This window comes from Schistocerca americana, chromosome 1 (genome assembly GCF_021461395.2).
Source record: "Schistocerca americana isolate TAMUIC-IGC-003095 chromosome 1, iqSchAmer2.1, whole genome shotgun sequence".
Taxonomy (NCBI): domain Eukaryota; kingdom Metazoa; phylum Arthropoda; class Insecta; order Orthoptera; family Acrididae; genus Schistocerca; species Schistocerca americana.
The window spans coordinates 455,293,794-455,365,882 of record NC_060119.1 but is presented as its reverse complement, the minus strand read 5'-3'; positions in this window follow the sequence as shown (position 1 = coordinate 455,365,882).

The following is a 72,089-nucleotide window of genomic DNA, read 5'->3' as shown; positions in this document are numbered from 1 at the left end:
CTCCCTCCTACGTATATCTCGCGAAGAGACCATGAGGATAAAATCAGAGACATTAGGGCCCACACAGAAGCATACCGGCAGTCCTTCTTTCGACGAACAATACGAGACTGGAATAGAAGGGAGAACCGATAGAGGTATTCAGGGTACCCTCCGCCACACACCGTCAGGTAGCTTGCGGAGTATGGATGTAGATGTAGATATCTTACAGTGATGTTAGAACGGGCTGCCCATATGGAAGAGCTTAATCACAAATTCTAAGAGCAAAACAAATCTTTAGATCCGCTGCGTGACAATCAGACTGCAGTCTCTGACGAGTTAAAAGACAGCCACAAAATTTTAACAGACCGTATTAATTATATTTCAACAGAGGTTACCAACGTCATGTCCGGTTTAAGGGAACTAAATATAGCTCATGACAGCCTTAATCAACGTGTCCGACAAAGGAGCAGCCATTGATGAACAAATGGTTCAAATGGCTCTGAGCACTATGGGACTTAACATCTGTGGTCATGAGTCCCCTAGAACTTAGAACTACTTAAACCGAACTAACCTAAGGACATCACACACATCCACGCCCAAGGCAGGATACGAACCTGCGACCGTAGCGGTCACGTGGTTTCAGACTGAAGCGCCTAGAACTTCACGGCCACATCGGCCGGCATTGGTGACAACTTAATACCATTTCTGGAACTCTGCGGCAGGACGAAGCACTAATTATTGCTAAAACTAGAAAGTCGCGTACCCAATGAAATTGTTGTTACTCTGCAAAAGAAAACCCGTAGTAATGCTTTACAGTTAAAGTCACTCAAAGATGATATACCAAAATTCACGGCCAATACGACAACCTGAAAGCTGAATATGATGAGCTCGCTGACAAAGTAGCACAATTAAAATAAATCAAGTCAATCCCCAAGAAGGTACATAACAGGTACACTTCGTTGACACTGAAATATTTCAAAGACGTGAAAACTTTCGACAGGGACAGATGCAAATTAATCGTCAAATCAAACCAGAACTTACTAATCGTAACGCTCGCTTGTTTGACAGTAAGGACGATGCAATGTCTCAGGACTGCTAACACAGTTTTGCCATACATTGTATCGATCAGAATATAGAGCATTCTTCGCAACCTCAGCTTGCTAAACCGGTGAGAGAAAAAGACTTTTTGCAATTACATGACTACTCCTGCACTTTTTTCAGACGACAATATTTTTTTATAATTTTAAAACCGACGGATCTGACTACTAGCATTTTTTATCTGTCAGGAAATTCAAAGTGTTTCGTAATGGTCCTAATTGCTTACAACCCTTACACTGAATTCAGCAATTTACCTTTTCTTTTCCGCCAAACTGGCCCGTCTCTCATAAATTAGAATTTATTTGTAGCTTCTTGGAAGGTGAATGGTCAACAAGAATGGGACCTATTGCACGTCAATGTTTTTCAGCTGAAGAATTTCAAAGCACTTTCCTCGCAGCGTACTGGTCTGGGACGACACAGCGCGCTGTAAAATACAAACTGATAAATTTACCGAACTTCAACAACTCGAATTTTGAAACGTTAACACAATACTTTGAATACATGGTACAACAAACCAGCATTTACTTGAGCCATTCAGCCCGTCAGGTTTGATCCCCCTCTGTATTTCCAAACTTCAGGACATTTGAAATGTGCGTTAAGAACAGGTCAACAAACATCTAACATACGTGCTTATCGTGACGTTTTACAATTACCAGAGACTGATTAATCGTTTTCGATCAGAAAAATAATAACTAACTTAACTAACAACTTTCACTACAAACAAAACAGTGGTCATTCTGGAATGTTTTCCAATCACAATAAGAGTAACTATTTTGGGAATGAAAGACGTAACAGAAATTTTGACACCAACAACCAGAATTTTACTGGCAATCAGCAACATTTTCAGCAGAACCATAGTCTTCCTAATAACTACCGCAATTACAAGCAGAATTACAATTTTCAACAGTCTAGTCAGCAGTATGTTAATTCCAGACAGGGCATAAATCACCCTTCGCCGCAACAGCCGTCACAGCAGCAACCATTCTAGCAAAATGACTCTGGTAATTATTTTATAAACAGGAACACCATCTGTAACTACAGACAACAGCCGTACCAGCAAAACTCTCATGGTAATGCCCAGCATTTTCAAGGTCACAATGGGAATAAGCAGGGAAATAGAAGTTTTAATCATTATTTCAGGAATAAAAGCACTTAAATAACAAACAGACATCATTCTTAAATATACCAGATTCACATATTCATCCGCGTCAAGGTAATCAAAATCACTCAGAATCCCAGCTCAACGTTCAGATCATTGAAGTTGCATCTGCCAACGCATCGAGCGGTGCAGAAGCTACGCAGCAATGACTAGCGAACCAGGCGTCAGATGATACCGACGCTGTACCAGCACATGGTACATCGCATTCTGCACACATTATAGAGCGTATGATCCGCTTAGAAGACATCAGGGGTTTACTGTTACGTGAAACTTAACAGCCTCTGAAGCATTTTTATCATCCCGTTATTACCATTCAAGTTGGCAAACGCGTATTATAAGTAGTTCTGGATTATGGTTCTCCCGTTACTGTCATGAGTGACGCACCATTCAACCGCTGCAACAAGCAATCGGGCGTCCCCTGGAAACGACCTAGTCGGCCAATCCTGCAAACACCGGAGCACCAAAACCAAAGATGACAAAACTACTCTCCGAAGAGACTCAAAAAAGGCCTTTATCAAGACCATCACTAGTGACAACTTCCTGCAATATTGAAGGCTTATCTGTAAATAAAGAAATTTTATTATCTGACATGTGCAAAGGAAACAACTGTGATGTTTTAGTGTTACAAGAAACACACAGAGCACCAACTAGCCATAGACCAAAAATATAGGGCATGAAATTAGTTCTTGAGAGACCACACGAAAGGTACGGAAGTGCTATATTTGTGAAACCGAACTTAGACGTACGCTCCTGTGCTCTGACCTGCGAAGAAAACATAGAAATTTTAACTATTGAGCTACATTTATGTACTGTAACATCCGTGTACAAACCACCCGGTGCGAGGTTCAAATTTACGGAGCCTGGAAATTTCCATTCAAGAAACATGAAAGTTGTACTAGGAGATTTTAACTGTCACGGTCTCGCATGGGGTTATAAAGAGACAAATGAAGATGGCGAAATGCTGGAGACCTGGGCAGACCAGACTAAACTGAAATTAATACATGACCCAAAGTTGCCTGCATCATTTAACAGCGGAAGATGGAAACAAGGATTTAATCTAGATAACATCTTTGTCTCCGAAAAGGTATCCCTGCAAACTGTAAAGCAAATCGAGGACCCAATTCCAAGATCGCAACACAGAGCAATAACTTGCTGCATCACTGCGGTATTCAAATCAGATGTAATGCCCTTCAAGAGACGCTTCAATTTCAAAAAAGCTCATTGGGAACTTTTCACAGAGGACCTTGATAAGGAGATCCTGGAAATTAAACCAGAGATACAAACATATGAAACTTTTATAAACCTTGTCAAGAAAATCTCTAGTCGGCGCATACCTAGAGGTTGCCGCACCCAGTATATCGCTGGACTCAATGGTAGCAGCAAGGAAGCTCTGAAAAAGTATGAAGAACTGTACAATAAGGACCCCTTCTCGGAGGAAACGATCCAGGCAGGTGAGGTACTGATGTCTGGTATCTCCGAAGCGAGAAAGGAAAAGTGGTGCAACCTCCTACAAGAGACGGACATGAAGCACAGCAGTAGGAAGGCATGGAAACTGGTCAAAAGTCTCAACAACGACCCAACAGAACCACAACCAAATTACAGCGAAGTTACACCTGATCAGATAGCTCACCAACTACTCATGAACGGAAAAACTAAAAGGAAGATCAGGAATGGCAAAATTAAAAGAAAACTGAACGAGGAGATTAGCTTCCTAGCTCACCCGTTCTCCATTCAGGAGCTACAAGATGCCATCAAAGATTTGAAAAACAATAAAGCCGCTGGCCTCGACGATGTAAGATCTGAGCAAATTAAACATTTTGGACCGGGAGTACAAGCATGGATCCTAGAGCTAATGAATAACTGTATTACAACAATGCAAATTCCTAAACTGTGGAGGAAAGCTCGGGTCATCGCGTTACTACAACCAGGGAAAGACCCAGCTGAAGCTAAAAATTTCCGGCCTGTCTCACTGCTTTGTCATTTATTTAAAGTGCTGGAGCCAATGATCCTCAAACGCATAGCTGATTATGTGGACAAAGCCCTCATTAACGAACAAGCTGGATTCCGACCAGGAAAATCATGCTGTGGCCAAATCCTGAATCTCACACAGTACATGGAAGACGGCTATCAGAGAGGAAAAGTAACTGGAGTCGCATTCCTGGATCTCAGTGCTGCATATGACACAGTTAACCATAAGTTGCTTACCCAGAAAGTGTATAATGTCACTAAGGACTACACCCTTTCTATGTTCGTGCAATGTATGCTACAGAACAGACGCTACTATGTAACCTTACAATCTAAAAACAGCCGATGGAGGACACAGAAAAATGGACTTGCACAGGGCAGTGTCTTGGCTCCAATATTATTTAGCGTCTATACCAATGATCTTCCCATCAGCCACCAGACACGAATGTTCATATGTGCTGACGATGCAGCAGTGGCCACACAGGATAAAACCTTTGAACAAGTGGAAGAGAATCTCACAGTAGCCTTAACAGAACTTTCTACCTATTACGACGGCAATAATCTCAAACCAAACCCCAGTAAATCACAAGTATCCGCCTTCCATCTTAGGAGCAAACAAGCCAAACGGAAACTCCGAGTCATGTGGCAAGGGGAAGAGCTGAAACATACAAACAGCCCAAAATACCTGGGAGTAACATTGGACAGAGCACTTACTTTTAAGCAGCACTGTCACAACACCAAAAAAAAAGGTCTGTGCCAGGAACAACATACTGCGGAAGCTAACAGGTTCATCGTGGGGAGCTCAACCACATGTTTTGCGCACCACAGGTCTGGTGCTGAGTATCTCAGCTGCGGAATATGCGGCCCCAGTTTGGAGGAACTCTGCCCACGCTAAGCAAGTTGACGTCGTCGTAAACGAAACTGTACGTATTGCCACAGGATACCTCAAACCAACTCCCACAGACAGCATTTACCCCACCATAGGCATAGCACCACCCACTATCAGCAGACAAGTAGCCGCCGAGATCGAAAGATCAAAACAAAAGAATGATCCTCGACACCCGATGTATATGCACCGAAAACAACGTGTCCGGCTGAAATCCCGCAGGAGTTTCATGGAAACTACTGAAGAGCTCGCCACCAAGCCCGTCGCAAGGCGGCTATCTCTCTGGGAAGAAATGGTGCCACACTCCACAATGGAACTACTTGAGGAGGGACCTGCAGGTTTTCAACTACCTTTTACAACTTGGAGGTCATTAAACCGGCTGCGCACTGGAGTAACTGGGTGCAAATCAAACCTATTTAAATGAGGTTACAGTGATAGCGATAGGTGTGAATGCGGAGCAATACAGGACTTGGACCACCTACTGATCTGCCCAGATATGTCTATAACATGCACTAAAGATGATATTTTGAAAGTCAATGACAAAGCAATCTACGTTGCTAATTATTGGGAAGGAAAGATATAATTGGTGCATCCGGACACGGAAGAAGAAGAAACGGCTGCAATTCTCTTTATTCTTATCCGATGTCGCCCGTCAACAAAATCAAAATAAAAGCTGCTGTACCTGGTAAAAGCGTTCAAGTCAAATCACAAACTCATTTACAATTTTCTGCTAAAGGTCACACTCTCTCGCCAACTTTCTTCTCGTTCCACTATTGACAACTGAGGTCATTTTGGGCATCGATTTCTTAAACAAACATCAAGCAGTGCTAGATTTTAAAAACTCTTGTATTACATTACCAACCGACGACAATATGAAATATGTAAGTTTTGATCAGAGCCTCTGTAGCGAGGAAGAAGACATCAATCGCCTGCATTTCCTTTCTTCTAATAGAAATATCTACTGGTACACCACACTATTTAATTCTGCTGACCAGAACTGTCAGCACAACGATAACGACAATGTGATGGACATTTTCGACACGATTTAGAACAAAGCTGACAACTGTAAAGCCACCTCTAATTTTCGTAATCAACAATTACAGGAAGTCTTACAAACTCCCGCTCATGTTTTTGACAATGTACCTGGCACTATTCGTGGTTTTCTTTATGAATATCAAGTTAAGCCACACAATGCTTTAATTAGACGACACTACACCATTACTTTTGTTTATCGTCAGGAACTTAAACCAGAAATTAATTACATCCTTCAACAAGGTATTGTTCAGCCGGCGGCCAGCCATTATAACAGTCCGCTTCATACTGGGCGAAAGAAAGGTGGTTCACTGAGGCTAGTTCTCGTTTCGAGCAAATCAACGACATTATTATACCAGAAACCAATAGACAGCAAACCTTGGAAGAGATTCTTCAGAAATTTCATGGCGTCACATTTTTCTCCTCCCTGAAAGTAAAATCTAGTTTCTGGCAGATTGAATTGCACGCTAATTCTACAAATATACCCCCTTCCTCTGTTTTGGCATATGCTATCAGTTCCATAAACCCCCTTGTGGATTAAACATTTTGTCTAAAGCATTCATCAGAGGTTTAAATTCTACTTTACCGGAGCATTTGAAAAATAATATTACCACTTATGTCGATCATATTCTCTTATCTGAGAAGCCCTGGGGTGAACACAATGATACATTGAATTCTTTGTTACAAGTCTTTTTCTGATCACGGTGTTACAGTCAACCTGAGCAAATCTGAATTCGGAAAATCTAACATCAGATTTTTAGGTCACATCATATCTGTTTCTGGCATTGAACCCGACCCGGATAAGTGGCAAGCTATTCGTGACATCACCACAGCCACTTCCCAACTTCAAGTCAGAAGTTTTCTCGGTTTGGTTAATTTTTTCCGTCGTCTTGTGCGCTACAAGGCTCTGGATACCCCACGTTTGTGCCAACGTAGCGGCAAAAACTCCAACTGGTTGTAGGATGACCAAGTTCAAAAAGAGTTCATAAATTTAAAACAAGCTTTATTGAACGCTCCTCTATTTTCTCATCCTGATCTTTCATGTGACTTCTGTTTGGCCACTGACTGTTCTAAAACGGCCGGTGGTGTCTCAAGAGATCGATAAAAACGGCATTGTTGTTAAGAAAAGCATTGCTTCCCCTAGCCGCATCCTGTCTCCAGCTGAACTTAATTATCCTATAACAGAATAATGTTTAGCAGTGAGCCGGCCGCGGTGGCCGAGCGGTTCTAGGCGCTACAGTCGGGTACCCCTCGACTGCTACGGTCACCGGTTTGAATCCTGCCTCCGGCATGGAAGTATGCGATGTCCTTAGGTTAGTTAGGTTTAAGTTGTTCTAAGTTCTGTGGGACTGATGAACTCAGATGTTAAGTCCCATAGTGCTCAGAGCCATTTGTTTAGCAGTCATCTGGGCCATTGCCAAATTCCGTCACTTCTTATTTGGCAGACACACCAAGATTTATACTGATCACAGTGTGTTGAAATTTCTTATGACAGCAAAACTTGCTCATGAGCGTTTACTTCGTTGGGCTATGTATTTACAAGAATTACGCTTTACGGTAATCTACATTCCCAGTGTTGACAATATTGTCGCAGATGTATTGTCTCGCTCACTTGATGGTACTCCGTCTGGTTCTTCCACAGAATTATGCCACACCAAATTCAGTATATTATACATTCCACAGGTAGCTATTGAAAACTTTATTTCTTCGGTGATGACCAACATTGCTAAGAGCAAGACAAGGATCCGATCTGGAGAGACATCAAACGGCAATGGCGTGACAAAACCAAACACTATATCAGACTCGACCATCTTGTTCGGAATAACGCCTTGCTTAAAAGGTTAACTCCAGTCTGTCCCACATGGCTTGCTTGCATTCCCAAGCATCTAGGTAACAATCTTTTGTGGTACATACATCTCAGTTAAACTCATTATGGAGCCCGAAATGCTTTTCCATTCTTCGTCAAAGGTATTATTTTTTTTTTAATATGGAGAAATGCATTCGTCGTGTTCTTATGAAGTGAAAATTATGACAATATCTTCCTTTTATGCTCAGTTGTATATTCGCGTGAAATTACGCCATCTAGCAGCCATTGACTTATACGGTCCTATTGTTAGCAGCACAGAAGGCTTCTCTTGTATTTCCGTGGCTGTAGAGCTCACGGAAAAATTTGTTTCATTCACACCTTTGCGTAAAACTACTGGCAAAACTGTGTCCGCCCCCTTGGTTAAGAAATTTTTAACAGAAGTTGGTCATGTTGACAAGGTCATTTCAGACAACGGTCCGCGATTTAGAACAAGTTACTGAACTCGCACTTTCTCGGGCAGGAAAATGGAATCCATTTACATATCCCGCTATCAGGCTTCTTCAGATTCAGCTGAACGCATTATGAAAGAAACAGTTAAAATGTGCAGATTGTACTGCCACAAGATACACAGAGGGTGGTACAAATATATTTACACATTTGAGGATGTTATCATCTCTATTCCCACCGCTTCTACCTTACTTTCTCCGTACCTTGTACTGAAAAACAAACTGCCACCTGACGTAATCATAGAACTTGTACCGATACCTAAGTCACGTTACTTACGACAACATCAAATTGTTGAAATAGCTTCACGAAACATCAAATGAGCGACAGAAAAGAGGATTCAACGCCAGCAGCCTTCTGGAACCAAACGAACAAGGTACGGTATATCAAAAAGTACTCGTAAGATCACACAGATTGTCTCATAAAGGAATACGCTTGCTCAGCAAATTCTTTATTTGCTATAATGGATCATACAGAATTTGTCGTATGTATCATCCGAATGTCAAAGAATTTCACTAACAGAACACACTCACGCAGCTTTGCGGACAACGTACCCAAACACAAATTGTTTACTGTCGAATTGGTATAACCACAACCGATTTCGTTAGTTATGGTTTTATAACGTGCGATTTTCCCTGATTTCTTAACATCTCAAAGAGCTTTACAGACAACACGCTTACACTGTGATCTGGATTACTGCTGGACTGATATCACTACAGCCTATTTGTCTTTTCTTATCTTATAGCTTACGACTTGCACTTATATTTGTATTTACTTTGCTGTTACTCAGGAGAATTTTCTACCTTTTATTTGATGCTATCTACGGCGTGTTGGTTTCATACGATTTTGTCTACTGTCAGAAGGAATATTTGCTGAGAGCTATAATTTCTTTTTCTCGCGATCTATAGTCACTGGATGTGTTTTGTGTACAGTATTTGGATATTTTATACTTATGGCTCTGACGTGTTTTTCGTGTGGGAGACAATTGATGTAGACAAAACAGGGAATTTAATTTTGGTATATTTCAGATGACTGATATTATGAAGTTTACTGCATATTTATATGATTGATGATGATAATTACTGACGATAATTAATGAAGTATATGGATATGGTTTATGTGGCTTACTATAAAATGTGTCATGTGAAGTTACTGACGAGATGATAATGATGATGATGAATAATATTTAGAAAATTGGTTGGGGCTTAGGTACCCTGTTTTCGTAAAGTCGCTTTTTATTTCACGTGATGATATTTATAGTTTGTAAGTATAAAAGAGGAGTCGGGATCAGTCATGGCGGGATGACAATAGTAAATGTTCTACAGCTATTTGATACTACACTAAATTTTCTTTTGTGTGATATGCAGTTGTCACTTTATTGAGATTGTTATGCATCCGTGGATAAACTTGATAAATTTGTTCTCTATGAGAGTAACGCAACAGGCTACAGCCATGTTACATCTTACAGCGTTGTACATTTCTGGTCTAATTACTACTATATATTAAGACTTTCGTTCATGTCTAATAATAACCTACTGCTATGATTTTCTCATATCTACTGAATGGATTAAAAAACACATGCACAGCTTGACAGACAACATACTCACACAACTGATACTACTATACCTAATTTGTGACTTATCATTATCTATACTCATGCTTTGTCTTTTCAAGAATGTTGTATGCAGAGCGTAGAGTGTAAAGTGCTTTGTCAATTGGTTTATTACCTATAGGATGGTACATTATAGACTATGGCATATATTTGCTTTGATGTTTATGGTGAACCTTAGTCTTGCATTTTTTTTACCATTAGCATATTTTAACCCTATGCCCTTAATTGTTATAGACCCACCTTCCATTTGTATATGTTTCCTTTGTGCCATCTCTTACTATAATTTTGTTAAGCACTGACAGACCTATATACTCCAGAAGCTTGGTATAGTCAGCTTGGTACATACAGAAGTAAATAGTAAGCGTTTGGGTAATGGTCACGAGGCAGACGCCTTGGCTGACCCTGTTTTGAGGTTGTGCACCTGATTAATTTTCAAAGGTTATATTAATCCAGTTTTTTAACAGGTCTTACTGGATTGAGAGTATGCCAGGCTTTGCCCCTGCTGGTAAATGATATGATATTTATGATATTCTGTACGTACGAGGGCTGTCGGGAGAGTAAGGAACGATAGGTCACGTAATGGAAATCACAGTGAAAATCAAAACTGTTTTACTTGGAACAGTTAGCTACAACTGCCAAGCACTTAGCTCCATAGTAACCGATCCGACATAGACGTTTGTCGTACTTTTGTTCCAACTTTCCTACCCTCGTTATAGAAGGCAGCCGCCAATGCTTTCCGCCAGTTCTCTACGCTGGCATACAGCTCGTTGCCTGTGCCAAAAATGTTGTCTTCATAGCCAGCGGTTCATGTGAGCAGAGATGAAACAGAGGGAGACAATTAGGGCTGTATTGTGGTTAATCAAACATTTCCAATTGAAAACGATGCAGGAGCATCTTCACTGCCCCTGCAGAATGCCTCTGAGAATTGTCTTGAAGAAGGAAACGCATGACGGTTATGTAATACTGGCTCCATAGATTCAGGGGCAATTTTTCACCAGGCCCTCGTACTTGGCGGGAGACGCTATTGTTCTAGGTATCTTTATGTGCTCCCTGTATGGTCAGAACCAAAACGAACGACGTAATGCGATCGATGGGCATACTAGGGACACTGCCCAACACATGTGTGCAAAACTCTATCGGATTTTCATTGTCGTTTCCATTTCGCGACCGATCGTTCCTTACTTTCCGGATAACCCTAATATTTCTAGTATTACGATAAGTCTTTATGATGTATTCTTTATGAAAATACTATATTAAGGAGAGACTTTGTGTAGATACTGATGATATTTTCTTGAGATTTCATGATGATATTTCCTTTCATTGTATATAATGTGTGAGATTAGGGTTATTTTTTAATTGATTTGCTGCTTTGCTAGATTGATTTCTTTTTCTCTAGGGTGATTTGTGGTTTGAACTCTAAATTCTTGTTTTCTCGTGATTACTCCTTTTCTACTATGTAATGGTGATGATGTTTGGTTTGTGGATCACTCAATTGTGCATTCATCAGCATCCATACAAAAAAAGTTCCCAATTTTTACACAGTCCATTTTTATTACACAGTTCAATCTAGCCACTGCCATGTATGATTATGATGATGATGAAATAATGAGGACAACACAAACACGCAGTCCCCAGGCAGAGAAATTCCCCAACCTGTCTGGGAATTGAAGCCGGATCCCCGTGATCCAGAGGCAGCAACGCACGCCACTAGACCATGAGCTGCTAACCTGCTATGTAATGATTTTTATCTTGTCATGTCTGAAATATATTGATTATTTTGGTCAAATTATTCTTTTTGCCATGTTAACTGATGCACGACGATTATCTCTTTCTACAGGTACAATAGGCCTAGTGCACTACACAAACATTCCTTTTTCTCCTAATGTTCCCATAGTTAATGGAGTTCTTAATTTTCACTTGTTTACTCAGAGAGATAGTATAGATATTAGTATAAGTATTTTTTATGTTAACATAGAGATGCTCCTGCAATCATATGGAAAGTATCTTGTTATAAAGCAACTGTATTTGCACACTTCTCTGAATGTATGCAACTATTTTATGGAGCTGTGTTACTCATGTTACCGAATATGACATACTTTGCTCTTGATAACTATTTTTCAGTGCCAGTATGATAACTTTGTATGCAACGATTCTGGTTGTACTGCAACTAAGTTTGCACATCACACTGAATGTAACAGGGTTTTCCCATGCTATTTGTATGTACTATGACGTATTTGACTTTACATATACTCTTTTATTGCTGACATTGCTACCTTCATTATTTCCTTAGTTTTAAGACATTTCGTTAGTGTTCATATGTACTGTATTGTGGTATTGTTTCTTGCACTTCAAGGTATTTCCTTTCACATTTTTTTTCTGGATATAATATGTATACTAGTTCACCATTGTATTTCGTGGCCTGGACATACCCACTTGTTTTATATGAAGCTTTTGTACTTTATTTGCACTCTGCAGAGATACTGGAATATTTTCATTGGGCGCCAGAGTTAGCTCTCATATTTTATTTGATTATATCCTACCCTGTGATTAGCCTGTACTGCACTTAAGACTATATGTACTGTGTTTTGTGGAGACACGTTCGTAATGAGTGGTTAGGTTCTTGCTACAGTGTGGATTGAAAATTTTGCTTAGCACATTCTGAGCTTGCTACTACCTCATTACTGCCGATACCAAATTTTTCTGATGTTGGTACCAGTGGGACTGCAACATTGTCCTGCACTGGTCAGAGATATCACACACTTTTCATGTTGGTGACAGTGGGACTGCAAGATTGTCCTTTACTGGTCAGTTCTCTCAACTACTTCTGATGTTGGTGCCAGTGGGACTGCAAAGTTGCCGGCCGGTTTGGCCGAGCGGTTCTAGGCACTTCAGTCTGGAACCGAGCGACAGCTACGGTCGCAGGTTCGAATTCTGCCTCGGGCACGTATGTGTGTGATGTCCTTAGGTTAGTTAGGTTTAAGTAGTTCTAAGTTCTAGGGGAGTGATGACCTAAGATCTTAAGTCTCATAGTGATCAGAGCTACTTGAACCAATTGACTGCAAGGTTGTCCTCCACTCGTCTGTTCTAATAAATACTTCTGATGACACTGCCAGTGGGTCTGCAAAATTGTCTCACTGTGCTTTTCAAATGATATTTATGGTTTCATCGTGTGTGGGACTGCAAGCGTTTCCCTCATTGTGTCATATAGATTGCCTACAGACTTATGGTTGGGAGTTATGTACAAGTTTTATTGCTATTAGGACATTTTTTGTGCCGCAACCTACCGTGGTGATAAACATTTCCTTTGCCCTTGATCACTACTATGTGCAGTGCGTATATGCAATCTATCGACTATCTATACTAAGATTCTACACGTGTAATGCAGTGTGCTCTACAGTGAGTGTACCCTAATAGTCAGCAAATACTATACTTGTAACAATACGTTTATGCCAAGTAACGATTTGTACCTATTTTCAGTTATGCAACTGTTAATGTCAAGCAATGACTTGTACCTACTTCAGTTATACAACTGTTTATGTCCAGCAATAATTTGTACTTATTTTCTATCATGTATGGTTTTATTATTACTTGTGTACTCATATTGTATCTTTAAACTTTTGTATTCAGCCTTCTACATCTTTGTATCAGAATATTGTTTTTGTAAAGTAAAAATTCTATCTCAGCAATGTTACTGGCGTCAGCTCGCCTGTGAAATTTTGTTCCACTGGACAGTGGTGTCATGTTTAACTTTTGTACCTGGATTTCTCGTATCTGAATCGATTGTGAGGGATCAGCATTGTTGTAAGCTGTATAGCAGAAGTAGGGCTAAAATCTTAGATTTGCGCGAGGGCGCAATGAAGCAGACATTGTTTGGCTTTGGAGAGATAGAGTCGAAGTTCAACTGTGTTACAACTATGCTGTTAATGTCATCCAATGTTATTGAGGAAGCTATGGCAATATTATGATTCAAATTTAATGTCTCATTCTATCATTTTGTTCAGTCGACATGATTATGAAACTGATTTGAGAAGGAATGTCAGATAAATGCAGTAATGATGTTATTTTTTCCACTGTTGCTGCGCCATAGAACGATCTTGGTTATTGTACTGAAAGTTGTTAGATTCGAGAGATAGAAAAGTTTATTGGTTGGATGTTGAGAAGTTCATTAAATTTAAAATCTGCCTTGAGCACTTTTTCCCAACATACAAGAAAACAATATTTCATTTTATTACCAAACTTCCTCTCACAGTTCTTCTTAATGAATGATCCAACCATGTATGTTCGATTTGCAGTTAGCAGAGAATTAATTGCACCTCTCCGGTGTCTCGATGTAGATACAGTAATTCGCAGCTTTAGCATAGCGGCGTGCAAGACAGAGCTGCACGGCAACGCGTTATTCAGATTTGGGCAAAATAGAGGTAAGGAGAAAAGATTATATTTTTTATTTATGTAATCAGGGCCAAGATATTATTCAGGGACAGTTTTTGTCATCAAATTTTGCAAAGGCCTTACTCTAGGTTTCAAGTCCTAGTTGATTATTCAGGCAGTTTTTACTGCTCAAAATTCTTGCAGTCAGATTGCTAACTTGAACAGGATGAGAGATTTCCTTTTTCATTTCGGCAATTAATTGCTATTTCAGTGCATCTTTGCCTTCACTTTACGACAGTTGATTTATTATCACAGCTCAGGCTTACAACCAGAAACAGTACACTGCAGTTTATATTTTTATTTATTTAGATAACTTTCAGGCTCACATACTAAAACGAATGCTACAGTTGTGTGTAGAGATGTACTCACATAATTGAGGGATCATATATTGTGGCGGTAGGGGCAGTCTGTAATGCGGGACCACACCCACGCCAAACAAAACCTTTTATCTATCTTAAGATCCTGTTTTGGCTCCTAAAGACGTGGTCATTCGTAATTACTGATCTGGGCGGTCATCATCTTTGTCTTGCTACCCTTCATCTGTCGTCGTCTTATTGCTAGAGTTTTGGATGTACTTCATGTATACCCCTTACTTTGTTGCATTTTTACTTTTATGTTTTCATTGTCATGCGTTCTGTCAGGTTGACCTTTAGGATTTCTCCAATCACTTACGTTTATTTATTATTACATATAGTGTCTCAGAAGTAACGCTCCCATGTATCGAATATAGCTTACGTTATTTAATTTTCGTTGTATTAGTCCTATTGTACTACAAGTACATCTGCTATACGTAGACTTAATTTCTGCACTCACTTTTCCCAGTCCAAGTATATGTCCCCTATTGCTCCTTGTTTACTTTTGTATTACGTGTTTACTTTGTAATTTCCGCTGCGTTTATCATTTTAATCCTAACTAAGCCTTTTATACTGACATGTTTTGGTCTATAAGACGAGTCCATACGTGAGAACAGATCCTAACAGCTGACATCTTTCTCCTACCACATCTCAACTCTCGTCGTCTTATTGCTCAGTTTTTAGATATATTGTTATATATCATCCGATTCACTGTTTTAGCTGTATTTTTATCTTATACCATTTAATGCTGATGTACACTGTCACGTTGACTTTTAGGCATTTCTGCCGATACCCAATGTTTGTACTTTGTTATATTTATTATATGTTTGTAGTGTTATTTGGTTCAAATGGCTCTAAGCACTATGCGACTTAAGTTCTAGAACTTAGAACTAATTAAACCTAACTAACCAAAGGACATCACACACATCAATGCCTGAGGCAGGATTCGAACCTGCGACCGTAGCGGTCTCTCGGCTCCAGACTGTAGCGCCTAGAACCGCACGGCCACTATGGCCGATAGTTTTATTTGCTATCGATTTTGTGAACCACACTTACGTAAGCGGACGGGTCAGTCAGCCTCCGTTTGCTGATCTCTTATGGTTATCTACCTCGTTTCCCCACGGCACTGTAACCTACGTCAATCGCTTTCGCCGCCGCGGTCAGCTGACTTCTGGGTTGACTGCACAAGTCATGTGTCGTGCTGTCCAGGTGGGCGCTGTGGTTGCTGGTCGTGCAGGTGAGTTCACTTACTTTTTAATTATATTCTTATTGAGTTCATTTCTGTCCGGAAGCTTCCCCAAATATAGAATTAATGCTGCAGTCTCATTCGTGTATTAAACCTGGGTGTGATCCCCGATGACTCAATGACTCGACCGCCGCACATCAGTTCCCATAATTCAGCTCACCAGATTCCACAACTGTAGATGTCACTTCAGTGTGTCAACCCCAAAGTACTTATACGATAGTGGACCCTCCTCCTGGTCACAGTTCGTAGCACCATAAGATAAAGCTTTAAATTATGAAACCAGTCCCGGAATGCGATGGGAAGCTGGCTGCTGCAGCGGTTTGTAACACTATAAATTTGACAGTAAGATACTTGAAACAACTAAAATGTGGATAAATCGGAAAAAGACAAGAATGTGCTGAACGGAAAGGAAAACCAAACTATAAGTCTTAAAGAAATTCAACGAAGTGAAAAGGTAATTACAGGAAAAGGAAATGAGAAAAATGAAATTTATTGGGTAAGTCATGACACATATTTTTATCATTAACATTCTGGAAGGGATAGTGCTGGGAAAGAAAGGAAGAGGACGACCTGGTATGAAGTACTTGGAAACGATCGAGGATATACTGCGACAGTTGCATGGATCTAAAACAATTTCAGTACCAGCGACAGAAGAGAATGGTTGCATCGACAAAGAATTTGCATTTATAATGTGTACGTACATGTTTTTCAACTGTCTTCTCATTACATGTGAAACGTCCCCTTACTTAGAACAATTATACATGACTGTGCTCAAACTGACACACAATATTTTAGGCGAAACCCAATCTGACTTTCAATAATCCCTACAAAAGAATGGCCCTGACTAACATTAACCTATACCTTTCACAAATCACTTACCTCACCAAAAATCTTCGTTTCTCGAACTACTGCAATACGGCGAGCGCCACTACTGCCAGCTAAATAAAAGATTCAAACTACTGAAGGCACTAACTACTAATAGGCATAGTTAGCAAATGAAAGATTTTAACAGAGAACAAACAACGTATTTACCTTAATAGTGTTGAAAAATCATAATATACATAGCAGTTCATGACATCCAGTCTTACAAATTTCAAAACTCCGCCATTTTTCTCCACACATCCACCACTGCTGGCGGCTCACCTCCAACTGCGCAACGCTACCTGCTGTTAACAGCCAACAGCCCAACACTACAATGGCAGACAACAATGCAAACTAGCCACAGACTGCACACAGCACAGCCAGTGATTTTTCATATGGAGCGCTACGTGGCGTTACCAAAAAGAAAACCTAAACAGCCTACTTACACATGGTGCCTATAGAAGTACATCCGACCTCACAAGAGACAGCGCCGTCGAGACGCGGGACTAGCTGGTCAAAGTGTTTTTCTCTCAACGCTCTCCAGCGGCAGTTTTCGGCTATATTTGTTTCGATAAGTACACAGTTTCTTTACGAAAATGGACGCGCGTAAAACAGCTATGTTAACACTAAGCGGCTGTAGAAGACGAGAGGAGAAAATGATGAAGAAGAATTTGGATTTGTTGAGGGCTTAAACAGCGAATTACAGGCAGGAGAAGACTACATGGTACTGTACAACGACCGGAGATACATACTTTAGTAGAAGTTGATGGTTACTGTTAATGAAGTTTCGTCACATTTTTACTTTTAAATTGATTATTGATAACACATCGAGTCTAATGTCAGTTGATGGATACATACTATCCGTATTTCCGATGTTGTGTTACTAGTAACTTCCCAAAGGAATGTACTTCGATACATAGAGTTCAAAATCGAGATTCGTTATGTTATTTCATTCGATAACAGTGACGTTGAGATTTCTGGTCTCTGATTCTTGCGACAAACGTTGCAGCAAGTACATTATTTATGATAAATAACATTCAATTTTGAGATAATTCTATTAAATGACCAAGGAAGACCTAAAATCGCATAGAAAGCGAGAGATGAAATACCTTAATAGCATAATGGAGGGCAAAATTGTGCTATCCTTATCTTCACAGCTTACAGTTCACGGTGCTATCAACTTCGCTACGGCTTTGAAATATGAGCCAACTGACTGTATATGTAATAACCGTCTAAAGGTTGCATCTATAACTGTCATTACTTGACGTTTAATAAGCAAATTGTATCAAAAAGACGTGCTTTTGATAGATCATCATTTTCCCATAGCATTGAAACAGTGTAATTTCGTAGCGCACAAGTTATAACACTAAAATCATTATATTTAGGATGCATTTATCTATCCGTATGACGATCCCTGTCGTTTTATTATTGGTACAGTAGGAGCTATCGAGGAGTGGTAAGGTGCCGGGATAACATTAATTCTGACATCCTTTAAAACAAATTTATCAGCAAACAAATCTTACTCAGCACTTATTGAAAAATATATTGCCATACCCTTTAATTTTCTTTCTCCTTTTAAAGGGTAGCCTTTACCAGGCTTACTTTTAATTGATAATATTTAAAATGATCAAATATCAAGCGTAAAATACCAGTGATACACTATTGTCAAATCTGAACCCATACCAATTATAACATCAATTAAAACTTCCAACTCAAAATCGATAACTTCTTGTGATAAAAATTTAATGTCTCCGATGCTATCTTAAAAATGCGCGTAGTAACCCTTAAATAAATTTATAATTACGAGCTGACAGCATACCAAATCTAAAAATAATATTCACATAAATCTAATTCAACAAAAGCACATGAAATGCACATCAACAAATTACAACGGGACCGCATTACCACAAGTTTGGTACACACCAGTTTTTCTCGTTCCACATTTTCAAATTTCCTCATTCACTGTACAGGAGCACCGAACAATTTCACAACAAGTTCAGGTAGAAAACTCATTCAGATGAATGCCCAATTAGGAGACGCGAACTGTAGAATTAAAGAAGGTAAGTACTTAACTCAAGAGTAAATCTGCAGCATTAGAAATCATACGCTGGGACCTCAGTGGGGTTACTAAGATGTAATCCTGCAGTCTTATTTTTTTTCACACGTCAGTCTTGTGCACACTTCCTGGCAATACATTACGAACATCATTAAATTGGTGTGATAAGACCTGAAACATAAATCAGTTACCACTGGTCCACACAACCATATAACATAATGGCCTCCACTAGGGCAAAATCAATGGCAGCCTTGTAGCATGGTCAGTTAAAACAAACAAATGACCAGGCACGAAGTAGTGAAACTAATAGCGCATCACAAGGACAGACTCAACTACAATTTGGCAAGACGAACAACTAAAACAAACATATGGCCAAGTACTCAATAACAAAGTTACTCAGTTACACGTGGATTATTTAGTGCTCGTATGTTAATGCAACCAGTGCGCAGCTACAGTATGGAGACGGCTGTAGAGACCTCCAACCGTTGCTTTAACTGCAGATCTCCTTCAGACGATACCAGTATTGTGCAACCGAAACGCTTGCTTCCAAAAGGGGAGCTTCTTTCCAAATTAAGCTTTCCAAACGGCTTTCCTCTACAATTAGGTCGTGCGTATGACTCCAGGTGCGGCCAAGTCGTTTTCCGGGCTGCTTCCAGCGCAGGGCACCGCTCGCCACCTTCCTCTTCCCACTGCTAACGCAAAGATCCCGTCGCTGCCCATCACACGCCGCGTCGCTCACGCTCCGGAGTTCGGGAATGTAGTGGAACGTGGTATTCCACGCTGTGGTGGCACCAGATCCTCGTACACGTTCGTTTTCACGTCTCGCGAGAGGATGGCTTAAGGATTACGACTGACTACTTCACTCTGCTGTCGGTAGCTGTAACTCTTACAGTGCTGAGGCCTTGGCTTGTTTCTTGAGAATCGAAAAATTGAGAACCGGAAAATTGAGAACCGGAAACATTAGACGTCATTGCAATTTCATGTAAGGTGAAACACGATCCCAAGAAACCCGCCGAGCATTTAACTTGCTTACGTGCAGTTGTATTTCACAGTGGATCAGAAATCTCAAAATGATCCCACTATCGTCGGATGGCTCACCCATCCACCCTGGAAGGGTTGCTGCCAGCAAGATGTTGCTGTTGACTTTGTGCAAGTAATTACGCGGGGTAAACGTGGCTGGCTGATAGCTGCCGGGCGCGTCTCTGCGACGGTAAAATTTTCGCCACTTCAATAAAACGGAAACTCTTGACACGCCCGCTCCGTCCCGTATCTGGCGATGGCTCGCCGACGTAGTCACTAGCCAGCTCTTTCGCTTCCTTTGCACCGCCAAAGTTCGGCGCGCAAATATTTGAGCGCTAAACGAGAAATTAGGCGGAGACGATGTACTTTCTTCTTCAAAACAAACTTTCCCGCCGAATATTTGGGGTATGGGGCCGTTGCTGTAACAGAGACGAGAGGCACAACCTACTTTGGCTTATTAGCCAATTACGCAGGCGACGACCATAGTAGCATCACTCGCTTCCCAAGTCGTATACTTTTCATACTACGGAGAAGGTCATTTATTGCTGGTAATCAGAACACGCTGTATATCTCTGCTCTGTGGTGGAAGTCTAAAGTCAGTGTAGTACCACACTCAGGGAATGAGCGAATTGCAGCACATGCATGAAGAAAGGTAGGAAGCGTAGGATTTAACGTCTCGTCGACAACGAGGTCACTAGAGACACAATAAAAGCACTGGTTGTTTCAAAGATGTGGAAGGAAATCAGCCGCGCCCTTTGAACGTTTCTACGAAGAGCATTTAACAATAAATGCAATTGTTTTTTATGTTGCGGAGATATATACTACAATTTTGAAATGAACATACCGGCACTTGACTGTATTTTTCTTCATTTAATTACTACCCAGGATTCGGTCTTTTATGCCATTTTCCATTGAAGTTTATGTCATTAACACGTATTGAATTTATGTCCTTCAATATGCGTTAATAACATAAACATCACTTTACAATGGTCTAAAAGACCGAAACCTGTGTCATAAATAAATAACAATACAGTTCAAATGGTTCAAATGGCTCTGAGCACTACTGGGCTTAACTTCTAAGGTCTTCAGTCCCCTAGAACTTAGAACTAGTTAAACCTAACTAACCTAAGGACTGCACACACATCCATGCCAGTGGCAGGATTCGAACCTGCGGTCACGCGGTTCCTGTCTGTAGCGCCTAGAACCGCTCGGCCAATACAGTGAAATGGCGGTTTGTTCATTTAAAAATAAGTGCAACGCATTTTTTTTCGGTGGCCAATTTAGGTTGAAAAATGCGGATTTTTTTTGTGGGACGTCACGGGATTGTCTTGCTTCAGCCCATATCGTATCATAAGTTTCGTCAAATGGCGGTGCTATAAGTAGCCGGCAAAATGGCTTCTATAACAGAGGTGCGTTGCAGGCAGAGAGCTGAGATTGAGTTTCTTTTGGCGGAAAATAAGAGCGTCACAGATATATATAGGCTCTGCCGAGACCTGGCTGTGAATAAATGCACGGACAGTCTGCCACCATTGCTACAAGAACGCGTGCGGGGCGGATGCACACAGCTTTGCTACCCTCAGATAGATGAATTGAAGACTTCAGTTTGTTCGTGGCCAGAAAAATGTAAGCAAACTTCTCCATGACAAGTAAGTCCGCGAAATCGAGAGGAGTTCACGTTGTTTCACTGCACTGTTCTATTCTGTAGCCCGTATCTTGCACCTTCCGACTTCCGTTTGTTTGGCTCAGTGAAGAATGAACTCTGTGGGAAGCAGTACGAGGATGCTGGGGAGTTACTGAAGACCGATGACTCAAAAAAAGAAAAAAAAGTGAAGTATGCGTGATGCCTGGGGAATCTGCGCATCTGGTCCTGATCCTGGGATGTATAAGCACAGGCTAGCCTTCCGACGAAGGGCACTGATTCGGCGACCGCTGTGAAGGAGGTTACCGCCGTGAGGCCTGGCAAGCCATCGTTGGTCTACAGCGGTCCACTGATGCAGAGATCAACGTTCGCCGTATGGGTCAGCATCAGACCCGTTGGGCTGAGGCTCGAATAAGGATCCATATAGCCACCGACGCATTTAACATTGATCGTCACCAAGTGTCACCAGACACATGTCAGGGGTCAGAGTCCCCTGCCTTCAAGGAAAGCCGCCGCCGGCCCAGAAACCATCACCATCCGGCCGCCATTCGGCGTCAGCCACGCAAGGTTCCCGCCGAGCAAGAACGCTCCTCTTCAAGTCACACTGAACTGTTTACTACAGCGGCCGGGATCCAGCCAGCGCGCAACCCCCACCTCCCGGCCCACAGCCCTTCTAGCTCTTGGTTCTGGCTATTGAAACCGTTGTATTTGTCCATTACATCCAAGCTCAGACTGAGTAAACGTGTTCCTGCTTCCCACTACGTAACCAGCAATTCAGATCTCCCGCCCGCCAACTGGGCCGACGCTACACAGTACTGTCGACACTTTCACTCAACAACAAATTTCTTCAATCAGTTTTTCTCACAATTTTCAGTAGGAGATTTCATTAGTGAAATTTTGACGTTCCAAACGGAAGACATTTAAAAATAGCGATCGCGGCAACTACTGCACAAACATAATGGGTTGTGAAACCACTCGTAAAAATTTTTTTACTATATATAGGTCTACAGAGGATAAAATACATCATTCTCCTAGCTTATATTTAATAAACACCGTGTTAACTGAAAAGAAATGGAATTCCTATTGTGAGTGGTCCACTTGTATGTGGAGCCCGATTTTGTAAAATACTTCATGAAAAATGACATGTAATAGTTATCACATGTAGAAGAGATTGTATCTTTGACACCACTGAACCAAAGATGGTGCCTTAGTAACTGAATCGACTGTAAGTAGGGGCGCGCAGAGCGCAGTAGCAGTTGCCGTTATACACTGTTAAAGTTAGGATGCAAGACTTTAAGCTAGTGGCTAGCTATGAGAATTTAGCTGTTGGACTACGGAAGCAGCATAATACAGTTTTGTAAGGTAATGAAATTTTGTATATTTAATTCAAAGTATGTAGCAACGCAATGTTGATTTTGCTAATTCTAACAGTACCGTCCGTTGAATGTAGGAACCAAGTATCTTCCATCAGATTTTATGTATAGGTTGATTAGGGACAGCCGATTTGTAATTTTGTATATTTCGTACACCCAATACAAGGAAGTTAAATTTTGGAATCTATTTAGCTCAAACGATGACAGACCTTTTGCAATGTAACAATCTAAGTGTTGTTAACTGCATCTGTAAGTGAGAATTGTAGAACAGTTGAGAACTTAACTGATTTTGATGTTAATGTAAGAAGTTTCATATTAGATTTTGTGAAGGAGAAACTTTATTTAGAATACAATTTTCGAAATGAAGTAGTCGGTCTTAGCATATTCTGTTATCAGTACCCCATCCTCTACCATGTCATGTGACATTCTTTGTATGAAGCTATTTTACGGCCGGCATTGCAATTTGGTGAGACAATATTGAATATATTGTATGCCTAGTGTGGAGAGAAAAGAATACGAAGATTACATCCGTTCCCACACAAGAGCTACGAAAAATGTATTTCATAGTCTTTTTGCATAGGGAATTTTATCAGTTTATTGCACAGGGCCATAGAACTCGGCGCTTATGAGACTGAGTAAATTTAAGAGGGATTGATTTCATTACAAGGATTACACAGTTGATATCCAGATTAAGAATGTTTATGCTATTTTGTCAAAAAATGACATATTGAGCCCGTGCCTGTGTGCAAAATATAGGTTGACTCTTACACAGAATATTGCAGCAACCAGCCACTTTTTACATTGCTGTTTATTTGTTTAAACGGCGCTGTTAGCGGTTCCGAACCGAGAGATTCATAGTCAGACGGCTAGTTTTAGTTTTACATTACATCTCCTGTTTTGTTTCCCCACCTGACGAAATTTCATTGTGGTGGTGGTGCTTTACAACCAAAATAAAATGTGACACAACTTCTTTTTAATTGTAACTGTGCCACACGACAAGTTTAAGTGATGTAAACAAAGTGTTATTATTAATTTCGGTTACTTACAACAAACCAACAACGCGCGCCTCGACCAAATACCCTAACTCGTGACGTGTGATGAGATCTGTATCGGCAACCGAAGTAGTTAGTGACGCCAGTGGAGTGCTACGACGCAAAAATTACAGGCACCATGGCCCAGGTGGTTTGACGTAAAACCCACAATACTGTTGGCACAAGTTTATTTGCGAAAGATACCACATGCGTTCGTGCCTTTTTCTTTCCGAATTGGTGGACCAGGAAAAGTAATTTGTCTATTTGTTTCAGTGTCACATGTACATGTAATCGTTCGTTGCAAGTTATTAAAAATGAATACCACAGAGTTAATGACAGCTTCATTACTCCTTATTAACAGCAGATTATCATCCACATATCTGAAGTGGTATACAATTTTGTATGCACATGATGAATTTTCAAAAGAGAGTCTGTTTTGTGGATAGTCAACAAGGTATCAGCGAAAATGCCAAATATTGATCTCCCCATATTTATATCGTCGTTTTGGGAATAAATGTCTCCTTTAAATTTAATATAGTTAAATTTCAAAATTATGGTAAGTAGCCCAATAAATCAATGTATTTCCCTCTTACAAGATTTTTTTTTTGTTACATTGAATTATGCTGAATTACCTAGTCAGTTTTGTAAATATTTATGTTTGTGTGTAAGTTCACGATATCCAGGGACGCAAATTTCATTTCATCAGTTGTTGGTGTATATCAGATTTCATTGACAAGCTGGAAACTCTTTTTAATAGGAAGTTGGTTGCAGAATTTGTAATAGGTTTCAAAAATTCCGGACTTTTAAAATTTCTTTATACACTCCACCACTGGGCGTTTCGGATAGCCGTCTTCTTTCGTGGATCATTCAAGTATTTCTTCTGTTATCCAAGGTTTCTTAGTAATTGCCTTCAGTATACCTACGTCGGAACTGTGACAGCTCTCTTTAGAGGTGCCTACTCCTCTTCAAGGGAAGTACCTGTCCTTGTATTCCTTACCTCAGCATCCGTATCCTCTCTGGAGTTCAAACGCCTCTCATCGTTCCTCAGTAGTGCAATATCAGAACAAACCGATCATTGAATTGTTCACAGCAGTTCACTCTCTACCTACTCCTATTCATAACGACTCCTACTCCTGTTATACCATTTTCTGCTGCATCTGATATCACCATGTATTGGTATGATCAAAAACCCTTATCTTCTTTCTATTTCCCTGCACTGACCCCGACTATAGATTTAACTTATCTCTGCCCTCTTCAGATTTTTTGGCGTTCCGACGGCGTTCAAACTTGCGACAGTCTGTACTCCGACTCGTAGAATTTTATCCATTGATTAGGTAAGCACCTTTTACTCAAGGGCATCTCCCCATTGGCAGTCAGCTCCCAGTGATCCGAATTCGGGATGAACCGGAAGCTTTTGCAATGCAGAGATCATCTTGACACTTTTTCAGTTACATTCCACATGTGTCTGCATATACACATTGTATGTCTTCAATGGAGAGGTTTCCATTCCCCTCTACATCCGTATCCCGCTATTCACTGATGTTTTTTTTCCGCCTTGTAGGGGCACTTTGCCCCCCCCCCCCCCCCCCAGGGGTAAGACAATGTCCTGAACTTCTGTCCAATCCTCTGTCGCCTTTGGCAGAAATACAGTAACACCGTATACCGGAAGCCTTCATCTGCCATTGCTAATAAATTTCATTCAAAATTTAATTGGTAAATGTCGCGTACGTTTTTTCTTCATGCCTGTTAAAGACTGTTTCATTGGTTTTGCTTTTAATGAACACAATGAAATTCACTCTATTTAACCATTACCATAATAATAGTTGTTCTGGTGTAAGCGTATCAGCAAAATTTTTCTGTGTCTTACGAAGTGAGTACCAAATCTAAGATCTCGTTTCCTGGCCATTTTTTTCATGAGAGTGGTTTTCAGACCTGGTGACGCCAATGAAACATCCGGGAAGGCGAAGTAACTATCAGGTGAAACCAAGTGAAGAGATGAATTTATTGAATATATTCTTTCTGTTTTCTCCATTAAACAATATGAGGTAGACTGATCGTCCTATGGCATTTGCAGACAAGATACCTGATCAAATCCTTCTCGGGAACAGTGCAACTTTAGAGAGCCACATTATTGTTACCACAAAGAAATTCTCACGGAATCTTTGAAAATTGAGAATGCAAGTTTAAGACATTGATAAAATTGTTATTTATTAGATCTTCAGTGTTGTTACGGAATGTACAATTACGCTACGCTCTGCTTCGTATGGATTACTTTCTTTAATATGCGAGTCACTAAGAAATTAAATAAATAGGTAGTACAGGGAGGCAAAGGCGAAATGGGTACATGAAAAATGTAAAGATATCAGAAGACTGACTCAGCATATATAAACATGAAACAACCGTCGGTGAAATTAATGGAAATGGTGGTAACATTAAGAGTGCAATGGGAACTGCATCATAGGAGGTAGCGGATATGTGGAGAGATAACACTGAAGGTGTCTATGAGAGGAATACTTGTTTGATGACGTAATAGAAGAAGAAACAGGAGTCGATATAGAAAAAAATTGTTATGGCAATATTAGAATCAGAATTTGAAAGAGCTTTGGAGGACCTAATAAGGCAGACGGGATAGATAACTTTCCACCAGAATTCCTGGATTCATTGCGAGAACTGTCAACAAAACGACTACTCACATTAATGTGCAGAATGTATGAGTCTTGTGATATTCCATGTGACTTACAGAAAAACATCATCGACAAAATTTTGAAGACTGCAGGAGCTGCAAGTGCGAGAATTATCGTACAATCACCATAGTAGTTCATGCATCGAAGTTGCTGACAAGAATAATACAGCTGCTACAGTGCTAGGTTATCAAGATTTCAATTAGTCTGAACGTCGTTTAATGGTCGGCGCACGAGCGATGGAACAAAGCATCTGCGACGTAGCGGAGATGCTGGGGAATTTCCCGTACGTTCATTTCACGGGTGTACCGTGAATATCAGGAATCAGGTATAACATCAATTCTCCGACAACAATGCGTCCGGAAAAAGATCCTGCAAGGATGAAGGGAATTGTTCAGCATGACAGAAATGCAACGTTCCCGTAAACTGCTGCAGATTTCAATGCTGGGCCATCAATAAGTGTCAGCTTGGGAACCATTCAACGAAACGGTGCCGAAGGCCCACTCATTTACCCTTGATGACTCCACGACAAAAAGCTTTACGCCTCGCCTGGGCTCGTCAACATCGACATTGGTCTGTTGATGACTGGAAACATGTTGCCTGATCGGATGAGCCTCGTTTGAAATTGTATCGATCGAATTCATGTGTACGGGTATGGAGCAACCTCATGAATCCATGGATCCTGTTTGTCAGAAGAGGACTGTTTAACCTGGTGGAGGCTCTGTAATGCCATGGGATGTGTGCAGTTAGAGTATACGAGACCCCTGATACGCCTACATACGACTCTGACAGGTGAAACGTATGAGTACGTAAGCATCCTGTCTGATCACCTGCATCCATTGATGTCCGTTGTGGACTCCGACGGACTTGGGCAGTTCCAGCTGGACAATGCAAAACTCACGCCTCAAGATTGCTACAGAGTAACTCCTAGAATTTTCTGAGTTTAAAAATTTACACTTGCCACCAAACTCGCTAGACATGAACATTATCGAGCGTATCTGGAATGCCTTGCAGCGTCCTGATTAGAAGAGATTTCCACCCCATCTTACTCTTACGGATTTATGGACAGCCCTGCGGTATTCGTGGTGTCAGTTCACTCCAGAACTATTTCATACATTAGTGGAGTCTATACCACAACGTACTGCGGCACTTTTGATAGCTCGCGGGGGCCCAACACGATATTAGGCAGTCGTACCAGTTTCTTTGGCTCTTTAGTGCATACATGATATTGGAAAAGGAAATGAAGAATCAGTTAGATTATGATCAGTTTTTATTTTGGAAATGTAAAAGCACCTGAGAAGCAATTCTGACGTTCGGTTGATAATGAAAGCAAGACTGAAGAAAAATCAGACACCTTCATAAAATTTCTCGACCAGTTAGAAGCGTTCGACAATGTCAAATGATGCTAAATGTGAAAGGATATCAAGGAATTTTTCGGAAATCGCAATCATTTGCTTGTCTGTAAATGTACATCGCATCTACTGATTTGCGTCTCCTTCGACAAATTCCTTCTAGGTGCCTCGTTTCTTTTTGTCTTGGAGTGCACCCTACTTTGATCTTTTAATCCTTAATGATTTATATGTAATTATTTTGTATAAGTTTATTGGGATGAATGTTTCTGGTGACAGGTGATTGAGTCAGCATTCACTTCTCAAAGCCCCCGCTCCGTGCCAGTTTCGACTTAGGAGCTCTGTCAAGCGCTTGGAATATCAGTTGACGAAATACCTGCTAATGTTATTGCGTGAATGCTTCAGGGAATTTCGAGTGTTCGAAGTGAGTTCGGGTTTGCAGAGAGTCGATTTCTTTTACATCTCGTATCATCCGTAGAAGAACCCATATAATTTTTATGTTCTTATTGCCAGAGCCTTGAACACTTGGGAAAAATATTTTCAGATACTTTTAGTCGTCAAGGAGATCTTTAGAGAAGCGTACAACACATCTTAAGTTCTACAGCATCTGACGTACAACTTACTGATGCAAGAAGTCGTTGCAAGGTCACGCGAAACCATTGCGGGAGCTAGAAAGGAATTCAAAAGCTAAATAAAATCTCGTTTTATTTTCAGAAAACCTGAATGTGTGGAAAGTATTTCTTTGGTTGTAATAATTACATTACTATCAAGTAATTGTAATTACAATTTGTTCCTTTTAAACCTGAAGTGCTCACCTTTACTTCATAGGCCTCTGAACTTCGTATTCTTCTTTCAAAAATACAAATATTCATGATAATTTTGGTATCTTTTATTGAATTCCTTAATGATATTAATTTTGTTATCACTGTATTTTTCTTCTGTACAGTCTAGATTTCGGGTTTCACGCCATTATGGAGTATAATGGCAGAAATTCTTGAACCGTCGACACGTCATATCCGGTTAAAGTTAAACTTTGCCAGACAACCATTTTAATGGTATAATATCTTTCATCAGTATACTCCATAATGTCACAAAAGACGAAATCTATATTCTACAGAAGAGAAGTATACTAATATACAATTAAATGGCGGAGTATTCTTGCGAAACAAAGTGGTCCCGTATCCTGCGTACGGCCATGACTAGAAACATTGTCAGACAGCTTTTATCTTCGACGACGCCATGTCAAAGCGGAACTTTTAACAGTAGGTCCTAAGAAGTTGGAGGTTATCATAGTTTCACCTCGGATATAGTGGTTTCATTTGACAGTATTAATATTTATTCCATTTTACCTGGAAATGAAGGAAAACCACCCGACGTAAATCAGAATTCGGTCATGTACTGTAGGGAAACACGCTGCTGCGTAATTTGCTGCCATCTGGCAGTTGCAGACGTATTAGAGCCCCTGACACCTCGAGAAACATTCGTCACTTAATCTCATGGGCGCTATAAAATTAATCTTTGTTTCTAATTCTCTTTCCTCTTAATATTCGAAAGGATTATATTTTCTCATCGCAAGCGCTAGTAAAGTATCAAGCGACCTAAATAATCATATAATTAAAGGTACACAATGTAAAACCCTATGAGTTACACGACAATAGCTACACTCGAAATCTAAGGATTTGCTCATTGTTGTACTTCACTCCACTTTTAAGTTCACGGTATTTGTAATTACTTCTTCTTGCACAGGTGAAAAATCCGGACGTTTGTGCCTCTGATATAACGTCAATTACGAAATACGTTTCTTTTTGTTTCGCGAAACAATTACTCTCATTTATCGTTTTATTATCACGCTAGGGTAGTAGTTTTGCCTTCAGATACAGTTACTGCGACTTATCTGGTATGACAATTAATGCAGGTGCTGTAGTCTGTGCCAGTTTCTTGCTTTACAAATTGATGAAACTGATTCGCTTCAAAGCGAAGTGAACGAAACTTCACGTCATTGCGTGTATATACGCGATGTCTTTTTGTAATTCATTACGTCTTCTGTTGATTGCTAGCTGTTTCTTGTTTTTAAATAGAAAGGATTTTCTTCTTTTCTGCAGTTTACAAGAAAATTGTAACCAAGCAGTCCCGTTATGTGCTGTATCGTACCTCAAATAGTCCAAATGAAAACTGTAGAATCACAAATTTAGTGTCATTTCTTTTTTTCCGAGAGAAACAGTTTTAGTCGCAGGGGATGCAATAGCTTTATTGAAGCGTTCCCTTCTAGGGAATCATCAGGAAATTTTAAAACATTGCAAAATTTGTAGTCGTCGCACGATTTTCTGATGATGCCCCAGAAAGGTGATATGCACCAACCAAGACTTGTTCTGTCGGAGTACAACCCCAGTTGCTGTACCAGATACGTCATGGGGTGGTAAGACTCTTTCTTTCTTTTTGTTATTGCTACAATTTGTACAAACCATATTACACTTCAATATACGCGATACCATTCGCATTCATCGGATATCGCATACAGAAGTGTAGCTTACTATTCTCTTGATACACAAAGGAACAAAAAACTGTGGAGTGTTGCTCTTGTTGCAACCATTTTACCGTTCAATAATAATATGGCTCTGGTGCCCACCTGCTAAAAACACAGTAACGAGCCTAAGTAGCACTTTACAACTGAGAGTAGCAACTCCACTGAGCATAGGCAAATCCTCTACACTGTTTGAGCCGTAATTTTCTGTTCTATAGAAATTTATTCGCCTGTGTGGCGCTATGTACTTGCTCTCCTGCGTGGAACCTTTGGCCCCTGACTCACTATGCAGCCCAGCAGTCCACAGCACCTCGCCCGGCCTGGAGAGCCGGTTCTTGCCACTGGCAAGGCCTGTGCCACGACCTGGGCTGTGTCGGCTCACTCGAGTAACTGGGCGCCGTACCTAGCCGGCGAGCGGGAGCTGTTCATTAAAACTGGACAGTGGCAAGTGCACTGCGGCTGCGCCCTCGAGAGACCAACTACCGGCCCTAACTGCTCTCTGCGAGCAGAGCAGAGCGGAGCATTACTCGCCGGGCTGCGAGGGCGGGCCACCTGAAAAACGCCGACCGCACCGACGGAGAAGTCGCTGCTGGCCGGTGAACCCCTCCCATTCCGCCGCAACTTAGTAGCCGGGCCCACCGCAGCAACTAATTAAAACTTCTCTCGCGACGAGAATCGCGTACTCTGCGGTCACGGCGGCCGGGCTCGCTGCACAGTTTTGGCAGTCAGTCACCGGCTCGAAGGTTTGTTTACCGGGTCGAAGACATCTGTTCAGTGACTCCGCTGTGGCAATAGAACGCAGCAAGAGGGAAGTTGGAGTTCTGAACTTCCCATTTCAATATCATTGACACGGGAGAATCGTAGGGACGCCGGACAGATTTTCGTACTGAGGGCTTAGGAAAAGGCATCCCTGGCAGTGGGAAGTAACACGGAAATACGTTGTAAGGTACAGATAATATTCCAGTTTATTTTTGCAGACAGTACTCTTCGGCATTGGATCGTTGCTTGGATTGCTTTTATCGAAAATATATCACCTGGAGAAGTGGCAGAAAAAATTAACACCCAACAAGCAATACGATACGACATTACAAGCAATTGTTGTATGAAGAAACATACTTCACGGAGAATATAGAGGCTGAAACTGAAATAGTATGCGTAGACAATTTATGAATGGACGAATTAAAGTAAACCCTCATCTCCACACAGAAGCTACTGTTACGATTGATACAAAATACTGCTAAAATATGGAGAGACTCTGCAATACATTTATTTAATATGTGCTAGAGAAAGCGAGCTATTCCAAATGTCTGGTCACAAGCAGAGGTATATCACTATTTAAAACACAAGACTGCAAAGTTGCGAGAACTGTAGAGGAGTTAGTTTATCTGAGAATTAGCTTATCTGACACCGCATACAAAGTGTATGCATGAATAATAAACGTGAGGTTATATGTTACAGCTGAGAGTTTATTAGTCGAAGAACAAATGAGGTATAGGAGAGCCGGTCGGCAAAAGATGCAAATTTATAAGAAAACAAATAATCGAAAAAGAGAGAGAGTAGCAGAGAAACCCATTTATAGTTCATTGATTTTATTAATGCCTCTGATAACTTTGTTAGAAAGATACTGTAGAGAATTATGAGAAAAAGAAGATTTTGACAATAAGCCCTGGCGGATAACCAGAGGGCGTGGATGACTTCCTTATGTTCTAATCGCTGTCTCACCTAGTCTTCAAAATCTTCCAAAAATGGTTCAAATGGCTCTGAGCACTATGGGACTTAACTTCTGAGGTCATCAGTCCCCTAGAACTTAGAACTACTTAAACCTAACTAGCCTAAGGACATCACATACACCCATGCCCGATGCAGGATTCGAACCTGCGACCGTAGCAGTCGCGCAGTTCCGGACTGTAGCGTCTAGAACCACTTGGCCACCCCGGCCGGCCAAAATCTGCCACTAGATTCTTATCTATAGACAGAGTGGCCTCCGCAGAGCGCCGCGTAGGCAGTGGTCGGTTAGTTTTCGCACAGTTTGGACCCGGGGGCAGCATCAGTGATTGAAGCAACAGACTCTCGACGGATGGGAACGATGTTTTTTCCGGATCGTCGTTCTCTCTTCTTCGCCAGGACTATGCAGAAGGCAAAGGTGTGGGTCGATTATGTTGTGCGCAACTAATTGTTCAGCTCTGTGAATCGGTTTCCTGTTCCACAAGCTCTTTCATGCTCGTGTTTATAATCATTGACTCACGATGCACGGTTTATCACTTGTTTCTGTCGTTATAGGACTAGTGTATTGCCGTGTCTGCTCTGTATGATTTTAGAGTAACTTGTCTTACTCTTCTGGCCACTGTCCTTTTTCCAAAACATTTCCTATGGTTAATGTTGTTACATTTCTTGTGATTAATGTCGTTATGGTTATGTAATGTGCCCACTTGTCACGCATAGCTATATAAGGGGCTGAGGCCGAATCTAGTTCTTAAGAAAAAAAGTGTTCGTTTTAAAATTTATATGTAAGAGAACCAATTGTTCTTAGTTTTAACATTAGTTTTCATGATGTTTTACAAGCTGTTGGGCTCTCTGGTATCACTGTTATCAAGCCCTATTAAGCATGTTGTGATCTCCAGCTAATGCTAAGGCGATACTGAGCTGTTTATTATATTCCTTCCTGGAAGAAATTATAGCCCCCAGCTGCCTTTCTATAATTTTCTGTTAGCGAAAATTATTTCCTAGGGCGTATTAACTTATTCTAAACGTTGTGTAAGTGAAGTCAGAGTCAGACCAAACTTTACTTATAGCGTGAACCAGTAAGACACTTGCGTGTGTTTCACATTTAAGCTACTGGGAGAGAGTTCATTGTCGGCGGCTTCTTGTTTCGTGGATCTGGCTTACTTTCGGCCTTTTGCACGACTCCAGACCATTTCCTAGCCTGACTTTCTGTTTGTCTGCAGTCGCGCGTCTTAGCTGTTCGTGCTCAGACTGAATACCTTATGTTATCTGACTTGCTCAGTGAATGAAACTTTGTCGTCGGCCAAGAGGTCTTTGATCAACTGACGTTGAACAAGATTTTTTCCATTTAATGTTTAATATATATTGTACCCTTGTTTTGAGTTTGCTATAAATTGTTTTGTGAAGGTTTTGAAGTTTTTCTACACTGTTTTAATAATTTTAACTGGCTAGTTTATTTCAAATTGTTTAATTTAAAATTTTTAAAAAGGTCAAAGTTTTTAAAATCTCATTTGTTGAATTTGTTTAGGGATATTATTATTGTTGTTGTTATTGTTATTACTGTAATTTAACTGCTGTCCCATTCACCATTTTGACCGACTGTAATGGCAAATTAACTACAAATTTCCTACCTGTTTTTCAGAGGGAACCTGTTGCTATGAAAAATACATAAATGTTGCTGTCCAGGGATAAATGATGTTAGTTTAAGGGGGCCTACTCTTTCCTTGTCATTTTCCTAATCCTGGTAATTCTCGTTTTCACATGACTTCTAACAAAAATTTTGAAAAGTATGAACAAAAACGTTAATTGTAGATATAAACAGCTCTCTGAGAAAGTCTAAGCCACAAACAAAGGAATAAGACAAGGATACAGCGTTTCACCCACACTTCTTAACATTTATTTACATGACAGAATTCGGAAATGTAAGGAAAGTATATAAAACTGAAACGTGCCTCAATGTAATGCGGTTCTGGACTTGTCCTCGATGTACAGAAACGTACCTGAATCTTAATCCACTTCAGTGGCACCTTAAGTACGGATGCTACTTTCTGGTCGCCTTTATACGATGCACGTGGCCAACAGATCTAAAACCGTACATCTATTCAAGTGTCAAAACATACTGAAAGTCATAATTCTTCTTCGAAGCCGGCCGGAGTGGCCGAGCTGTTCTAGGCGGTACAGTCTGGAGCCGCGCGACCGCTACGGTCGCAGGTTCGAATCCTGCCTCGGGCATGGATGTGTGAGTTGTCCTTAGGTTAGTTAGGTTTAAGTAGTTCTAAGTTCTAGGGGACTGATGACGTCAGCACTTAAGTTCCATAGTGCACAGAGCCATTTGAACCATTTTTTTCCTCTTCGAAGAAAAGTACAACTATTTTTCCGATTTTTTCGGCATTACACTGCTGTGCAAAACTAAAGAAAGAAAGCATGATGTGCCACTGGCAAGTACATAGGGCGATGGAGTATGGATCATATATAAAAAAAGTGCTACAGTTGCTGCAGAAAGTAAATGAAAGAAATACGCAATGACACGAACAGAAATGGCAATTTTATTCGCTGGTAATAATTATATGGTAGCCACCGTAATTAATGATGGTCCCCTGGATACTACAAAAGCAGGGGAACTGGGGATATTGTTCTCAATAGAGCGTGTGATCACCACGGACGGAATAAACATTCTGTTGCGTGCTCCCATGCTAGCCACGAGTATGGTACGAAGCTGTGGTGCTAAGGCGTTTCGGTTGCTCCACCAATGCTGTGGACAACTGCTGAATAGGCGTTGGTGCCTGTGGACGTACCGTGGGAACACTTAATGCACCCAGGCACAGTGTTAGCCATATACTATCCTTTTCATAACACGAGTGAAAATAACGGTCAATAATTCTCCCCACGCGCCCTGGGCTCAGTTGCCTTATTCTGATGATTCTCATGTGAGATATATGATGCAAACAAATTCATACAAAATGATTTAATGAGAACAACACCACGTTTCTCCCAGAGAAGCCCATTTATATTCCCTGAGTACGTCCGTCACGTTTTGTATGTTCTATAACAAACAAGTATCACTCTGAAACTTCCTGGCACAAGTAAAGCTGTGAAGGCGGTGCGTGAGTTGTGCTTGGGTAGCTCAGTTGGTAGAGCACTTGTCCGTGAAAGGCAAAGATCCCAAGTTCGAGTCTCGGTCAGGCACACAGTTTTAATCTGGCAGGAAGTTTCATATCAGCGCACACTCCCCTGCAGAGTGAAAATCTCATTCTGGAATTATCAGTCTGTCTGTGCGCCTGAGTACGTTCGGTTTTTGTTTCCACACTGACTACAATTCCTATATTAGTCTTGCTGGCACTAACGTGTTCTGTAGTTTTTGGAGCCCTTCAAAGAAATATGAACCTTTACCTTCCATACAACTAATTTAGTAGTACACACTTCTCGTTGTTAGCGGTAATTATTTCGTTGACTTGACTTGCTTCACAAATTTACCACTGATCCTCTAAATGAAGACTGCCCACGTGAAACTCCTTGTGAGTCCGATGCGATGGCTGTGTGCAGTTTGAGTCTCAGCCTGCGTCGACTTCGCTCGGTCGTTCTCGGATGTACACGATACAGCTCGATACTTCGTTTAGTGTTGCGGTGCGGAAGTTTTTGGATCGGCAAGACTCGCTTGAGTTTGGCATAATCTTGGCATCAGTGTTCTTACCCTTCGCTATTTGTTCGTGCTACGAAGGACTTTCACAGTTTCAGATGCTGTTTCCACAGAAAGAGGCAATCTAGTTATCTATTATCAGTAGCGTTTAAAAATGAATAGAAATCACGAAAGAGAAACATGAGAATTGTCAATATCTTACGCAGTTATTTAATCAGCGGATGCTACAAGTTTATTATGAAATGACATTACACTATCAAGCAGAAAGAGAATATAGCTGACAATGAAACAGCAAAAAATTACGACTATCGGCAGTTGGGCTTCACTGTTATGTAGATGAGGAAGAACTTATTCCTAAATTTGCAGGTATGGGGCATGTGAAGGAACTGGTGTTATGAATAGTAAAATTTCTGACGTTGCACGTATTCACAGTTTGTTGCAACGGTCTCGATGGAACTGAGCGCTGCGAAGCGCTTTGGTTACGTCAGTGGGCATGCTTGGAACGATTTTTCGATTTAAAACCCGCTATTGTTGACTTATGAAGGAAAATCTGGTGAAGGAACGAAAATTAGAACAACCGAGATGGATTCGAGACTTCTCATTTTAAGTGGATTTGAATGCGTTCTGTTCAAAAGTAATCCATTGCAGGGTGAGAAATAACGTATTTCTGGTTTGATGGGGATGCTTTTAAAAAGAAAATCCCATTGTAGAAGGAACAAATTTTCACAAAAAGCGCAGTGCAGTTCCCTAAGGTCCCTGGTGGTAAAGAGGCCACGGTGTCTGAAGATTCACTCTGGCCTTGAAACAATTACAACCATAGTTAACTAAATATCTTCAGGACACTGGCAGTTTAACGGCCGTTTTCTCTTACATTTGCACTTGCACTGATTGGCAAGGCAATTCCTGTTTGAAAGACAAATCTAAATACACTAAAATTACATTGTCTTCCATATCTCGACAATGACACTGTCCAAGTGCTACAATATTTCGACCTAGCGATGTGTGTCTCGAACTTTTGTCGATTATGAGAGGTCACGATTCGGCTACAATCTGAGTGACAAAATCTCTCAATCTGTCCGTGGCGGTCCTTATGCCGTCAGTTTGTACCACGTAAGCGTTTATTATATCTTCATCACGAATAAAATAAGTAAAATAAGTAACAGTGAACATATGTTTTGTTTCTCTGTGCAGTGGAGATATATCAAATACAAAGTCGAGTCGTGTGCATGAATATGTAAATACAACACGTTATCCGTTTCCCCCTCTTCTGCCTCCTCCAGCACAGTTTGGCTTGACAATGAGGGAAGTGTGCAGCCAGGGTAAACGTTAAATGGCATATGAAGCAGTACATGCCTCACGAGGCGTGTTCCTGGTTGCCGCTATTCGCATACTATTTGATCTTTCTGTAGGACATTTTCTTTTATCCGCAGAACAGACAGTTCTTACTCGTTACACCCTGTAAATTCTAAGTTGTTCTGAATTTCCTTATAGGTGTCCAAAGACAACACATGCAAGAGTCTTTGAAGCCATGTGCCTGTTTAGGATATTAGTAGTTCAAATGGTTCAAATGGCTCTGAGCACTATGGGACTTAACATCTATGGTCATCAGGCCCCCAGAACTACTTAAACCTAACTAACCTAAGGACATCACACACATCCATGCTCGAGGCAGGATTCGAACCTGCGACCGTAGCAGTCGCGCGGCTCGGGACTGAGCGCCTAGAACCGCTAGACCACCGTGGCCGGCGATATTAGTAGTCCCGATGACTGCTTGTGGAGAACTAGTATGAGTTATCCTTCTGATGAACATCCTGTGTACAGAATACCAAATACAGTTAGTGAAAATTTCTGCAAACGAATTATATAAATGTGTGGATTTTCCGTACAGTACAATCATATGAATTGGACGCCGAGCAGAAAATCAAGATACGGTCGCCATTCGTCATTGCTGCTAGACCTGAGTTGAGAAGCGCGATTAACGAGGAGAATGACAGTACTGGGTCGAGAAAAAAGTTTTTCTTCCTGCGCCTTCTTATCGGCATAGCTGGACGACCATCAAACTGAAGGTGCCGAAGGAAAGTGAGGGTAGATTTATTTCCGCTCCTTTCACCCCCAACTCCGACCGGCCTTTTCTCGAGCCGATATCGCGCCGTTTTGTGCCTCATTCTTCCCGCAGTCTCCCGCACTGATCCTATCGTCCTCCTCCCGTCGTTGCCGGTCGCTAATAGTGCATCTCGGGTGCGTTCCCTGTCCATATTGCCAGTCACCGCTTTCCCTTACACCCATCGCCGCTTCCTCTGCTAAACTAATTGCGGAAATGATCGTCTGCGGCTTCTAATGGGTGGTCGGGTTGCGTAAAAGCTGGGGTATGGAGGAGTCGAAGGGTGAAGAAGGGGAAATGGAGGGCGAGGGGGAGAATACAAGCGCCTCTTGCGATATCCGTTGATGGGTGTCGCACCGCGGTTGGTTTTCCCGTCACTTAATAATCAGATGGGCGGAAAATTAGATCTGTAACTCCACCATCACTAGCCTGCTCTCAGCAACAACGTAGAGTGACGAAAACGTGAACCGTCACACTATCAAACTCCAGCCCAATGTTTATCAAAATTATTAAGGTTTCATTTCATTCGGTACCCATGTTTCTCATCGAAATCAGTATGAGATTCGATCCACATGGATACGAATTTACTCTTATTTTTGTTTTCGAATGGATGAAAAATATGGTTCAAATGGCTCTGAGCACTATGGGACTTAACTACTAAAGCCATCAGTCCCCTAGAATTTAGAACTACTTAAACCTAACTAACCTAAGGACATCACACACATCCATGCCCGAGGCAGGATTCGAACCTGCGACCGTAGCGGTCAGGGGTTCCACACTCTAGCGCCTAGAACCGCTCGGCCACCCCGGCCGGCTCGAATGGATGAAAACAGCTGTTGAGAGTCATCTCAAAGGAACTCATTCAGATGGCTCATATACATAATATGACAGATAAAATTCTCTTGGGCTTCCAGCCACGTCAATTTTTAAAATACACGATATTTCCGCCCAATGGTCCTCGGCCATTGTCAAGTGGTCACCACCTGAGAATGGTCGAGGAACACTCGGCCGGAAACTCATAGATTTTAGACCATTTTACGCGGCTTGAAGCCTGAGAGAATTTTACCAAACTATACATTCGTACGTAGTGGCCGAAGTGTGACTGAAAGAACCCGTCCTTCCGTCTCACCCTAGGTAACCTCTACGCATGACAAATTTGGACAACCAGCAGGCCGGTCCTGAATCAGCGCATTCCTCATATAGGCTTCCTTATCAAATCGTTTCAGTTGTCTAATTCGGCCTCATCATACAGAATAATCTACAGAGAAATCTAGTTCGAGAGGTAGGCGTCTCGAGAATCGCTTCCTGTGCATGCTCCTGTAAATAATTTTATCGATCGTGTCCCAATCGTCTCGATCCATTCTGCTACTTAGTTGATGGAAGATACCCAAAAGCTTCTCATCCGTTCTTTCCAAGTATATCTGTGTTGTATAAATTCATTCACGAAGAATCGGCCATGTATTCCGCAAACACGGCTAAAAGACTATTTATAAACCGACGAAGAAGGTTAAAGAGCTTCTCAGATCGGCAGAGGAGAAAATGGGCCCACTGGCAACGTTGGGAACATACCGCATATCAAGCACATGCGGAAAAGTTTATCTTGGAATGACTGGACGATCAATCAACACCAAGAACACAGAAAATAAGCGATATTGCAGGCCGGGGCGGTGGAAGAATCAGCAGTGACAGAGAATTCGTTGTGTGAGGCTGACCACTTAGTAAAATTCGCCAACTCGGGTGGTCTGCCAGTAGCGAAGAGCTATCACACACGCTTGATCAGAGAAGCTACGGAAACACACAAATACGAGAATAGTTTTAAGAAGAAAGCCTCAACGTGACGGGACCCTGGATTCCCGTGCTGGAGCAAATGACCGTTTCTGGTGGCAGGAGGAGAACCGCTCCGGGAAAGCCCTTGGACGTTGGCTCCTCAGGTATGATCTGCGTCCGCGAGCTTGACTTCGGCCCACCACAAGTATTGGAGGGCGCTTTGAAACGCCAGCCACTCGTGCTGGCGAAACGTTGGAAAACCCGTCAAATAAACCCGTCAAAGAAGCCAACAGGCGGTTTGGCAAAATCAAGACTAATCGCTAAACACCACGGAGTGCTGTTGAATGTCCCTGTTGCTTCACGCCCTGCGGCATGCAAGTCTCTGTCGCCTGTAGTATGGTTTTAGTGTTAAATAACGCAAGGCAACTCAAGATCTCAATCCAGCGTCCAGCAGTTTGTTCCCTATAGTTCGTGGTGAAATTACGTCTGTAACATAAGCTCGGATTTCAGCTCTCGTGAACTGTGTATTTGTCATCGCCTGTCATACAGTCCCAGGCCCTCCACACGGCGTAGTCCTGGCAGGTCCCATGCCTACACGTCCATCCACACTGATAACGTGAATTAACCCCGTCACAACTCGGGATGCAGTAAAAGCCAACTCTCTGCGCTATCTGTCGGAAAGATGCCATCATGTCTCTCATGACACTTATCAGGCATATTTCGACTGAAAGATGACGATGATCTGAACTTTGTAGTCTCTCGATTTTATTTTGCACCTCCACCCTAACAAATTCATATCCAGATGATGTCTACGATATGTAAGACCTGAACGTATGACATAAAATCTATTTAATTTTATGTTTTATTATTTTTGCATAGAAACCATCATTCTATACGTACCTTTATGTCACAAAATGTTGTATGTTAAATGGAAGATTTCAATTAGAACTCACAGACAGCATGCATAAGCCATGATAAACAATCTCTTCTCCTATACAGGGAGGAATGACAAACAATATAAGAAGAGAAATCAGAGCTCGCACAGAAAGTTTGAATTGTTCGTTTTTCATGCTCGCTGTTCGAGAGTGGAACGCTAGGGAATTAGCTTTAAGGTTGTTCAATGAACCCTCTGCAGGCACTTAATTGTGAACTGCAAAGTAATCATGTAGATGCAGAGGAGGTGGCGACTAACTCTCGAGGTACTCATGTTTCTGTCTCCGAGTTATTAGAAGGTACGTTTTGCATCCACCTGCAATATCTTAAAGGTCCTAGTTGCATCTGTCTGTAATATCTTATTTATTAAACAATAATAATCTAACATATATTAGCCGGTGTCTGCGTTCACTATAGAAACCTCTTGTCATTACCATATTGTAAGAGGTGTATGATGTATGCGCTGCCAGCAATAGGCAAGGCATAGGAGAGTCTCTGACCAGAGAGCAGTATGTAGTTAAGTTGTTGCTTGTCGCTAGTCGACAGCAGTCTTCTGTAGTCGGCAGTAGTCTGCGCGCGTCTGCGCGTGTCGGCAGTCTGCTCTGGTCGGGACTCTTGAGGATGAGTATTATTGTAGAAGGTAAAGAAGCAGCCTTGCGCATATCTAGTAATGTATGTTAACTGTCATCCAATTTCTTTTAAAAAATGCCCCAATAATAATTTTTATAATATAAAGTAATTTGATTTTTTTTTTTAAAAAGCATTCGATTCAATTTAAAGATATTATTCAATGCATAATTATTCCTTTCACGAATCACAAAGCATAGGCCAGCATTGCACGGAGCTGTGCCGAAATTTTTTTAGGTAGGAGCAGATATATTCGCAGTTTTTATTGAGGTAAGAATTTTTGCTTTTTTTATTCAGAAATACAGGGCCGTGGTGCAACGCTGCTGTCGTCATAAAATTTACCAGGTTACTGAATTTTTTTATTATTTTTGGGTTTAGGAATTTTTCTGTTTCGAGCTTACATTCAATGAGAAAAGAATTTTGTGGGTACAGTAAATGTGAATGCATCTCTGCACAGTGATTATAAATGGAACCCTAATTTTGTTCAGAAGTTACATTAAAATTCATTTAATTATTATTTCCGTGGTGAGGTTACACTAGGTTCGTGGTTCATATTTTTATTAATATTTCCGTGGGAGGTTACACTTGGTTCATTTTAATTTAATTTTTTGTGGGGAGGTTACACTTGGTTCATTTTTAATCATTTTTTTGTGGGGAGGCTACACTTGGCGACATCCGGTCAGGATCGTACTTCTTTGTGAATCTTCTGAGAAGTAGTCATATATCTGCTCTTATTCATTTAAACGTAGTTTGCATCCGGCGCAACGCATTTACTAATATGTCACTCTTTCTTTCACAGATCATCGGCAATTTGTTGCTCTTTGTTGGAAATGTGTCTGTTGCATTTTTGCATTGTCCTTGTTTCATTTGTGCTTAATTTTGATTTTTGAAAAATGCCGCGAAAAACTGTTAACAGTACATCGCGATGTGTAATGAGTGAAGTAGCCGACTCTAATAATTTGACCGATAATACTTGCGACACACAGTGTCTTAATGTCTTAATGATAGTCCTCCATTTACAGACAATCAGTGCGTACTGATGACTAGTAATGATTTTAATGCTAATGATGAGCAAACAAATTCAATTGTGTCATCTGTCAATTTAACGACAATTGATGACGCGGGACGTTCTGTTACAACGAACGGTGCCCAGTTCGACACGCCCGATTTGCAAAATTTGAATTGTGAACAGATGAATTTTTCTAACGAAAATGAACAGTGTACTCAAAGTACGACAGATTTATTTGATTCCGTGATAGTAACTAACAGTGCACATCCAAGTGGCGAAGCTTTTCAAGAATCAGAGAATGACCAACTGGTTACACAACACGCGACAAAAGCAGATACACCATCACACAGCACAGAGAATACAGTAGCTAATTTTGGCATGGATCGAGTCATAGCATTAATGATACAACTTAACGAGAATCTCAAACAACAAATTAATGAAAAACAAGACAACAATCACAAACAACTTAGTGAAAGTCTTAAACAGTCCAATGATAAGCAAGACAGCAATCACAAACAACTTAATGAAAAACCAGACAACCTTAATGAAAAACTAGACAACAATTCCAAACAGTTGAATGAAAAATTAGGCAACAATTCCAGACAGCTTAGTGAACAAATTACAGCCGTTGCCGCGCAATGTCATGATACTAAGGAACAATTACGTGAGGAAATTAAGGCTTGTGCTAGGAAAAGTAGTGAAGAAATAAGATGTGTTGCTCAAGAATTAAGGAATACGCAAGCAGCTACAACAGAATCACTTAGAGACGAAATTAGTGCAGTCGGTAAACAATGCTCTGAAAATGCAACACAGTTACGCGACGAGTTTAAATTAATGTCAGCAGAACTTTCGCGCACACTGGACGCAAAAGTAGACGCGAAAATTGACCAACAGAACAGCCAAATTGTCGAACGTTTTAATCACCACCTACAAAACAGTGAAACGCGTAACCGCAAATTTATACAGGAAGAGAATAAAGTAAAGCGACAAGTCATGGAAACAATTACCGCACAGAGACAGGAAGATAAACGTAAATTGTTTACGAAAGCAAAAACATACGTAGACAACAATATTGCTACAGTATCAGACGAAATTAATACTATCAAACAGTTGAACACCGAATTGCGTGATGAAATTTCCGATCTTAAATCAAAAGCAGATACACACACAGTAGACTTTAGACAGTGACCGACAGACTCGAACAATTAGAACTAATACAGAATGCCGATGCCATCAAAGCAGACATTAAAAAACTGAACGAAACCACACGTAAAATACAAAAACAAATTAATGCTTGTGACACTAAACACGATGATCAGGTAAAAATACTGACTGAAAAATATGATGAATTGGCCAGTCGTATTGATGTTATCGAAAGTAATAATGACACCAAATCAGAAGATACTTCACCGATTTCGTTTCATCAAACACCTGAATTCCAAAATTTACAGCAGACGATCAATGAGATAGATTCGTCCAATAATACATTACGTAGAAAATTGTCAACTTTACAGCAAGAAGTGACAGAGATGAAAAATATTTCAGTCACTAACACGTCACAGCATTCTCCACATTGCGAACATTTCTCACACTCACACAGCCAGTGTAATTTCGGTAATTTACAGAGAGTATATGAGTTAGATTTCGAACAGTCACAGACAGATAGATTCTCATAGAATCCTGAACCTGTTCAGACATACAGAGACGATAATTTTGATTACAAACATTTTCTATCAGTGAGAAAATTTAAAGTATTTAAAAATGACAGAACACAGATCCACCCCTTGGATTGGATACAACAACTTAGCTTGCTTTCCCATCGACTTGGCCCGTAACACACAAACTTGAATTAATTTGCAGTTTTTTGGAAGGCGAACCGGCAACTCGTATGAGACCAATCGCGAGACAATGTTACTCGGTAGAAGAATTTCAGAATGCTTTTCTGTCAGCGTACTGGTCGAAGACGACACAGCGCGGAATCAAGGATCAATAAATTAGTTTACCGAATTCTGAAAACTCAAATTTTTCCACTGTCACGCAATTTTTGAACACATCGTCCAACAAAACCAGTACTTAAGTGAACCATACGGTGAATTTGCACTTATTCAATTATGTATTTCTAAATTACCACGATCATTAAGAGTGTCACTTTTAACGGGTCAACAGAAAGAAAATATTTCGGCATTCAGAGATCTGTTACAGCTTTTGGAAGTGCAGCAATCGGTTTATTCCTTTATAAACAAAAATTTTTCATATAATAACCAAGGTCAACAAACATAGAGCAATTACGATCAGCCATGCAATTTCAATAGCAAAGGTAATCGACGCTTCAGAAACGACAACCACCAGAATTTTAGTAACAGACAAAGTTTTAATTATCAGTATCGTCAGAATTATCAGCAACAGCAAACACATTTTGGTAACAATAGAGGTTTTTCTGCGCAACAGCAACAAAACCAGCCGGTTAGCACACCTAACCAACAATGTAATGTACAAGGTCAACCAAGCTTTAATGTTTCGCCAGCTACATGTATGGCGTCAGCTCCAGCAAATAGTAACGTACAGCAACAAGGGAATCAGTACGTACAGAAAACACACTATTTCAATTCCTATGGCAATGCACCGTATAGAAATGACTATCATGACAGACGTAAAAGTAATGAACACAATTTTCAGTGTACGTTTAATAACAGTCGGTCTTACCAACAGCAAAATCATCCGCAACAACATATTATCATGAATGAACCAGACAGTAGATATCATCCCGAACGTAATACGTCAGGACGAAATAAGAGAACAGTTCAAATAGTGGAAATGCCACAGAATCCTCTAGAAAATAATAGCACGTCAGATAGAAATTGACTAAATTCAGTACAAGTTGCATCTTCCAGTAACGCAAGCAATACTTTTGACACGCAGTATCTAGTTCACGAAAATTTTATTACTTTTGACGACATCAGAGACACTCTTTTGCAGGAAGACCAGTTACTCAAAAAACCATGTCACACCCTGTCATCGAAGTAAAAATTAGATCATCGAAATTTTCAGCAGTAATCGATTCTGGATCACCTATGTCAGTCATAAATGAGGGAAATTTCAACGAATGTAACAAAGAGAATACCTATCCTACGTTACCATTAGGCAAAACTAAAATAAAAGGAGCAGTATCTGGTAAAGGTGTAGATGTAAAATTACAGACACATTTATCATTTTGTATTGCAGGTCATACATTTCACTCAAATTTTTGGATAGTTCCCTTATTGACGACAGACGTTATTTTAGGTACTAATTTTCTGGTACAACACGACGCAATTATTGACTTTCAAAACTCCTATTTAATGTTAAAGGATGAAAATGTACAGCTGGCTTTAGAATTTCAGCACTCTTTATATGCAGAAGAACAAACAATTAATCGTACAGAGGTCATTTCCGCATCACGTAACATAGACTGTCATTCCACATTGTTAACAGATACGTACGTACACAACTATAATACTCCAGACGAAGCCGACTATGACGTTATACAGATGATTTCTGATAAAGTTAAACAGAGCAGTGCAAATACAGACGACGAACGCACGCAACTGCGCAAAATTCTTTTACAGCAAGCTGCAGTTTTTGACAACGTGCCTGGTACTATGTCCGGTTTTATGTATGAATTTCAAGTTAAACAGCACGACACATTTAAAGCCAAACACTATCCCATTCCGTATATTCACAGAGAACAAGTTAAAAAAGAATTGCAAGCTATACTTGACCAAGGAATTATTGAACCGGCAGTTAGTCCGTACATAAACTCGCTCCATATTCTTAAGAAAAAGGATGGTTCACTTCGCCTCGTACTGGATTCGCGTCACATCAATGACATTATTATTAATGAAACAGATCGCCCACAGACACTAGAAGAACTTCTTCAGAAATTTCATGCTACTGCTATTTATTCCACATTAGATTTGAAATCGGGATTTTCGCAAATTCAACTCCATCCGGACTGCAGAAAGTATACGGCTTTTCTCTGTTTTGGTGACTGTTATCAATTTTGTAAAATACCGTTCGGTTTAACCATTTCTTCAGCTGCATTTATTCGCGGTTTGAATACAGTACTTCCGACAGAACTTAAAGACAGAATCACAATGTATGTAGACGACATTCTTATTGCAGAAGCTAACTGGTCTGAATACAATCTGATTCTTGAACAACTGTTACGAACTTTTCGTGCACAAGGACTTACAGTTAATCTGAGTAAATCGCACTTTGGCAAAACTTCTATAAAATTTCTTGGACATGTAATTTCGGCAGAAGGCATTGCACTGACCCGGAAAAACTTCAAACTTTACGTGACATTACTGTTCCTACGACGAAGAAACAACTACGCAGCTTTTTGGGTTCAATTAACTTTTTTCGTATATTTATTCATTACTCTGCTTTAGACACCACTAGATTATGTCAATTGACAGGTAAAAACACTATTTGGTCCTGGGATAGGCAAGCACATTCTCAGTTTGTGAACCTGAAAGAAGCTTTGTTGAATGCACCACTTTTATCACAACCAGATCTTACTAGAAATTTTTCCATTGCCACCGACAGTTCTAACACCGCTTTAGGCGTACACATTTTTCAGGAAATTGAAGAAGATGGCACTACAGTAATTAAAAACATCGCCTTTGCGAGTCGCATTCTGTCACCTGCTGAACGTAATTATTCTGTTACAGAACTTGAAACACTATGTGTTGTGTGGGCATTTACGAGATTTCGGCATTTCCTTTATGGAAGACATACGACCGTTTACACAGATCATAGAGCTATACAGATTTTACTTTCCGTTAAATTTACACACGACAGATTAAGTAGATGGAAACTTTATTTGCAGGAATTTAATTTTACAATTGTTCACATTCCCGGTACACAAAATATTGTAGCAGACGCACTATCCCGTTCTCTCAGCAAAAATCAGCAAGACATCGCAACCAACTTCTGCAAAGCAAATTTCAGCGTCATGTATATTCAACAAGTTGCATTTGAAAATTTTATTTCGTCATCATTACAAGACATAGCACAAGAGCATAGTAAAGACAACGTATGGAAAGAAATTAAACACCTTTGGCTAGATAGGAATAATGTTATCATTAGAAACCATTACACTGTATGCAATGACAGTCTGTTTCGCCGCTCTCACCCTGACAGCAACAATTGGTAATTATGCGTTCCTGACGAACTTGTTAACAAATTAATCTGGTATACTCATTTAAGTTACGCACATTACGGAGCCAGAAAATGTTTTCTTATACTGGGACAGAACTGTTATTTTACCAACATGGAGAAACGTATTCGACGAGTTTTAGCATCATGTAAAATCTGCCAGAAAGCTAAGTCAGATACGACTTCACATATTCCTCCATTACTTCCCGTTGTACCTGTTAAATTGAGACACATGGCCGCTGTAGACATTTTTGGTCCGATTCCCAGAACTAATAGAGGTTTTTGCTACATCTTTGTCGCTGTTGAACTCACTTCGAAATTTGTTACCTTCACTCCGTTACGCAAAGCTACTGCTAAAACTGTTTCGAAAGCATTTGTAAAACATTTTCTATTTCATGTAGGGCATGTATTGAAAGTAATTTCCGACAATGGAGCACAGTTTAGATCTGCTATATGGACACGTATGTTACGAGCTAGAAACATTTCTCCGATCTATATATCCAGGTACACCATGCTTCTTCGAACCCTTGTGAACGATTAATGAAAGAAATTGGTAAACTGTGTAGAATATACTGCCATAAAAAACATATTGATTGGGACACACACATACTGTAATTCCAAGATGTAATTAATTCCATACCAAATGAACCTACTATGCTATCTCCGACTGTTATACTGAAAAATGTTGAATCACCTAACGAAATTAAAGAATTAGTAACCTGTCCTACATCCCGTCGACTACGACACCATGAAGTAATTGACATTGCGCTGAACAACATCAAACGTGCCGCAGAGCACCGGAGAAGACAGCAAAAACAGGTTTGTAGACGCCGTGACTATCACATTGGACAGAAGATATTAGTTCGCACACATTATTTATCTAATAGAGGAAAAAGTAGATGTAGTAAAATACAGGGCCGTGGCGCAGCAGTGCTGTCATCATAAAGTTTACCAGGTTACTGAATTTTTGTATTATTTTTGGGTTTAGGAATTTTTCTGTTTCGAGCTTACATTCAATGAGAAAAGAATTTTGTAGGTACAGTAAATGTGAATGCATTTCTGCACAGAGATTATAAATGGGAACCTAATTTTGTTCAGAAGTTACAATATTTAAGATTCATTTAATTATTATTTCCGTGGGCAGGTTACACATGGTTCGTGTAATTAATATTTTTGTGGGGAGGTTACAATATTACTTACATTCCGCTGACTTCGTGTGTTCCTGGAGATGTATCAGGAAATTGTAGACACATTGTTTGAAGGCAGAACAACAGATTGCTTATCACACCGTGTCGTTTAAGCTCTGAAATCTCGACAAGTCGAGTCGGTAGATTTACTTTTACAGAGTCCGAATTAATATTCATTACTATTTTTGAACTGAAAGTCCATATGGTATTATGACGGTCAACGAATCTTCAAACAACAGTGAAGTTCTGTAATTACCTGACATCTTCAGAGTAGGAGCGATCTCTATATTAATGCAGAAAGGCTTACAAAATAGAAATATTATCTCCCAGGTTCCAGTTGATATTTATCTTGGTTACTAGTTTCAGCAAAGTTATATTTACATCGTCAAAAAATGGTTCAAATGGCTCTGAGCACTATGGGACTTAACTGCTGAGGTCATCAGTCCCCTAGAACTTATAAGTACTTAAACCTAACTAACCTAAGGACATCACACACATCCATGCCCGAAGCAGGATTCGACCTGCGACCGTAGCGGTCGCGCGGTTGCAGACTGCAGCACCTAGAACCGCTCGGCCACCCCAGCCGGCTTTACATCGTCAGATCGTTGGATATGTGAAGTGTGAAGTTCCTACGTGTGACACATTGCCATCTGTCCATTGAAAACATGGAGTGTAAACTCCAGAAAACTCACAGAGTACGGAGCCAGTTAGCAACATACAGACATCTGACAGCAGTGGATCTGGTCTGTCTTATGTATTTGACACCTCTGTGCCTTGCTGATACTGTTATGGTTTTTATTTTAGTGTACTTGGTGTTGAGTGAGCGGCTCTTTTCTGTGAGTTTACCATGTTGTCAATGGCCAGATGGAATTCTGCCATACGTAGGGGCTTTTAGTTCACGTATCATATAATCTTAAGATGGCAATTAAACTTTTCTGAAACTTATTCTCAGGATATGTATCAACTGCGATCTAGGAAATGAAATTTAATTTTCAAGTCTTTTCGTAATGGTGACGTTCAGTGGCCACAAGGACTACATACATCGGTAAATCATGATGCGCGATGGTATAATTATTTAACGACAATAGTTCGGTACAATGGAAAATTTGGCTGTAACTCGACGTGTGTCAGATTACTAACCATATTTTGCAACGAGATTGATAGTGTGTCTTACCCGAAGCAAATCTTTATTTATGCATTCCATAATTTCAGCAGCGTTTAAATATTTGTTTTACTTTTATCTGCCAGAAAGGACAAATACGTTGCAAAACAACTCCCTCTTTTCGAAGACAAAGGCGACAACAGAAAAGTCAGTTCTCGTTCATCATTAGAAAAAAACACACCTTATGTAGCGAGTTCCGTCACGAAAGGATAGGCGGCGTTTCATCTGCGTACTGACTGTTATATGAGATGGCGTAATTACCTGGAGTAGCTGCATAAAACAGTGTATCGAGAGACCATAACCGAAGCATCAGATACCTTCTCCCGATACAAAATAAATAGCAAAAGTTAATGAAACTTCATATTTTTTTGCCTTCTGTACTTTTTGTTGTGTACTTTACGAAGCTTCATATAATTGTGAATACGACACAAGAAAGGATAAACTAGGAAGTGGGCGAGGGCCTCCTCTCCTGAGCCAACCTCTTCATCTCCAAGTGGCCCTTTCATCCCACTTCTTCAGTTATTTGTTGGATGTATTCAAATCTCTGTCTTCCTCTACGGATGTAACCTTCTGCAGGTCCCTGCAGTACAATTGAAATTATTCCCTGATGTCTTAACTGATCTTCTATTATGCTGTCCGTTCTTCTTCTAATTTTTTCCCCTAAGCTCCTTTCTTCGTCGATTCTGCAGAGAACCTCCCCATTCCGTATCACATCAGTCTCTCTAACATTCACCACATCTCAAATACTTGGATTCTCTTCTGTTCCGATTCTCTCATTGTCCATTATTCAGTTCCAGATAACAGTGTGCTACAAACGTACATCCTCAGAATCAATTGTGGCTGATAACTGTATACTTCTCTTTGTCCCTCCTAGTCTCCTTACATCCTTCTTGGCTTATTAAGTTTCCAGGGCAGCAGAATTCGTAACTGCATCTACTTCGTGGCCACCAATTGTGATGTTAAGCCTTTCTTATTTCTGCTACTCTTCACTAATTTCATCTTTTTCCAGTTTACCTTCAGTCGGTATTCTCTACTCACTAGATGTTTCGTCCGTCCAAAAGATCTCGTAATTCTTCTTCACTTTCACTTTCTTCTTTCTTACCCCCAATGTGAAAAGAGTTAGTTCCGATCATAGATTTGCGGCGCTGCGACAATTTATTTGCTGTACAAATGCAGACGTGATATTTCTGCAAGACGTGTCATTAGATTATTTTTCAGTTCTAGGCTTTTCTACTCTTTTTGATGTGGCTCCTGAACTGTGTTCTGCTACTCTTATTTTAGAGAGAGAGAATACCACTGACTGGTTTTGAGATTCCTGATAATGGCTGAGGGATACGCTGCACTTCTTTGTGATCTTACTTTAATTCTCCGTTATGCTCCTTCATTATGTGCCAGTTCCTCAAATTGAGCGCTGTTTTACAAGAGGATATAGTGTAATTATTTCGTACAACTCCACAGAAACTTCTATTAGGTGAAGATTTTGTGATTTGGGTCCTGTTAATGTCGGTTAGGAGCTAGACGATCAGGTGAGCACTCCGCTAATACGCGATGCATGGATCTGTCACTATCCCACTCTCGTCACGTATGCTCATTTTACAGTTACTTCCAGCAGCAGAGTCGGTCGTTTTTGTCTTCCTTGTTCTTTATGTGGATAGCTGTTGGCGATAATCGTGATAACCTTAAATCTCGTGTCGCAGACAGTATCGCCTTCCCTGGATGTTGAACGTGCCATTCCCTCGAGATTTTCTTTCGAGAGGTTTGTATCCGTAGCTTGCGTTCCCATGGCGAGGGATCTCCGACAGATCAACGAATTTTATTATTCCGTCTTACGACAGCTTTATGAAGGTGCCACAGAGGCTCCCTTCCGGATTATGGACGTCCGTCATTTAAAAGTACTACTTTAAGGATTCAAATCCCACTCATTCCCAAACGATGAAACGACTTCATTATATCATCTTATCCAGTAGCGGACGTGTCGAAAAAGAGCATGTATCGCGCTCCTCACTTACAACGATGATCACTTGTTGATGTCCCAACGTGACATTTCCAGAGAAATCTGTAATTATTTTACCGACATTCCTGCTACTGACACGGTTGTCTCTGGTTCATTTATTCCTCTCCTGGATTGCATGGTTACACTTGCATTAAATGATGGATTTGTAAGTGACTTTAGTCGAGGTGATATTTGTATATCGCCTTATTGTTGGTTCACTACCCAGTACTCGACGTTATTCCTAAGGATATTTATACAGGGGTTTGGCCTCTTATAGGTGATACCATTACGTCACTGGTAAATAAGATGATACTAGAGGCCACGGGGTGGGGAGAAGTCAGATTCCTGACCGTTTCGGGGTTGTTAAAATCTTTCTATTTCCGGAGAAACCGGACTTACAGATACTGATAAATTCTGCACGATCGCACTACTTGTTTACGAAACTGCTCAATAGCAGTTCGTCGATATTGGTTGTGTACCTAGTGCGCACGATCCTGATTTGTATAGTCGAATGCTGGGACATCGTTTCGGTGGCTCCAGCTAGTTCTGTTTCTGGATTTTCACTTTTTATTGATCTTAATAAGCCATCTGACAGGGTCAGTCAGTTTCCTGATGCAGGTGCTCAAGGCGACCGGTCACAATCATACTGTGCCGCAAGTATTATCTAATCTTTTTACCGGTATTCAAGAATCTCTTACAGCAAATGGACAACTTACTCCTCACATCACCCTCCGACGCGGCTTACCACAGAGGTAGCCTCTCTTCATGTCACCCCTAGGGGCTAAGCATTCGTTTGCTGGGTACGGGCTTAGCGACACCAGGTTCTTGAGCTGGGGACCGGTAAGCTTCGACAGTCACCATAACCTCTGACCAGGTTTCAATAACAGTTGTTAGTGGGCAACCTCTGGCGAATCTGTTACACCTCATTTGTGTAAGGCTTACTCAGAGAAGGCAAGCTCTGTCTGGGGGGACTGTTTGTTTCCCTAGCTGCTCGTGTGATCTCTATGCCATCCACGACTTCTCACACACTTGCTCCCGACGGTTCGGCTGGTCTGTTACGTAGTACTACACCCATCCTTCAAGGCGAAAACGGAAGGATAGCTGAAGTTCATGCATTATATCCCAGAACCTCAAAACGTGTTACTTGTGATAAGGAGAGAATGCGTTTCAGATGGTATCGCCATTCCATGTCCAAAAAGGCCTTGATAGTTTGGCTAGATTCTCAGATCTGTTAAGCGGCTAGGTAATGGCACATTGCTGGTCGAATCATCGACATCGCAGCAAGTTAACACTCCTCTGAAGTTCAGATTTTCAGATGAGTATCCTATTGCAGATGAGCAGCACCATACCCTTAATGACATCAAGGAGTGATCACATGCATTGACATCATTTATAAGGACACTTCAGAATTAGAGGGGAAATGGACTCACGAAGGGATCATTGAGGTGAAATATGTAATGCGTTGTGCGGATGGAAAACTGGAAGCATCAGACCCATTTAAATTAACGTTTGATTCACCGGGTCTGTCAGATTACATTAAAGGTGGATTTTTAAGACTAAAAGGCAGACCATACTACCCCAACCCCGTGAGGCGTTTCGAGTATCAGCTATCCGGCACACCACTCTCGGGTGTAATGGACGAGTTACGTGTGGTAAGCGTGGTATGCTAAGCCCACTCATCCTGACGGTGCTAGTTGTATACACCCTGACCTTCGTGTCAACCTTCCAGGTCCTCATCCAGCTTGGAGCAGAGAATTTATGGTGTTCACGGAAGAAAAGGTATCCCCAGAGTTAAAGGTGACAAGCTCGCATCTTACGCTGAAGCGAGGTAGATGTACAAATTCATTCAACCCTCAGCTCTTTCCACTTAGTTGCTGCAGCGCTCACTGAAGAAATTTGAGACTTTGGGTGTTTCTACGCAGACGTCCTCTATGGACATTGACAACAAGAAGTGCTCTTGGAAGCGTATCTGTGGCAGCCACAGTTCAAATGCAAAGTGGATTCTTTTACTTGAAGAGGGTCCAGGGGAAAATACAAATCTCCCAGATAATGGCTCATGAGTTTCAATGGAACATGGACAGGTACAGATTATATGTGGAGGAGCTCAAACTGTTGGCACAGGAGTTATTCCTCTTTCTATGTCTAAACAAACGCTTTTTAAACCTAGTGATACCCCTGTGCTCAGGGGAGAGTTATCATTGGAAATACGACCTCAATGGAGACCGCTATAAAGGTGGAGTGAACTACATTTACCACTCAACTTCCCTCAGAACAGCTATTCACGAGTTGCTGTCAGGGCGCATATTCCGTTATGTTTTACTATCTGTAGTGGGAACCTGCCGCACAAAAAAATATCTCGAGGGAGCGGGTCTTTAGAATCGTTCTGCTTATAGGAGATTGTAATGCATAAAATGTGCTATAGGTATCCGGTATCTCCATCAACGTGTCCCAGTGGTCGGGTTGTTGAAAGCTTTATTGTGTCAGAGGATTTATGCCTTCTTAACGCTTGTAGTACCAACTCACCCATGGGGTCATGCTAGGCCATAGACATTGCTTTCCGGTCTCCTGACCTTCCGATACTGCTCACTGGAGGTGGTCGACGACTTACATGGTGGAAAGATGATTGGTGCTCCACAATCAGAGGAAAACACAGAAAAATAATTTCAGTCTTCTGCTACGAACCTCGTACCCATTCGAATGGCGAAGCAAAAGAGAACAAGAAGAGGTTTTGGCAAGTGTTTCTCTTTTCGATCAATCGTTCCACTGACTCTTCGGTATGGCAAGCACAAAGAGGATATCTGTCAAATGTGGCAGATGGCCTATAACTGACGTACCGTGGCAGGCATGTTTACAGTCTGTAAGGGGAGACATAGCGAATGCCATGGCAGATTACTTCGATCCGGTCACTGCAACTGCAAACCAAAGTCGAGGTTCCCGCCACCATCGGACGTGGCAGATTACTTCGATCCGGTCACTGCAACTGCAAACCAAAGTCGAGTTTTCCGCCACTGTCGGGCATTGATGGAGAGGAATGGTTGGAATTTTAATTCTACAGTTTCTCCTTTTCCATGTGGGAGCTTGAGTGCGCTTTGTCTCGGGTCAAGGAAAATGCCTCGGGTAAGAATCTAATCCTGTACAGCGCGTTGCAGTATCTTCACTAGGATGCAAAGGAAGTATTCTTGTCCGTTATTAATGTGATTTGACTGGTCAGGAACTTTCAAAACATGTGGGAAGAGGTGATTTTAGTGCCCCCTCTGAATCCAGGGAAGGACCACACGTGCATTGCCCTAGATATTAGAAAGGCTGCGATGTTGACATCTGAACCGTTGCAAGGCCATGCGTCTCTCCCTGATGGCGTAGTGTGGCCGTCACTAGCTGCATAGGAGGGACACTAGAACGCATGTTCAACCGCCGTCTGATTTGGATAATAGAATCGCGGGACCTAATTAGCTATCGTTCAACATTTCACAACCTCACCGTGCTGGAAGTGGGAATCTACCAGTCGTCATAGGTGTCTTCTTCGATAATGAGAAGGCCTATGACACTGCTTGGCGGCATCACATCCGGGAGCAGCATCACTTTGGGGCTTCACGGGCCGATTATCAATTTTCATACGGTCCTTCCTTTCCATTTGGTTTTTTTCGATATCGGATCGGAGATGCTCTTTCCGAGCAATTAAAGCAAGAAAATGTGATCCTTCAAGAATCTGTTCGCTGTTGTCATAAGTGGTGTTACAGCCACAGTTAACTCTCGATTTGATTTTTATTGTTTGAGGTCGACTTTGCGATCTTCTGCTCCTGCTCCAAGTTTGCAACATCCATTAGTAAATTGCAACTTACAATACGGCGAGTTAAGGAGTGGACAGACAGTACGAGAGTTGAATTTTCCTCGTTGTTATGTGTTCTTGTCCCCCTTTTAACTGGCTTCTTAATTCAGTGAGGGACGCCGTCCTTAATTTAAAAACTTCATTGAACTTCTGGGTCTCACTGTAGAAGAATGCCTCAAGGTGTAAAGGCACCGAATATATTTAAATGCCTTAGCCTCAGGCCATGGGGTCCTGTAAGTCGTTTTTTTTTATCATGACTACAGCTGTACAGTTTATAGCTCAGCACGACCATCTTACCTTCATTGATGCTGTTCATCGTGAAGGGATTCTGTTGACGACTGGAGTCCGATTCCTAGCCTTTGTCTTGAGGCTGGTAAACCACCACATGTCATCCCGTGGCTGGTCCTCATGAAGCATCATGTGTGCAGCCTACTCTTCTCACCACGATAGTGTTGTTCGCCCTTCGCTGGTTCCAATAATCAGAAATAGGCCACGAGCAACAAAGCCTTTAGAGATTCACGTGCGGCAGGCTCTTCGTTCAGACGATATTTCTGTGCTTCATCGAGACTGGAGGTGTGCTCCGCTGTGGTTAATACGAAGATCCAGGATTATTTTCGACCTGTCAGTGCGCAAGGTTTTCACTCCAGTCAAATCGATGTTTTAAGGAGTTTTAGAAGAGTCTTGCGACACTAATGGGTCTAAGCAGGATAATTCCACATGCTGTGCTTTGTTATTTCCAGAATGTGTCGTCAAGATTCTCTTACCTCGTACATTCACAGTGTGGACATTGAATTATCTGCGATCTTGAGCATTCTGCCTTCCTGCTACCAAATTCCTAATCTGCACCGACTCCCTGAGTGCTCTTCGGGCGGTCGATCACATGTATCCAACCAAAACGTACCGTCAGCTGATAACACTGTTTTCCACTAGCAGAGACAGGAAAACCATGTGACGTTCTGCTGGGTACCAGGTACGTGGGCACTCGTGGTTATGAAGCAGCAGATGCGGCAGCTAAGGATACCTATAAGAAAGTCGCTCTTTCTGAATGTGCTAACCCCGTCCATGCAGTTACCTCGCAACTGAGGCAGAACGTCATGGATCACGAGTCTGTGGGATGAGAAGTGGTCAGAATTGGAGAACAACAAGCCGAGGCCCGTGAAACCAACGACACGACGGTGGCGCTGCCTTTCCAGCCACTGCGGCAGGAATACTCAAAGTAACACCCAACATTATGGCAAATGAAGTCGCCCACAAGGTGCCGCTGAACGAGAAAACTGAAAGAAGAATGAAAAAATGGAGATAATCCGGCAACAACCAGGAGAAAACGTGCTGTCCACTAAGTTTAAATTGGAGGAACTGAGACTGGCTAACAAAGAGTGAAAATACGGCGAAGCTCCAGGATTTCACGATGCATCTTTCTGGGCCTGCAACTATGGCATGCCTACTGCAGTTTTACGGTAACTCACACGACAGCAGATTCCGTAAATCTGTAGAAATACGAGGATCATCGCCATAGTGAAGCCCGGCATCAAGCTTGTTATGGCAAGAACTTCCGCTCTGTATCCCATGTGTGCCACCTTTATAAAATCCCCGAAAGAATGCTGCTTAATTTTCTCAGCCGTATCATCGAGCCACACTTCATCCCATTACAAGCTAGATTTAGACCCAATAAAAATTGCACAAGTCCTCAATCTGACACAGTACACTGAGGATGGTTTTTAGCGATGTTTGGTCACAGGAGCAGTATTCGTGTATCTCTCTGCAGCACATTATCATGTTGCACAAAGTATGCCAATTAAAGAGTGATTATGGTTTTAGTAGCTTCATACGAGCCATCCTCCAGATCCATAAACGCTATGTCGAATTTGACGACTGAGAACACAAAAAGGCGGTATACACCAAACTAACATCCTAGCACCAACCTTCATTAACTTCTATAGCAACGATCAGCCGCATCTTCTCACCACAAAATACTTTATCTATGTTGACGATCTCGCGCTAATACCTCAAGCAAAAGATTTCTAGAGAGGCATCAAACAAAAGGAGTTGACACTCTCGCCGCATATTACCAAAATAACTACCCGAAACCGGGTCCAGCTAAAACTCAAGTTCGAGCTCTGCATTTACGAAATATAGACACCAACAAAACATTTTAAAATCATATGGGATGGCACAATTCAAAATATCTGGGTGCTACGCTGGACTGTGCTTTGACATTTAGGAAGCACTGGCTACGCACAAAAAACGTATTCACCTGCAATAACATCAGAATGCTCGAAAGTAGCTGGCGACATGGCCAACCGACAGTACTTAGAACATCGGCAGTTGCATTTGTTACTCTGCCACTGAACACGCTTGCCCTCTTGGGTACACTTCTGCTCATGCCAGGCATGTACATGTTGTCCTCAACCAGCAACACGAACTGTACAGCCTGCCGGGGAGGCCCCACCAGATACAAGACGGGAAGTTGTCGCGAACACAGAGGGGCGCGAAGTGGCGCTAAACACTGCTCACCCGTTGCGTTGACACCGACCTCCATTAAGCAGGCTCAAATCTAGGGACAGATTTCTAAAACCTTTCGTCAATAACGGCACATCATCATAAGTGGTACGAGAAAACCTGTTGACAAGCAGGAACGCATATATAGCGTCATAGACTCCGCCTTTGGGGGCCCTCCGCCAGGCGACAGTCTGCAGTCTGAGAAGTGGGTGAGTAGAAGAAAGTATAATATGGCCAAATTCGACTCCCGTCCTTTTCGCCAATATATGGAGATCGCGCAGACGCTCCCACGTTTTCGTGCTTTATTTGCAAATGTGTTGCGTCTTGTCTAACACTAGAACTACCGGACTTCGCCGTGGCTTCAAATGGCTCTGAGCACTATGCGACTTAACTTCTGAGGTGATCAGTCGCCTAGAACTTAGAACTAATTAAACCTAACTAACCTAAGGACATCACACACATCCATGCCCGAGGCAGGATTCGAACCGGCGACTGTAGCGGTCGCTCGGCTCCCGACTGTAGCGCCTTAGAACCGCACGGCCACTCCGGCCGGCTTCGCCGTGGCCATAGTAGTTACCTTTATGGAGTTTCTCTCAATACTGAGGTTTTAAATTTACTTGCACAGCGATTACTTGCTGTAGTTTTGCGTTGAAAATAGCGGATAGTGCTCCTGTTGAAATATCGGTGGTTGTCGACGACATCATCTGGCCGTACTCCCATAAATTATATGAACAATACCATGGTTTCCTGTGCATTCCATGTAGGGGAACGTGCTCTGATTAAGATAATTCACGGCATTTTCACCATGACGATGAGAGATTCATCATGTTGTATTCATAAAATAATTTCGACGTGCCACTCTTTATATCCGGATTGGTATAAAGACAATTCAGTACAGGACAGACGCAGGTGACTCTGCATTATTTCCTGGTGAAGCTTGAGGGAAATATTCAACGTAAAGTGACTTGCATAAAACCTTTTTTGTTAAGTACTGCTTTAAAGAGCATTAGGAAAAGTGTTTAATCCCGTGACATGCAACAGTAAACAAAGCGCCTTGTACGCGTACTTTGAAAATATTTAAATCAGATAATGCATTGGCATAAAGAGATATCTTTCTGCTTTTTACTGGAAATAATATACGTTAAACTACTAATATACGTCATCGAAAACAATGACCGTTCTGGATTAGGGTCTGAACGTTCAAAGAAATTCACTACACAATATTCCGACCGGGCATTTGCCAGTCTTCTTCAGGTGAGCCATCGAAGACTGACGAAGACTTGCTCCGTTAAGGCCAATGTAGCGCGCTGGGAGTATTCCACGCATGCTTCAAAATTCAAGTTGACAGGCCGACCACACTTCATGGCTGCAGCGCACACGCTGGTGGAAACGCGGAACTCAGCTGTCCTCTGCTTTGCGGCTCGCCAAGGCAGTTGGCGCATTCTATCGTCTTCGATTAGAGCAAATCGTGAAGATGACGGGGTTCCACTCACTGTCCAACTACTAGCCGCTATCATTCTACATCAGATTTTCCACTAGGGCAGTTTCCACGGATTCTTTAATAATGGAGTCTCAAAAAGGTGCAGCTGTCTTCAGAATCACAGTTCCATCATACTCCATTGTATGGCCATTGTAAGTACAGAGTTTAACAATAGTGGACTTGCTTGCTTGCAAAAGGCGAGTGCATGAGCAGTGTAGCATTCTTTCACAGTGCGTGTGGTCTGTTCTATGTAAGCCGTGACTTGCTGACAAGGAATTTTGGAAATTTCGGCCTTCCGCAATAACAAGTCGTCCTTCAGCGATCTCAAAAAGTCTGCCATCTTAGATGGTGGATATGAAATCGCTTCTACTTGAAATTTAATGCAGATCTTGCTATTTTAAACGAAATGTAGTCCACGAAAGAACGAAAAGCTAAATATTTTGTCGTGTGTTATCCTCCTTATCCACTTCCTGGTTCTAAACTTTAACTGACAGTGCCCTGTTAACCTGCTGGGTGGAAGATCTATTCTTTCAAAACACTATCTTTAAGTGGACGAGCTTCCTAGGTAATCTATCTAGATCTGAAACCATGTGAGCTCTGTGTCCGAGTGTTTTAAGCAAGCTCATAATTTGCGACGTGCGATGACAATTTGATGCTTGCAAATGCAAATGAGTATAAATGGTGAACGGAATGCCCTGAAGAACAATCATTCTTTCGGCTAAGACATTCAAAGAAGGCTGACAACAATCTTCCTCTAGTTCCATAGTGAACAGAATGTTATTATGAATGAAGCTGAGGTGTTGGAGAAACCCCAGCAATTTATCATCTCCATGAGGCCGTACTATGAAAATATCGTCCACATACCTCCAAAATTCAGTTCGTTCAAGCACTCTCTCCTCGAAATCCAAGGGGCAGACCGAGGGCTGCCCATGGCGACCTCATCAGTCTATTCAAAATATTCGTGGTTGAACATAAAACAGGTTGAGGGTAGAGCATGCTGAAACAAAGCAGTAATGCCTGCCTGAAACTTTTTGCCAATTCCTGAAAGAGAATCTGCGATAGGGACTTTTATTAAAGGCGATATCACATCAAAGCTAACCAAACGGTCAGAACGGCTTAAACGGAGAGCCCCTAGTTTGCTAATGAAGTTAACAGAGTTACGGATGTGATGTGGGCAGTTTGCCACCAACTGTCTCAGCAACGAATCAAAATGTTCGGCAAAATCATATGTATGGCCTCCATTGTTACTACAGGACGTAATGGAACACTTCCCTTGTAATGGTACACAGCCATGTTGTCTTATCCTCTTGATGATCTTTTGAGGTAAGGAAGAGGAATTTAATGGTGCAGAAGTTTCCCGTTGCGCATGTCCTGTAGGGTCGTAATCAATGCTCCTACATGTAGAGCCACTCAGCAGACCATACATCTTATCTTACGCACTACGCTATAGCCTCTGTCAGCCTTCAGTACCACTACATCAGTGTCCTCTCGTAAATTTCGTAGTCTAATTCTTTCTGCACACGTTAAGTTACTACATTGAGGAGCAGATTTCAAAATAGTACGGTTAAGTTTCCCTTTTTATGCGAACGAAGGCTTCATACCGCTTCTTGAGCACCAATGACAAAACTAACTTTAGACGGCGCTGTAGGTGTAGCTACAAAACTGAGTCCTCTTCTTAGTAGAGACAGCGTCGCATCGTCCAAATTTTTCTCCGTGAAAGTGATGATGAAACGTCGTGCAGTTATCTGTTGTCGCGACGACTGCTGTGGCAACAGAAGCTCAAATTTCGACATTTGCAGCAAACTTTATTCCTTTTGGATCCAATCAGACTTGGCCGAAATCATTCCATCATCACAGCCCTATGATTCTCACGACCTGAATGTTTTTCTATCCACATTTTATTGCTGAGGGTACGTTCGGTATGCGCTGCAATCATGGAATACACAGTTCCATACCTTTTATGACGTGTAGATCGTCTAAATTTGACGAAAATCGACATTAAAAAGTAAACAACAATAAGTATATGGCTATTTGTAACATGATTGAGATGCTACCTTCATGTGGCTTCGCTAATAAATACCCATAATTGTACTTACTTTGATGTAAAAATTAGAACGGTGAGTTTTCTTAGCAGTCATGTTGGACGTGAAAATCAAAACATCTGCCTCGGTACGTGTTCTGTAACACTAACGGCAGCACTGGCCGAATCTGTAACAGAAACTCATACAGTGCGGCCCAATCGTCCTTAACTGAGGATAATGTAACTAACACAGAGTCTCGTTTACTCACGTTTTTCGACTTTGTGCCAATTTTGGCGAAACAGGGTGAAAAATGGGTCCAGAATGCTAGAATCCCACATTCAAATCCTTCGTTCTGACAGACGCTAACAGCAATAAGAATTATTATGAGAAACCACAGTGAAAGAGGAAACTAGGGGAGAGAAAGAGAGAGAATGGGCAGGGGTTGAATCGTTTGGAGTTGGCTCATACAATTTAATGAGGCTTAGAAACGCCTTCCTTTTAAGCTTAATGTTCGCTCAATTTCAGTGATTAATGTTGTGTACGAGGAAAAACAGCCGTTATATATTCTCACCAAAGGATGATGGGGAACGTGGTGGGAATCCTTATGATTTTGTTGGAATTTTTCGCATTTCGCAGCATTAAAGGAGGAGCTACGTAGTCCGAGGAATTCAGAGCAAAAGGTTTTACGTTTATTAACCTGGAGTTCACAAATAAATGCTTAGGCCCTTTTGGGTGATTTAGTTTATTAATGAGCTCACATAATGACGGCTAACGAGCTGTGCAGGTCGTCAAAAGGTTCTGAATATTCTAACTGTGCGCTCTTGATATCTGTAGATTCTTTGCACGACTGGAGGATTTTCTAGTCTTTGATAAGAAATACATATTGCTGTGACGTCCATATACATCGAAAAATTTAGTGCATCAGAGCAATGTTCCGAACAGCATAATGTAGTATTACATTCTTCTATAAGGTGCAATCGTTTTTATAACACCAATTTAATTGCAAACCCCTTGTTGTTAGATTTTTAAAGTAACTAAGGAATTCACGTTTTACAGGCTATCATAAGCGTCACTTCTTCAGCATGTCGTTTTATCAGTTCACGTTAACAATAATATGATATTACTTTGGTGGTAAATAGATACATTTAAATGCAATGCCATAATTTCATTCTAACTTCAGAATCCAAACTTATTAAGTATACACACAAATAAGTTCAAAGTGTAGTAGTGATTCATATCCGACAAGAACCACATCATAAGACGTTGATTTCTTTAGCAACCTGGAGAATGTCAGAAGCCTTTCCCGAATTGATACCGATGAGATTTCAAATATGCTTTTAAAACATGTACGTTCCATGGGCAGTGAAGTGGTTTTTCCGATGTCATCAGTAATTACGATTTTCAGATCCCGGTGATCACACGTGTTAGTGAAGTCCCTCTATTCAGTGACTTAAAGAACCCTAAAAGAAAGTATCGGTGCCCAAGGAAATACGAGGACAGTACCTCATTCGATCAGTCTTACGGGAAAAATCTGCAATATATCGCGGTTCACTGTTGGGCACAATTCCAATGATATGCCTTAAGGGGCTAGAGTGGCTAAAATTGTGGATAATCGGATGACGCTAGTATGTCGTATTATCTTATTCACATCTGTATTGGTGGAATTTGTTGAATTTATGATAGTTAACCTGCTTCGAACCTACTCATAGTTATCAGAACATGTAACTTGTTGTGGAAGTATCATATTGCGGTCATTGTAGACACTTTATTAACTGTCCAAATTCAACAGGTCATATCGTCATCGAGCACTCTTCGTCGCCACTTAGAATCAATTGGCAAACTGCAGATTATAATTGACCACGATAAGAGCAAAACGAGGATAATGGAATGTTGTCGAATTAAGTCGGGTGATGCTGAGGCAATTGGATTAGGAAATGAGACACTTAAAGTAGTAAAGGAATTTTGCTATTTGGGGAGCAAAATAACTGATGATAGTTGAAGTAGAGAGGATATAAAATGTAGACTGGCAATGGCAAGGAAAGCGTTTCTGAAGAAGAGAAATTTGTTAACATCAAGTATAGATTTAAGTGTCAGGAAGTCGTTTTTGAAAGTATTTGTATGGAGTGTAGCCATGTATGAAAGTGAAACATGGACATTAAATAGTTTGGACAAGAAGAAAATAGAAGCTTTCGAAATGTGGTGCCACAGAAGAATGTTGAAGATTAGGTGGGTAGATCACATAACTAATGAGGAGGTATTGAACAGCATTGGGGAGAAGAGAAGTTTGTGGCACAACTTGACTAGAAGAAGGGATCGGTTGGTAGGACATGTCCTGAGGCATCAAGGGATCACCAATTTAGTATTGGAGGGCAGCGTGAAGGGTAAAAATCGTAGAGGGAGACCAAGAGATGAATACGCTAAGCAGATTCAGAAGGATGTAGGTTGCAGTAGGTACTGGGAGATGAAGCAGCTTGCACAGGATAGATTAGCATGGAGAGCTGCACCAAACCAGTCTCAGGACTGAAGCCCACAAGAACAACAACAACAAGCGCTAAACGACGATGTGATGTGTTACTTTCGTAACAAGCTACTGGTTTTGATGAGGACATATTACTATCGAAACCGGCTATCATCAGTCCACCAATTTCCCTCAAAATAACTTTGAAGAAAAGAATATTGATAAATATAAAAAAACTCCAAACAAAAGAAGTTCGCGTGCTCCAATTAGGCAATATCAAGTTTCACTGAATGTCAAAGTTATGATTGCCTGCTACGCAAAGAGACATTGCCACATTGCCTGTCGATATGGATCTGTGATTCCACACCAGACAATAGCCTTGGAGCTAACACAACTAGTGTTCCTGAACATCAAGTCGACGTTATGAGCTGTCGTATTGATAAATTAATTACTTCCATTTCCCTACTGACCATTCTCTAAAAAAAGAGAATGTGTCCTCCTTACAAAGAAAAGGTTCTTACTAGCTTTCTATCTAGAACATGATTGAATTAGAATATCACATTCCTCATGACCAGTACGATAAAATTGCAGTAACTGCATGAATAAAAAGAATATCTAAATATAATGCAGATTATACTTTCTGTACAAACATCCCTGCATTTTCTCTCGGCGTCCTTTATGATTTTTCAGTTGAAATGTAGGAAATATTTTGTGTCAAAGAGTTTAAGCATATGTACAGATTCAGAATAAATACCACCACTCACGAAATTAGACATTGTGTATGTGATGTACATATAACCACACTTCTTCAGAGAATGAGTTCCTATCTCATGATTTTGCAGAAGGCATTTAATAGCCACTATACTTACGTTTAGGGTGGCACACTGACCAGAAGAAAACCTCGTTAGAACAGCTCAAGAGCTTTCTATCCTCACCTGCTTCGATTAAAAGTGGCATCATGCCGAAAAGGTCATATCACCACACTGTTGAAAGATCACCGCTGCCTTCAACCGTTATAATTATTTATGTAAAAGCCCACTGATCCTATTTCGCCTTAAAGTCAGTCTAACGTAGAAACCTGACAAAAAATTCCAGCAAAATCACATGCAAAAAAAGGAAAATATCAGGCACGTATACGTGTTCCTTTCGTGTTGTTATCTCCAATGGCCTAGTTCCACGTGACGTTGATATGTATAAACTTCTTAATAGTTTCTCCGCTCCATTTAAAAACTGACAGGGCTGAATTTTCAGTTGCGAACGTCATAATGATTATTTTTAACAGTCATAGATAGCAATGGCGTATTTTGCAAAGTTTCATAACTGTGAACGCCGTATTAGCAAAGATAAATTGGCAGATGTTTGTGGCTAAATTAAATCTAGAGTCACGTCGTCCTCAACCTATTCAATTCAGAGTATCACTTGCACGCTACGTCCTCAAATTTTGCTGTATAAATTCCAATATATATCATCCCTCACAGTTTTTACCATCTGCCGTTCTCTTTAGTGGAAAATAGGTAATCCACACCTTTTTTATGCATGTACTATCATCCTGACCCTTGTTCTTGTCAGTGTTTTCCATATACTCCTTTCCTCGCCCTTTCTGCTAAGAACCTCCTTGTTCCTTACCTTATCAGTCCACCTCATCTTCAACAATCTTCCATAGCACCACATTTCAAATGCTTCGATTCTTCGGCACTCCATGTTTCACTACCGTACAGTGCTGTGCTCCAAACGTACAACCTCGGAAATTTCTTCCTCAGATTAATGCCCTATTTTTGATACTACTGGATTTCTATTGGCCAGGAAAGCCATTTTTTGCTTGTGCTAGTGTGCCTTTAATATCCTGCTTGCTCTTCCATCATGGATTATCTAACTGTCTAGTTATCACATTTCCTTATTTTCATCTACTTCGTGATCCCCATTTCTAATGTTTTCTCGATGTTCTCCTTTCTGCTGCTTCTTATTACTTGCGTCTTTCTTTGGTTTACTCTAATCGATACTTTGTACACATTAGACTGTTCATTCAAGGCAACTTGTCCTGTAATTATTCTTCACTTTCACAGACGATAGCAATGTCGCCAGCGAATCTTATCACTGATACACTCACTGATATACTCTCACACCAAAATTTGATTCCTCTCTTAAACGTTTGTTCTTCGACGTAGAGGTTGCAACGAGGACCAAAAGACTACATGTGTCTTATATCATGGTAATCCGAGGACTTTGTTCTTGGTCTTCCACTCACATCGATTCTTCTTTGCTCTTGTCCGCAGCTTGTGGTTTAGTGATGGCGGCACAGTACCTCACCGTGTTCGGCCAGAGGGCTGCGTACTCTCTGTAATAAAAAAAACTGAGTCAAAGAATCAATGATGATCCCCTTGAACGGATGTCTTGTGACGTCCGCCCAGACCAAACGCTACGTACTATATCGAATAAAAAAAATAAAAAATAAAAAAAAAAAGGTGGCTAGCGTTGTGGCCCCTGGATCACGAGGTCCCGGGTTCGATTCCTCGCCGGGATAGAGATTTTTCTCTGTCCGCGGGCTGGGTGTTTGTGTTTTAATCATTTCATCATGATCATTCGTGACGGTGGCTAGATTGGATTGAGTAAAAGTTGGACTGTGTAAAAATTGGGACTTCGTACAGGCGCTGATGACCGCGCAGTTGAACGCCCCACCTATCAAAAATCATCTTCATTCTCTTCCCTCTTATATATTTTTTACATTGCCTGTCTTTCCCGGGAAGCTAGTCACTGTTTTCTCCGCAGTTTCGAAAATCTTGCAATATTTTACATTGTCGAAAGCATTTTCCTGGTGGACAAATCCGATGAACGTGTCTTGATTTTTCCATCAGTCTTGCTTCCATTATCAGTCTCGGCGTCAAAACTGCTTCCTGGGTGTCTTTACTTTTACTGAAGCCGAACTGATGTTCGTATCAGATACTCTGTTTTCTGCCGGCCGCTGTGACCGAGCGGTTCTAAGCCCTTCAGTGTGGAACCGCGCGACCGCTACGGTAGCAGGTTCGAATCCTGCCTCGGGCATGGATGTGTGTGATGGCCTTAGGTTAGTTAGGTTTAAGTAGTTCTAAGTTCTACGGGGACTGATGACCTCAGAAGTTAAGTCCCATAGTGCTCAGAGCCGATTGAACCATCTGAACTCTGTTTTCTCTGTTGTTCTTCTGTGTATTTCTCTTCTCATCAGCTTGGATTCACGAGATGTTAAGCTGTTTAAACGATAATTTTTGCTCTCGTCTGCCATGTGGATGATGGTTTCCATAAAGTGTGATGGTGTACCGCGGATCTATAGATACTAGACACCAGCGAGAATAGTTGTATTGTTGCCATTTCTCCAGTGATTTTAGAAATAGCAATGGAATGTTATCTATCACTTTCGCGTGATTAATGGTTAAGTCTTCCAACGCTCTTTTACTAATTGATTCTAATACCGAATCCTCCATCTGTTCCCTGTCGACCCCTGTGTCTTCTTCTAGCATCTTCATAAGGGCTTTCAATGTGCTCTTTCCTCCTACCCGCTCTCTGCCCTGCAATTAGTGGTGGAATTCCCATTGTACTCTTAATGTTACCGCTCCTGCTTTTAATTTCTGCGAAAGTTGTTTAGACTTTTCAGTAACATACGCTGAGATACTGTCTCCGACGATTAGTTCTGTTCCGATTTCTTCTCATTTTTCTTGCAACTATTTCACCTTCGTTTCCCTGCATTTCCGGTTTATTTCATTCGTAAGTGATCTGTATTTCTCTATTTCTGAATTTTCACCGGAAATTATCTGTCTTTTGTAAATCGACTGATGTGTTTCTTGTGCTATATATGGTTACATCGCAACTACTTTCATTGTGTCTACGTTTTTCACTCCTATTTCTGTCATTGCCTTTCTAGAAATATCCAGTCATCTTCAGCAAATTGGCCTTCTGAGATATTCATTATCGCGTAATCTATAACATCAGAGAAATTCAAACACATCTCGTCATCCTTTACTATTTCCGTATCCAGCTTCTTTGCTCACTGATTTTTCCTGACATTACAAAATAGTTACCTGAGTCAATACCTGTTCCTGTGTATGCCTCATAATGTAATACATGATTCTGGAATCTCTGCGTGACAAAGATGTAATCTAAAAGAAATCTTCCCGTATCTCCCTGCCTTTTTCAACCATTCTACCTCCACTTGAGGTTCTTCAACAGAGCATTCACTATTAAGATGAAATTTGTTGCTCCCGTAACCCGTTCTTTTACGCCTTCCCCCACAACCGCATTCCTCTTTTCCAAGACAATTAGATTTTTATCTGCATTTAAACGCTGAATTCCACGTTCAATATCCTATAACACTCTCCCTGTCTCTTTACCTTCTTCTCGTGACGCTGGAATGTATACCTGAACTGTTGTTGGTTTTCTGTCGACTCTATAGAACAGCCCTATCACTATTCACGGTAAATCGCTGCCCTACCTTTCTCTTGATAACAAATTCTACTCCTGTTATATCGTTTTCTGTTGATGATGATATGACTCTAACCAGAAATTCTAGTGTTCTTCTAATTTCTCTTCAGTGACCTCCACCATACTATACTGATACTTCTCAAATTTCTACTTCCCTACTACGTTCAAACTTCTGGCTTCCACGCCTCCACTTATCGAATGTTACCTTTTCATTAGCCATTTAACCTGTTTCGCGTTTTCACCTCGCCCTTGGCAGTCCCCTACCAGAGAACTGGTGCGTAATCTTTTGTCAGGGAAGGTATCCTCATGACACTTCTCAATTACAGGCGACAAGTCACGTGGGTACCCATTACGTGTCTTTATGCAGTGTTTTTCATTGCCTTCTGTGCCCTCATGCCGTTGTTAGTTTCTAATGTTTCTGCCCTTTAGCGGCAGTTGTCCATTCTAGAGCCAGCAGAACTCCCTTGACTTCTGTCCGTCCATTATTTAACATGGCCGTTGCAGAAGGAGGGTGACTTCTTATGCAGGGAGTCGTCTGTCACCATTGGTGACGATCTTTATTCAAAATTTTATCAGCGATTAATGCCGATACTGGAGCCTAGGACGTAATGAACACTGATCAAAGACGCAACTTCTACACTATAACTCCCATTCTCTTCCATATGCTTTTTCATGTTGACCGACTGAGAATTTCTCTGACCTACAGTCTGTTAAGTAAGAACATGGTCGACATTACACATGTGATAAATGACAGCGCCTTTTATTATGTGCATTGTACATTGAACCGGGAACCTAGAAACGACGAAGACGCTTCGTCCCGCCGCAGAACTCAGTTGTTCAAAAAATGGTTCAATTGGCTCTGAGCACTATGGGACTCAACTGCTGTGGTCATGAGTCCCCTAGAACTTAGAACTACTCAAACCTAACTAACCCAAGGACACCACACACGTCCATGTCCGAGGGAGGATTCGAACCTGCGACCGTAGCGGTCGCGCGGTTCCAGACTGTAACGCCTAGAACAGCTCGGCCACTCTGGCCGGCCATTGTTCACAACCCACAACAGGCCACAAGCAGTACTCTCCCTCCCCCACCACCACACCCCACCGCCGCCCCATACCGAACCCAGGTTTAATGTACGGTTCTGCCCCCATTTGACAACCCCCCACTCCCCTCCTGGGAACGTCTCATACCAGACGAGTGTAACCCCAGATGTTTGCATGGTACAGCAATTGTGGTGCACTCGTACGTAGGGACAGTGTTGGCGCAGCAATCGCTGACATTGTGTGACTGAGGCCGAATAAGGGAAACCAGCCCGCAGTTGCCGAGGCAGATGAAAAACCGCCTTAAAAATCGTCCATAGGTTGTCCGGCACACTGGACCTCAACACTAATCCGCCGGGTAGTTTAGTGCCGGGCAGATTCGTGGCGGGCAGATTCGTGCCGGGGACCGGCACGTCTTCTCGCTTGGGTTAGTAGACCTTTAGACCGCGTGTCCAGCTGGGCCGGCAGGTGTCGCCATAGTTCTTTTTCACAGTGTAATAGAGGGAACTGTTTTTCTTCATACACTGACCATAAAGCACTAGTTTACTTTGAATTATTGTCTAAGTCGCGTTTTGAGGCTGTATTTCTCTGTAGCCAAGCCAAGGTCCGAAAATGAGTCATGTTATGGCGTCTAAGTACATTCCATCTGGAAAGAGGTAGGCGGCTCGTATTGTCTGTACTTCAACCATGCCTAGATGGTCTATATCGCGGCTCGATCGCGTCCGCATTGTTACTTTGTGCCAGGAAGGACTCTCAACAAGCGAAGTATCCAGGCGTCTCGGAGTGAACCAAAGCGATGTTGTCCGGACATGGAGGAGATACAGAGAGACCGGAACTGTCGATGACATGCCTCTCTCAGGCCGCCCAGAGGTTACTACTGCAATGTATGATAGCTACCTACGGATTAAGGCTCGGAGGAACCCTGACAGCAACGCCAACATGTTGAATAGCACTTTTCGTCCAGCTAAAGGACGTCGTGTTACGACTAAAAACTGTGCGACGTAGGCTTCATGATGCGCAAATTGCCTCCGGATGTCCATGGCGAGTTCTCTCTTTGAAACCATGACATCATGCAGCGCGGTACTGATGGGCCCAACAACATGTCGAATTGACCGCTAAGAATTGGCGTCATGTTCTATTCACCGATGAGTGTTGCATATGTCTTCACCCAGACAATCGTCGGAGACGTGTTTGGTGGCACCCCAGTCAGGCTGAACGCCTTAGACACACTGTCGACCGAGTGCAGCAATGTGAAGGTCCCCTGCTGTTTTGGGGTGCATTATGTGGAGCCGACGTACACCGCTGGCGGTCATGGAAGGCGCCGTGACGGCTGTATGATACGTGAATGCTATTCTCCGAGCGATAGTGCAGCCAAGTCGGCAGCATATTTGCGAGGAATTCATCTTCATGGACGACAATTCTCGCCGCTAACGCGAACATCTTGTGAATGACTTCCTTCAGGATAACGACGTCTCTCGACTAGAGTGGCCAGCATGTTATCCAGACATGAATCCTATTGAAAGTGCCTGGAATAGATTGAAAAAGGGCTGTTTATGAACAAAGTGACCCACCAACTATTGTGAGGGATCTTCACCGAATCGCCGTTGGAGAGTGGGACAGTCTGGACCAACAGTGTCGCGATGAACTTATGGGTACTATTGCCACGACGAATACGGGCATACATCAATGCAAGAGGACGTGCTACTGCTTATTAGAGGTACCAGTGTGTACAGCAATCTAGACCACCATCTCTGAAGTTCTTGCTGTATGGTGGTACAACATTCAATGTGTGGTTCTCAAAAGCAATAAAAAGGGAGGAAATGATGTTTATGTTGAACTCTATTCCAATTTTTTGTACCGGTTTCGGAACTCTTGGAACAGAGGTGATGCAAAACTTCTTTTGATGTGTGGATTTCTGACCTTGTAACTACAAATATGCTTGACCTTATTTACTGTGATGAAACTGAGGGAGGATCTAGCGATCACGCTGTCATCATAGCGACGATGGTTACTAAAGTTTACACATCACTCAAGAGGGCTAGGAGGGTTTGATGTTGGAGAGAGCAGATAACCAGTTATTTACGTCCTGCTTAGACAATGAATAGATGTTATTTCTTTGAGATATGATGGATGTAAAGAATTTATGGGGAAGCTTTAGACTGACTGCAAACCGCCGTCTGGAGAATTATGTACTGAGTAACTCTATTAAAACGAGTTAGACCAACCATTGCCTGAAACCAAAATAAAAGATGCTGGGGAAGCAGAGGTTGTTGCCTTCACGGTTCAGAATTAGGATGCGGGAATGTCGACAGACAAATTGGTACAGCTACAACAAAGATCATAATGCAAAGAATACAGCTTCCACTATCATACATTAGC